Here is a 72,089-nt window from a genome sequence, read left to right as displayed (position 1 = left end):
TGAATAAACTAACATCATTCCAATTTCAATTTGTTTACATTTAAAATAAAAAGTCGGCAATTACCTTGTTTTCAAAATCACGGACTCGTTTAATTTATAGAAAAATTGAAATGAAATCGGTGTTAAAACAATCACAGTATAATAAATGCTGGTAAACTCACGTCTAATATAATCCTGTCAAATTTTTGTTAACTCTTATGAGCGTTTAATACTGATTGATTAACCACATTTTTTTTGAAAAATGAAAATACATGCAGAGTGTCCTTGACGATGGTCATTTGGCTGGTAAGACAACTGTATTTAATTATTTTTTATCTAATTGCGTGTAATTATGTGGTCTGTTTTGCACAGTTAGGTAATTATGTCATTTTTACCATCAAAGCGGAAGATTCTGCAAATGTATTAAACTTCCTAAAATAATATGTTTTATCATCACAGAAATTTACAGAAAACTGAAAGAAAAGGACGCTTTCGCTAGAAAGTTAGCATGGAAAAACTTCTATGGATTATCACTAACTAATTCTTTAAACAAGGTTTCGTTTTAGCAAGTCATGCATTTACGCTTTGCCGTAAAATAAGAAATGAATTAAAAAAATTTGGAAAAAATAAGAAAAAGAGAAAACAGCCTTGGAACGAATATTTAAATAAAAGTTTTAAAAATATCAACTTATGAAAAAAAAAGATAGAAAGGGAGAAATTAATTCTTACCATCCTGGCTGGATCTGTTAAACGTCCTTCTTAGCTGTCAGTGAATGGCAGACTAATTATACGCTTTCTCTTTTAAATTACTTTTGTGCAATTATTTTAGTTTCGTTACTATTGAAACCTAAGTTTCGTTATTGTATGAAGAAAGATTTATGAAATAGCTATTTGTGCTACCGCCGTTACTTTCGTATTTGCTTTTTCTGCAGTTAAGTGAACTGAAGTTCCCCTTCAGCTAAAAATTCCCTAATTAGCTTGTTGTGTCACTTTATCTAATGCATTTAGTAACATCCGTGCCTCTAACTATAGAGCCATAAAAATTTATTTTATACCTCCGTGATCGAACGAATGTTATGTTGTTTTCTATTCGTGTGTTTTATTGGTCCATTCCTTTTGTCACATGTCTGCTTATATTTATTTTCATTAATACATTAGAGAACATACACAGAGAATACTTTAGGCTAAACTTTTGCTTACCGTGCGCATTTGTTTTGACGACACAATGTTTGAATAGTCGTCGCAAATACGATGTGCAGTCATCGAAGGGAAAGGAGGTTCGGAGTTTACCCGTTTAGACAATTTTTAATTTGTCTTTCTTTTTAGTGTATTTGTATTAATAAAATAATTATAAGTCATTTTCCAGCCCAATCTACACTGACCCATACTAACCCAAACTAAGGTCACATTGACCCACACTGGCACACACTAAATTAAAATAAAACCACACCGACCAAACGCACAATGACACAAAATAAAGGCAAACTACACCGTGACCCTAACTAGAGTAGCACCAACCCACACCGGCCCAATAGTCAAACTGAAATAAAACCTCTCTTAAGAGTTATAACATAGATGTACATTCTTATTGATGTATTTTGGCTAGTAAAAAAGGCTTAAGTGCTGAAAACAAAGACTGGTAACTTTTGCTACATTTTTAAGCAGTAGTAGTAATGAAAGCATGAAATTTCGATGTCAACTTGTTGGATATGTTTTCTTTGTTATAATAACTTTTTTTGTCTTTATATCGGAATAAATTTAGGACAAAACTGCGTTAGGCAGATAGAGATTTTGGAGTCTTCAACGTGTTCAACATGTATTTGGTATTGGTCATGCCCAATATTCGCGTTAGTTGTATCGTACTGTTCATACAAGAGGCAAATTGATTAGAAATTCTCTGGTTGAATTTTTGTTTAACGTAACATCTCCTTTGGAAGTTAAGAGAGTTGGAAGAAGCCCGATCTCCTTTAAAATATAGAGAACATAATATAACGAACACTTAGTCACAATATACTGTCATTCAAGCCTTTCTTTGTGAAAAAACTCTGGTTATAAATATCATTGTATGGCTAATGGAAAAACGTGGGAGAAAAAAAATTTGTAAAAAAATATCATTTTAAAAACAACAACCGTTCTGAATTCTTAATTTTTGCCCCTGTAAGTCTTAAATTGTAAGACATCTCCCTATCAAAGTTCTTTTTAATTTTAATATTCAATGCGCACTGATGACACTATTAGGAAATCGTCTTTATTTAAGAGAAAAAAAAGCCTTTCTTTTGCAAAATACACATCACATGTTTCCATAAGGAAATTCTGAAATTTGTGACCGGGAAGAGAAATGTCTTTTTTTTTTTGCATGGTAGAGAAACTTGTATATTTAAAAGCACTGTTATTTTAATAGATTCTAAAAAAAAACAGGCTTTACACACCCTGTGAAGTAAAGGGAAAAAAATTTTCTTAAAAATGTTGAAGTTTTTAAATGATGTTGATACCAATTTACGTGGTCGAATTGCTGGAATCAATGGATGCTATTTCTCGAGGATGTTATAATTTTAACTTTAAGTATGAAATATTTTTAATGCACGACGTTTTTGCTATACGAAATTCCTTTTTTGTGTACCTATAAAACATAACAAATTGCTGGTAAAAAAAGCCATATAAAGTACAAAAATATCCTACAAAGCTTTTTTAATTTGAGTAAGTTTCACTAACAAAAGTCATAGCTAAAAATAGTTACATTATCTCCATTTATTAGAATAACTAAATGGAGTTCTTTAACTCCAGTGGAATCTATTTGTCAATTTTAAATTGAGTAATTATTCTCAGATTAAAAAATGTACGAAAATTACCAATGAGATATACTTTACTTCCTTCTCAATATCTCATAGACGAGTCATCTGTTGGACATTTACTTCGTCACTCAAAAATGCTTTTAAACAAAATTTTCGTCACCTATCAAAAATGTCGTTTTACTTGACATTATTAAAATCGCGCTTTCGTCATTTTTCATTAAAAAGATTTCTTTGAGGACAAAAAAGCTATTTTTAATATCCGTCATACTGTTTGTTATCTTTTATATAACGTAATATTTTCGTGTATCATTTTGATGCTACTTCGTCACCAACGATTGTTTTCTGTTTTGCTCTTTTCTCTGACCTTGTTTTGGATTTTCCACCATTTGAACGTTAAACTTCATCATAGCCAAGTGAAATCCACTAACTGGAAATCGTTGAATCCATTTCTATGTACAAGAAAAACACTCTTTTTGGATTAAACGGTTTTTTGGAGTCGCAATTCGTTGAATTAAAATATTAGTCCGCTGAAATAGTCATGGGACATTTATTTCGTCGGTTAACAGTATTCGTTAGGTAGAATATTTATTCGATCAAATATTACTTGATAAGGTAATTTCTCTCCTTTATGGGTGACATAAATAACACAGCATGAGAAATGACTTAAGTAATAGTTATGTTTTTCATAGCACAAACTGTCCTAAACCTCTCTGCCATTTGTTTTGTTGTTTCGTGATTTTATAGCGTGCGATGAAAAGAGAAAATAACCTGGCCTTTTTTTATATTACCACTTTCATATAAATTCGTTTTATTTTATAACATTTGAATTTTCCATAGAGAATCCCTTAAATTTAAAAAAGGGGAAACAGTAAACTACAAGGAAATATTTTGATAAAATTATCAATGACTCGTCCACGCTGTCTATACAACTTTCATCAATTTTTGTTATCAACTCCTTGTGTTTTCAGTCGTATTTTCGGTTTTAGAATTGCTCCGTTGGCTACATTCATTTCAGTTCGGTCGGCCCTTTCTTGTGCCTTTGGCCCTAAACAGACCCTACTCGCCGCGTAGCTCAACAACCCCATGTGCGTTTAACAAAACTGTTTACTCCAGCAAATACAGCCAGCTCTGTAGTGTATCCGCGTTTGGAGAGTCCGTATAAACGAGAGGGAGAGGTGTATGGGTACCTTTACCATTTCCTTTACCTCTTTATAGTTAAGACTCTATCCTTGTGCACATTTCATCGAATAATTGCACTGTACATACACGCTAGCTCGTCCGTTAGCCTAGTTTTCTGTTCATCAAGATTACCCCTAGGCGCGCGTCTCCAGCACGGCTCCCCTGCCTTGTTTTACATTCTCTACACACCAACTGTACATAACGTTACTTACCCGAGGCGCAGTGGTGCTCTTAACAAATTAAAATCTCACCATTACAGGTGCCTTTCGCCTACCAATTATATTTACCCATAAAATCACGTGACTTAGTCTTCTTTAGCAACAAGACAGCACATTTTTTCCCTTTCCTTTTTCACCTCGTGAATAATCGCACGTGGTTTGTTACTGATCACTTACCAAATCTGTTGGACATGGCTAAGAAACAAACCGAGAAAGAATTATATAGAGGTAACCCGTTCGTTATAAACAGACCAGAACAGACCAGTTCGTTATAAACAGACCCTTTATAATGACCAACTGCTTACGCCAGGTCGGGTGGTTTTAATTCTCTCATGAATCAATTTCACAACCCGAGCAGAAAGCGGTATAATAAACAAGGTCTGTGCGTTGTTCTTTGTTTCTTAGGTCATCCCTTTATCCACACAACATCCTTTTACTACATCCGATACTTCGAATCCTCCACTGGAGAGTAGGGACACTTAATCAAAAAACATGCCTATTTATGTTATATTTTACTTTTATATATCTTAAAAAATGTAAATATGAAAAGTACTACTACCACATTTTGCCATTTGGAAAACCTAAGTTTAACGAAAATAACTTGCCAACGTTAATAAAAAGCGTATGTTGTGCCGACCAGAAAACATCAATAGGTCGTTATTTTAATGTTTTATGTTTGTGAAACGCATTTTCTTCGTAACAATTCTCTTCAAAACTTGAAGTTTACTGAACTTGACTTGAAAAACTTAAGTCTTACTGACTGGAAAGCGTCATTATATTTTGGTATTTCGTGTTTATGAAACGTGTGTTGCTCTGTATAAACTTTCTGTGAAACATGAAGTTTTTCTGATAAACTGTGAATAGAAAACTTGATTGTTCGCTGCAAGTTTCATTTTCAGTGAACTGCAACAATGCTGAAAAGAAAACGACAGAGAATATCAAGTTTTTCTGTCACAGATTTCTCCAGAAATTGTGGAAGACATGAATTTCTTCTGGGAAAATCTGTAAGTTTTTGCAACAGTAAACATAATTTTTCTGCAGTGTAACGTGATTTCGAAAATGGGATAGCTGCAATGCGGTGGATCAAGATGGACGTTGATCTCCTTGTCTTTTCTTGGAACATGAAGGGTCAAACACAACAAATTTCCTATCATCCAATACAAGTCCTCATTATGCCTCAAATGAGTAAAAAAAATTCTGGCACACATCAAATTAAATCCCCATCATGCTGTGTTTACTCATGCACATACCTCAAATGAGTAAAAAAATTCCTGGCACACATCAAGGTAAGTCCTCGTCATGCTTATTCATGCATAACGAGGTAAATCTCATCATGTAGCAGATGCGCACGAGGTAAATCTCCCGCTGACAATCAACGCATGCGCAGGAACTCTTATCAACATCTGACAGTGCTATCATGCACAATAGGGGAAACCTCCAACCTCGAAGCAATCTTCGGATGTTGTTGAAATCTGTATATATTAATGAGTTGGTTCAAAAAGGCATCAGATGATATCAAAATACAGGAAAGGTGCAACAAGGCTGTTGAGGAGAATCCCCGCATGCTAATGTACATACCGGACCAGTTCAAAACGCAGGACATGTGCAGCAAGGTTGTCGAGGAAGATCCCTTGATGCTCAAGTTTATACCATACCGGTTAAAGACTTAGGATATGTGCAACAAAGCCGTTGAATGGCATGCCTGTCTGCTAAGGCTTGTACCAATCAAGATCAAAACACAGGACATGCGTAACAACATGTGCCCAATATGTAGGTGTAATTCTGGGACCTTGTTGAAGATCAATAAAATGGTACTCTGCTACTTGTGCTCTGTAGAACTGGGAGACAAAAAAGGCGTCAGGTGCCCCATGAGATACAACCCCCCACATACAACAGAATCTGGCTTTTTCATGTCAAAGAAAACATGGCTGCTCATATGGGCGACGACGGCGGCGAGCACGTCTACGAGGGCTACTTTTGTGGAAATGCGAACTACTTGGCTTACGTGGAGGAGCGAAAGGTGTATGACAGCCCGTAATGTTGTTGTGGTTGTTGAAAATGCACTACAAAGGAAGGGCCGCCCCAGACTGGAGACGCCTCGTCATATTTCGGGGCGACTTGACGCAAAAATAATTTCTGGCATCACTACAATAAAAGTGCAACACACAATCAAAATTGAAATTCTGGAAAATACAGTAGCCCTGATATTTATAGCCGGTTTTGGTACCTGTCTACCAGTGATGATAGTGCTGGCATTAATGCAAGAATCGTCAAAGGAAAGGGAGAATGAACAAGCAATTAAAGATTTAGAGAATCGTGTTCATGCTTTAGAATAGTATAGGGAGTCAAAACTAATAACAGGTTATCTCATAGTCCCCTCAGGGTTATAAGATAAATGCAATGGCTGCGAACGTGTGCTTGAAGAGTATGACAGATGTAACTGCGGACGAAGGTTCATGATAAGGGCCAAAACGTTTTGTTGGCAGTGCTATCAAGAATACATCACATATAATGAGGGTAGTTGCGTACGTTGTTGAATATGATATGAATATGAATCAATAAAGAATGCTGAAATTTGAAGAGGAAATTGTCAACCCCAGAAATTTCTAAGGTTTTGGTGCTACTTTTACCAACAACAATGATATCAATGTAGATTACCTGACAGTCTCAGATCCCGTTCCTGCCAATGGAGGTAAGGACAAACGTTACATTGTAGGGTACCATACACGAGACCTCGTAGATCTGGTCTCCGCATGGAGTTACCCGATACAATGCCAGTGTTGTACCAGCGATGAGTATTGATTTCGAAAAGTACCCCGATTGGATCGAAAAGTATCACCAAATGTGGACTAAGATTGAAGAGTTGATTTCTGAGAAATTGACGACGGAGCCTGTGAAAAAAGAGCGTTACGTCAACGCAAAATTCAAATACTACAAGGACACGATCACGACTAAATTCCGCGGTAGAGTACCCTACAATGAACCCTGCCAAGTCAGTGCTGTTCTGGCTATATCATCCGTGTATATGCAGGGCAAAAACTACTACCCTCACATGTATCTACATTCCACAACATGGTACATGTTGTGGAATGTAGATACAAGGACATTAAAGTCGAATGGATGCCGAGTGATGACTAAATGTTTCATAACCCCTGCAAGGGTGACAAAACATTAGGTTTTATAAACAGGTGGAGAATCTAGATACCGCTTGGATACTGTAAAGATTGCAGTCTTTTTAAGACGTCATTTCTACCTTCCTCCCTCCCCTTTCGCAAGTAGCTGAGCATGTTCTCTTTTATTGATGGATTCAACGACCGTTTAACACGTTGTCGTATTTGCTCCTTTAATACCTCATAACGCTGCTTTTCATGCATAATGTGGGGGAATTTGTAGTCACTAATAACCTCATTTTCTACCGCTTTTGAAGTAAGATCAACGATGAAATTCAATTTCATCTCAGCGAGTAGCCTGATACTTTAGGGTTTCTTGGATTTGAAACCAAGTCTTTTTGAGGTGTTCCGCATTTCATTTTAATACTCAGTAGTCCATGGTCACAATATTTTACCCAGGTGCCATGCATTTTAAACTTTTTGCAAGCCTGTCCCGCTCTTTAATCTCCTTTCTTAGGTACTGTTCAATCTCTTTTATCTTATCGAGTCTAGAATTGTCCTCAGGTGCACTTGGTAAATTCGGATATAAATAGGTTACATCATTCATTTTGTTCCATGAACAAACACATCGTAATTCCAGTGAAGGAAAACACTTTTGTCGTATTGATGTTCGTCCTTCAGCATATACTCGAGACGATCTGTCAAACCCTTCAGAGAAAGGTATATTGGAGTGTCCTAGGTCCAGGTCAGAATGTCCCCCAAGCATTCAATTCTTTGATGGGAAGCAAAGCCAAAATTTTAAACTTTTTACCATCCAGTAGGACTTGTTGCTTACAAGTATTTCAAAAACGTTTTTGACATGTATATAAAGACATGTCAATAGCATCACATATCGTTAACAAGAGGAGGCAAGAATATTTACCTGAGCTGCTGTAGCCTATCAGAAAAGCTAATCACTCACTGTCTGTCTAAGCAACTCTTATGGCTCCGGCATATTCGGAGTCCAAAAAAGATCGATTATCCCCATTTCACTATTACGAGACCGAACGAGATGCATCAGTTTGACATCTTGTAGAAGCCCCATGACAGGCTGTATGGAAATACGCGTACAAATACATCCTCAAAGGTATTGACGTGGCTTCGAGAAACAAGGTATCGAGGCCCCTACGTATCAAAAAAGCCAGCGAGGTCTCGGACATGATCAAGGACATTTATAAGGCGGGACCTTCACGGTATCCCAATATTTTTCAATGTAATAATGGTAGTGAATTCACGTCAAATGTGACGATACTGCTAGAAAGAAAAGATGTGGAGATTAAACGGGCCACCACCAAATATCACCATACGTTTACGGCATTTGAGCTACAACAAGGTACTCGCAGAAAGACTCTTTAAGCCTCAAGATGCGCAAGAGAAGACTAGTAGCATTTGGGTCAAGCACTTGCATGCTATCCTAAAAAGTCTCAACAATACCAAGACTGACATGATTACCATGAACCCTAGCAGGGCCATTAAACTGGATGAAGTACCACTTGCAAACGGGAAACAATATTCCGAAGAAAAGCCATTACCCGAGGATGGATTATACCTATACCTTTTACAACCTGGAGAAGAACATGGTGATTAAAAGAAACGTGCAACTGACGCCTTTTGGAGCAAGAAAACGTATAGACCGGATAGGATCGTGGCAGGTAGTCGTATGTTGTACTATTTAAAAGACGGGCTCGAAAGAAGCTTCGTGTCTGAGGAATTGATGCTTATTCCTGAAGATGTTCAGATACCTCCAGAGGATGTTAAGGCTTGGTAGTAAATTTTCAGGAGTGTCTCTATATCTAGATCCTTATAATCGTCATCTGCATTCCTTACTTAAAGTAAAGGAGGCATGGTATAGAACGGGTACCCATGGAATATATCTTTGATAACTTTAGGTTGACTTTGAAGGTCAAAGTCAGCTAATTGACAGACATTGCGGGCAATAACCTGTCACTGACGCTGACTCGATGCAACATCGTAGTACAGGTACTTGAAAATTGTAGATTTTTGTCAATTGTCTTTATTGTACGTATGTTTCCATATTTGATATTTCAATGGCTAAAGCATGGGGCCAAACGGGTCTAAAATGTCTTTCCAAAGTGTAGAGCTAGATTTTGGAAAAATTGTGTTTGGTTGAATACCGCCTAATCTGCTTATTCTGTAATGTATCGGTTGCCTTTTGCAATATTTTCAATTGCCCACATGGGCCGAGTGTTAGTATAGTGTAAACTCCTAGCAACTTCAGCAAGCTACGGAGCATTGCCATTTTCTTGATATTTAATCGGTACTTTGCGATCAATGTGCCCCTTACCGTAATTTTCCAGGTCATCCCATCGACAAACTGAGCTTCAATATGGGCACGCAGCGTAGCGATATCGCACCCAAGATACTCCTGAGAACTGAGCTACTTGTTTCCCTTCAGAGCTTCGTGGGTTCCACCTCGCACAACACCAGACAGATGGCCAATAGGGTTGCAAATGGGGAAATATGCCCCATGTTTTTTTATGTTCGCTGCAGATACCACCACCTCCGCATTCTATGCACCTTGATTTAATCTCTTAATGTGGGCACCTTGTACGTTCATGTGACGCCTTGATAGCATCGAGGCATTTGATGCACATTTTTGTTCGTTGACCCTTCCCCTTGATCCTGAAATCGTCCAAAGAAAGATAGTGTTTACAATTGGAGCATTTCTTAGCCTCCTCCATGTTTATTTTGAGAAAATGGTTCTTATATTCGCCTTCCAGCAGGTCTAGAACACGTTGCATTTTCTCGCAACTCGTCGAACCTGTAAAGATTGCTGTATGCGGTTCCTTAACAATGTCTAACATTTTTTTAGTCGCCCTGTTTTTTTTGTATTCTCGGGAATGTTGAAAGGCAATCGGAACAAACCCACGCGCCGCCGTGGTTGTTTACAAAAAGCCCTTTACAGGCGGGTCAGTACGTGGTCTTGTATAGAAGGGGAAGGGGGTCAAACACTATCTTACCCTCTAGACACCGCAATACCCTGCGATATCTCTCTACGAGGCGCGCCTATTCCTGAGAGATGGGGCAGGGCCTACGGTTAAAAAGGGTATCTTGATCAGTGCTTTTAAAAGTTCAACGTACCGGGGCACGGTGTCGTGGGAAAACAAGGTAGAGAGGCGTAGGTAATTTTCGTCCTGTTTGTACTCATTTATTGTTTCGGATGGCATTAGGGAACGTTTATACCAGCCTTGATTTATCGCGTAGTCGTCGAATAGTATTGCTCCCGTCATATAGCCAACAAGCTTTAAACCGTCCTCCAAACCCATCTTAGCCCTTGGCCTAGAAACTCCCAGCGTCTTTTTTGCACCCAGAGCTATAAGAATAGTATATGATGTTAGCCATACGGATATGCGGAGTTATGTTGCTTGTTGGCATGTATTTAATGCATTTTAAAAATATCAATTTGAGGCTTGCCCTGTTGAGTTTCAGGGGCGGGCTTGTCGGATTCATTTTGGCCTTCAAACATATAATGGAGGTTAACTCCTATCGCGAGCACGGCAAGCGATCCTACACCGTACATGCAGACTGACTGTACGGAACTGGTCCCAGAAGGTGTTGTAGGTTCTACGGTACCCTGTTGTTGTTTCATTTTTTCTTTCTTTTTCGTCATCGCCAACTTGTGACCTTGTGCAATTCCTTCCGGGTGCTTTAATGGTCTTATGAGGATTTCTCTTCTTGTCTTGGTTCTTCAGTTATTTATTTTAAGTCCTAAAAATTAAGAAAATTTTTACCCTGATCCCTGATCCTCAAGGATCTTTCTCGCTAGTCTTCGCTCCATCATCTTTTTGGTCATATGCCGCGCCGTGTGTCCCACAACCAAGAGGGGAGGTAAACACCTGCCAGTTGTTCAATAGACGAGGACCCCGGGGTCTGTCATGGCGTCTGGGATAGTAGGGTCTTCCTCTATATCTTGTCGGAGATCGTCAACGCTATCGATGTCCACGAAGATTCCAATCATGTTTGCGTACAGGTTAACAACGTGGGTACATAGTTTCTTATCCGTCTTTTCCCCTTTCTCCTGGAGCTCTCGTTGAACGAACTCGGCGTGTACCTTTTCAATCGCTACATCAGGGGCCTTTTCGACAAAGCCTTCTGTGCATTTGTTTGGTGAAAACTTCCCTTTGCGTTAGCGTAGAGCTTCCCTCAGGAACTGGCGTTTATCAGTGGGTTTTTCATGTTCAAAGGCTTCTGCGGAGGTGTCAAATACTTATGCAATCTCTGACATCTTTATTACTTTATTACTAGCCTTTTTTGTATAGCAGGAAACAAAAAACCATCAGGACATACGGCATAAGTATAGCGATGCTTAGACACACTGTAAAGTTGTGTTGTATGTCTCGATTTGTTTACAGACTGTTTGGTACTTTATTCAAAAATAATCCCGTAGGGAAATAAAAATTTAATTGTAGCTATGCCTATATACTATGGTTAACGATCTATTTTCAACGCATTCGAATTCAACGTTTGACACAAGTGAGAAGCCAGAGTGAGCTCTTAAAAATAACAACAATTTATTCAATTTTTAAATCAAAAAATCAAGTCGTTGACGTATTTTGTATCAGAAGATTTTTTTCAATTTTCAACCTTCAAGTTTTTTCAATCACACGTTAAAGTTTTTACACCCTGTTTACTTTGTTGTGGCAAGCTGGTATGCTTGTATAATTTATTACGTTTAAATCTCAATCTATAAATTTCATTCTAAATTGTAAATATTTATTTATTTAGTTTGAACAACATCATTCGTGTTACAACATCAGCAGCAAATGTGTGTTTAACTTCTGTGTAAGGTCCTAGGTATCCGTGAAACCTAACATTCAAACAGCACAAAGCTACTTGCGTTTGTATTAATTATCCGAAATTTTGTAATAAATGAGGCGAAGTGACCGTTTAAGCAAGTGTCAACAAGTATGAATGAATTAAATAAGTGTCAACAAGTATAAATGACTTATCTGAGTTATGCGTAGCATTAAACTTGACGATATGACAGAGTCTGAAATTTCCTTTTAAATATTATCATTACAACGCTATTCGTTAGACGATTTTACTAATGAAAATGCGCTTAACGAATTATCCTCTGCTAACGACATTGAACGATCTATTGAAAAAATCGATGAATTACGATCAAAATATCGCTTTCAAAATTTAGAATTGAAATCAATCTCTGAGGATTATGATGAAACCTTGGGGAAAGAATTTCAGATGCGTTTGTTAAAGGGGAAGTTCGGTCAAAAAAAATAAATTTATTTTATTTTATAATTCCATGTATTTATACTTATAAAAACAAAAAAACTTTACTTCATTAAACTTGGAGTTTCGGAAATGTCTCTAATGTTGACACAAACTTCTTGAAAATGCTCCGTTTTTGAAAAAGCGCGTCAGAAAAAAAAAGCTGGGTTCTAACTCAAGTATGACGTTTTATAGTTCAAAACATTGCATCGCGTGAAAAAGTCACAACACAGGCTACACAATTTGCTAGAAGAATCTACTTCTTTCCTGCTATATTTCTTTTCAAATCTGTAACAAATTACTTCTTTGAAAATACAGTGTTAGTTTTGTAAGCAATGGATCAAATTCGAAGCGATTCAAGTTCTAACGAAGATGAAAACGATGACATACCTGATTTATCCACTCTCAGACCCTTCAATTTTGAACCAGAATTTTCCTTGGAAGAACTGAATAAATTAGGAACGTGTAGTTCCGAGAGTGATGAGGAAGAAGATGAAGTTTCAAGGATCGGCAAAAATAACTGGTACCAATGCGGTGGTCACTGTAGAGCGATGGAGTCGTACAGTAAAAGCTTGTGTTGCAGGGATACAAATGAAATTCCTGACAATCATTTTGAAGGTAAAATAAACAAAAAATTTAGCCAAGCATAATTTTCTTTTTCGTGTTTAAAACCATAACAAAACTCTACATATTCCCTTTAAATATTGGTCTTCGCGTTGATAAAAAAAAATATGCCTACGAACACGACAACTGACGCAAAACTTCTTTCAAAATATTTTGCCTAACATGAGTTTTTTCTAAAAAACATTTAACTCTCCTTCGCATATATTTTATTCGTTATCATGCGCTACTGCCAAAACAATCTCACAAAAAAAACACAACGGTGGTTGTTTTATTTTATTCAGCTTTACAATCGAATGAGAACGTGCGCTCAAAAATCAAAACTTGAGACGGGGGTCATTTTTTAAGATTTTCTTTTTAGGAAAACAATGTATAACTGAGGCCGAAACTTTTGGGATGGTTTGTCTATGTAAACCAGTACTAACCACTGCACTGTCTGCTCTAAATAATTTAAGGGGCGATGCAATGCACACGGATAATTGGTACGTTTTTTTATTGCACTTATTTTAAGGGTTAAGGGCAAGAAAGGACTTGGGAACAAACTTGTGTTATATCACAATTTCTTTTTAGTTCACTACGTTTTGCCGGTTATAAACAGTACACGTGGTGGATACATAACAGATTGGGAAAAGGTGTGCGAAAAATTATACCGTCGTGTGCTTTATGGGCAATTCGTAATAAATATCCATCTGAAAATGGTATTTATATCCCATTCACGGAGAGCAAATCCGACGACAAACGACTGTATGAAAACACGGATTCCGATTCTGAATAAAAGAACCAACTTCAACCTTAGAGCTAAAGAGGGGATTGAATACTAATAAAAAAAAATTATTACAATGTAAACCTTGTTTTCATATTTTCAATGGCTTCTTTTTTATCTGGTTTCTCTCTTGGCGCTATATAATTTGGAACATCGGCGACTTTGGGAGCTGCGTACCCTTCTTTAGTTGTAACCAAATACTTAACTTCACTTACAATATCCTCTACGTACGACCTTTGCTTTTCCGTGTAAACTTTTTTAACAACCCAGGAGTCTGTAATCCTCGAGTATTGTTGCTTATAGCGATGCTCTCCAGACGATGTTTGTGCGTGGGAGGAGCCAGCTCCAGCTTTAAAGTCAAGAACGGCGAGTTGTGACCTAGCAATCATTCCTGCAAAGCTAAAGTGTAACCTCTTTGGGCAATATTTGTTGTAGAGTGAGTGGTAAACTTCCAAATTTCTTGTGTTTTTGAACTCGACGAAGTACTTCAAATCACGCAACAAAGACTTAGCCCGAACTACAGATTCAAGGGCTTTGTAAGCAGGCGTTCCTTCCATCAACCATTTTTTTGATCGCTGTTCTAATTTAGAGAGCTTAGAGTGTTCACATTTGTGATATATTTTGTTGCTTTCCCATTTGTGTTTGTTCTTTACATGACACAACATACTCAGCCATTTCTCTCGTAACTCTACCACGTTACCATTACCAGAGGCGCAACACCACCAGAAATGATTTATGACAGCTTTTACCCAAGGAAGTAAATCTTTAGCGGTTGTTTTCTTGGCACATTTGACCAACTTTTTTTTAATCTTTTTCCCCATATGCCATACGTCAAAATGGTGCTTAATATCCTTCCGTTCTTCTCGCATGTACTTCCGGATTTGAACGTGCCTGTCAGTTGCAATGCCTTCAATTGACAGTTGATTTTCTAACAAACGATTAAGAACAACAATCAATCCTTGTTTTTCCATACGCGACGAATTCCCAACTTGGCCGACATGAACTACATGAAAGTCAACTATTTTATTTGATTTTGAATTAAGTAACGTGTAAATTCCGTACTTTGCACTGTAACCTGGTGAATCACACCTCCCATCGCCTGCTAAGTCTAGTGCCTCATTGCTTTCTAGGTAAGACTGAAATCGCAATTCTCGATGAGTGGAATATATTTTGTGAATCGCTTGGAATATGTACTTTTTTTGTATTTCATAAAAGGTGGTTTTGGACAAAAAATGTATTTTTGCGATTTGCATCATTTCTTTAACGCGTTGGTATGTGTTACCGGAAATTAAAATGGCTGAGGAAAGCAATAAATTTCCCCACGGTCGCTTACTCACCAGTGGTTGCGATGACCATTGGTGAGCATGATGGTCACTGCACAACAAATGTACGATTAGTTGAGTCCCTTTAACTGCAATTTTATTCACTTCAGCTGGCTTAAAACAGGTGAAACAAAATCGTAGCAGAGGTAGAAGACAAGACCAAAAAACGATAAAACACGTGCCGTTTAGGTCGGGGATGTCCGCATCGGAGTCGTTATCATTCTCACTATCTGACAGATTTTCCAAATTGAACGATTCGTCTTGACTTTTCTCATTATTACTAATTGCTTCTTCCTCGTATTCTGAAAATTCTTCTATGACAGACATCGATACTTCTACATCGGGCGAGAAAGAAAAATCGGTATCCCATTTCTTGTTTATTTTCAGGTTGTGTAGTATCACTTGCTTCTGTTTCCAGCATAGAATCAATTAGCTAGAATATAACCAAACAAAATTTCATTTTAAAACAAACCCTCTGTATTGCAAAAACATATAGACACTTATTTTACCTGTCGTTTCTGACGGTCTTCGATTCTTTTTTCTGTTCTTTTACGTTTCTCAGGCTGTTTTGTAAAATTAAACAAGGTCGGAACAGCACCATCTTTTAATTTCTTCCGCGGTGGAGAACCCATTAGTTCAGCCTGGAAATTTAAAAATAATAGATTTCCATTACCCCCGTCTTACGAAAGCACATGTTCTTGAAGGATTTTTCGATGTTAAAAAAACATTCAGCACTGGGGGAAAGAAAATGCGAACATGCGAAGAAAATATAATGATTTTTTTTGACATGGTTTTGTTTTGGAAATGGCTGTAATAAATGAAACTGTGTTGAATTTTTCTAAATACGAGAAAGACAAATGTTAGGCTGTTTGGTGAAACATAGGTAACGAAAAGACTTCTTGTAAATCTCTTTCGAAGCACTCTGGTTCAAAATGATGAAAACAAATATAAAACCCAGAGTCTTTCGGCAAGGTACCACTTCTTTTTATATTGTGTAGCCATTTATTCCGAAGCTCTTTATCTTTTTTCGCACTAGGAATGTGATAAAATACTACCCGGATTTTTCTTTCGTTGTTATCTTCGTCTTTTGTCGTAAGCTTTTCGTTATCTACCTCCTTATTTTCCTCGCTTCCCTTACCCTTTTCTGTCTTTTTCTTATTGCTACTTCGATTTGTACAGCCGATGGCAGCACAGTTTGGCATATTGAAATAATAAAATGCATAAACAAAACGCTTCTTCGTGTGATTACACCTAATCCCCAACACCGAACTTCGCTTTTTGAACTATAAAACGTCATAATTCAAACTCGACCCAGCCTTCGTAAAAACGTAAAGGGGTCAGTCTACGGAGGTGTTTTTACGCGTGGTTAACACAGATTATTTAAAAAAAATAAGGGTTTCATTTAAAAAGAATTATCGTATTCTTTTTTGACTATTGATTATGAAAATATAATTTTTGACCGAACTTCCCCTTTAAATATAAAACGATTTAGCAAGCGGCAAATTTATTAAAATCTAATTTGCGAGTCAGAGAAACAAACAACAAATTGGCTATTTCTAAATTTAACGAAAGGAAGTTTTCATTCATGTTGACGGATGTTAATAGGATGATTAGTGACGTGTTCCAACAAATTGATGTTGAGCAATATAGCATATCAGACTCGGAGTTGCTTCAAAGAAAGAATGAACTTCCAGAGATTCGCAAGAGAATAGATAGAATCACAAGCCAGTTTCAAGAATTATTAACTCAGGATGGTGGAATTAAAAGCCACAGAAGCAATGTGAAAATTCCACATTCTATAAACTTATACACCGACATGTTAAAAAAGGAGCTGGAAGCTCGAGACTTAGAAAAACAGAAACTGTTTAATACAAGTCAACTTGACATTACATTAACATTAAGTTCGGTGGTTATAATTCTGCGATGGATATCTACACTTTGCAAAAAAAATTGAGAAACTGTATTTATGTGCCATACATAAAAACTATTCTTAAGAATAATCATCTGGTTGAACCAGCTCTTCATTAGTTAAGGACCTGGAATGTATCGATCAAATATGGCAAAGACTTAAAGCTGCATATGGAAACACAAAGTCATTATTGTATCGTAAGATTGATGAGGTCACAAATCTTGTCCTTTGCAAAGCGAAGGATCCTGAAAAGTTGATTGAAGGTTTAAGTAAGCTAGTGTCTTTAATGAAAGATTTAATCGCTTTAGCCGAAACTCATCATATAGAAAACAAATTATATCATGAAAATGGTATTGAAAAGGTGCACAAATTTTGGGTAACGAAAGAATCACCCGGTGGATTTCTAAAACATGTGAGGACGATCTGGACGGAGAAGATTGCTGGAAGCAATTGATTATATTTTTGGAAAAGGACATCAAAGTCCAGCAACAAAAACTGATGATTCAAGAAACATGGGATAAGAAAGAAACAAAAGCTGACATACAAAGCAAGAAAGACGCTGAAAGATACAACAAACGTGGAACTCGCTATGGTGAGAGAGTCGATCAAAGCAAATGTTTTATTTGTGGTGAGACTGACCATAAATCAACAAAAGGACCAAACGGTATGAGATTAATACAATAATTGTCTTGCAAGAAGTTCGCTGAAATGACCCCATACGAGCGTTTTTCAGAACTAAGGAGAAAGGGATTCTGCATACAGTGTTTATTTCCAGGGGCTTCTCAGTCAGAAGGTAAACATAAGAATGGTGCCTGTCAAATTGACTTTCATGCAAACATATTAACAATCAGAAATATCCTACGAAAAAGCACGTTTTAGTAAGTCACGAACATAGGGAAAGTAATGAAAATGAAAATTTACTAATCGAGTATCGAAACAAATGTATTCTTCGTCAGCCTGTTGACCTACATGTATATTCAAAGGTAATTAAACTAACATTTCACGGATCTTATAAATTAAATCAATTTTATAAGGTTAATCAAGTTCCAAATAATGTAATTACTGATTCAGAAGTTTACATGCTTCAAACTACCAAAGTTAATGGTGAACGATTTAACCTGTTTTATGATACCGGATGTGGAGATCTAGTTTCAAGATATGATGCGGTTCAAAGGATTGGGAATCGAGCTGTTCAAGAATTCGCTTGTCCTATACAATTAGGAGGTGTTGGAGACGTGAAAACACAATCGAATTACGGTATATATAGTGTAAAGATACCGCTACACAATAGTGCTGAAGCATTATTGTCTGGAGTATGCTTACCAAAAATAACAACAACATATCCAAAGTATCCTCTGCAAGGTAAAGTGGAAGATGATATACGTGCCTGTTATGTGGAAAGTGGTGGTGATGTAAGAAAGCTGCTAAAACTTCCCCAACTTCGCTGAAGTGACTTTGTTGACCTATTTATCACATCTTGCTTGCTGTCCTCTTTTATGGTCATTGGTGTGATATCGTCGTGGATTTTGCAGTTTTCGCAGTTTCGACACTCTATACACCTGTAGATAATCACGGTACCGGCACTTTCCACCGTATTGAATAATTTCAACCTTTTGACCGTTGACATGTTGTACAAATATCTGTCATCCTCGTTTTCTATTACATCAAGCATTGAATCATTAAAGAATTCTTTACTGCATTTATTTCCTAGCAGGCTGTTATCTAAGGTAACATGGTAACCAGATTTATAAAGTTGGTACTGTTCAGTTAGAAACGTACAAAGCTGATTTGAGTTGCCAAACGTTGACTATATTTTAGTAAACACTTCATGGGGACCTCCTATTACACCTCTTCCACCGTCTGCATTTCTGAAGAAGGAACGATATATAGACAGTCCTGATGGGAGTTGAAATATTAATAAAGGATGATACCTTAAGTATTTGGCTCCTATCATGAAGACATACTTGCCAAAGGATCAAACAATATGAATAGGTTGGTCGATATCGTTATTCGGTGGATGTCACACAAAATTGCATTTCATACTGACATCAGGAAAATGTACAACACAGTGCGTCTCCACGAATCTCATTGGTGTCTTCAATGCTACATCTGGCAACAGGATTTAGACATTACCAAGATACCTGAAGAATGCTCTCTTCTAAAAACGTGAATAGTATTGGAACACTTCTCGAATGTCATGAAAGATTTAAGCACCGCTACATCCTGTGTGCCTATCATAGATAAACATTCACCTCTAGCGTATAGTATTGTGAATGAAGTACATTGGTATAGTGACGTTGCAAAACATTCTAGAATTGAAACTGTGTACTGCTATGTTTTAAAATTTAGCTATATCCCAATCTTAAATGCAAACATCACAATTGCGCCTGCATTTTATGTTACACAAGTAGATTTAGCAGGACCATTTCCGTCTTACTCAACACATCGCAAGATAAAGACAGTAAAAATTTGGATGGCAGTATTTTGCTACGCTACAACATCAGCCGTTAAGATCAAGGTAATGGATGACTATAGTGCGGAGAGTTTTATACAAACCTTCGTAAGGTTTGCAAGTGAAATAAGACACACGAAATTTCTGCTACCGGACGAAGGTAGCCAAATTGTCAGCAGCTGTTCCATGAAACTTAACTTTACGGACATAAAGAAAGCGTCGCCCTTAAAGATGAATGTTCAATTCAAGACGTGTCCAGTAGGTGGTCATAACTTTCACAGGAAAGTTGAGAGGAAAATCAAAGAAATTAAAGCTTCCATCGAGGAAAATGCTCACAATGAAAGATTATCGATTTTACAGTGGGAAACCTTATCGTCAAAAATCTCAAACACGATCAATGATTTACCACTTTCGCTAGGAAATTTCGTTTCCGACTTCGAGTAGATGGATTTAATCACACCAAACCGACTGTTACTAGGCCGAAATAATAAGTGCAGTCCAACCGGAGGATTTGACTTGGTATCAAAGCCTAAGAAATTGTGAAGAGAAAATCAAAAGGTGCTCGAAGTATGGTTCGAAGGGTGGTTAATATTACACTTGCCCAAATTAATGCATTAACCAAAGCGGTTCAATAGCGATCATTGTATAAAAGTCGGCGACATAGTGCTATTCCTGAAGCAGGAAAATCCCCTATGTTGTACTTATCAATACGGAATGGTGACGTCTGTTACAGTCGATAAAGATGGAAAGGTCCGTAGATGCGACGTGAAATATCGAAATTTTAGCGAAAATGTAACCCGTACAACACAGAGATATGTTAGAGACTTAGGATTAATCCGTGCTATCGACGAATTAAGCGTAGTGAAGGAATTAGCAGAGTTATCCCATACGACCATGCGAGGTTCATATTCACAGTATTGTAAATATGAACCTCGCTGTGCCAAGGATGGACCATTTTAATTAGTATGACAATCTAGTGAACAAAATGCAGATATTATTATGGTCGCTTATTAAGCCTATTTTTAAAAATAAAAGATTTGTAAATATACATATGACCAAAATATACACAATACTCTATACAGGACTGAGCACTCTTTAGGTCAAAAATTAAGGGAGACAAAGAAGGAGGACTAAGTAAAACAGTCGGTGAGAAAAGTCAGTAAAAAGGTCGATTAAAAAAGTCGGTAAGATAGGTCGGTAAAAAAAGTCGGTGAAAAAAGTTTATGAAAAAGGTCTGTAAAAAATGTCGGTGAAAAAGTCGTAAAGAAAGTCGCTTTAGTCACTCATTATCGAATTTTTATTTTTCAGAAAGTAGCTGCTTTTTTGGAAAACTATTTGTAATAATTTTATTTTAAATGTTGGGCTTTGCCTTAATTGTCAATCTGATGCAGTAGGTTTTTAAACCTGTTGTACTGTCGAATTAAGAGAAGCAAGTTGCTGTATTTGAATTTTATGTTCTTCAACCCATAGTATATTAACCTGTAACAAAACCACCCAAGAAACTGCCTTGTATAATTTGGCAGGAGCAAGAACTAGTGAAAGCAATGGGATAATCTTTCCAATCAGGAAAATTGCTCCATCCAACTTCTTGTTCATCGTACTTCACTGTAGTAGTCATAACGTTCTCCATGCAAGTTCCTTCTCCATGAAGGCATGAATAATCATTAGAGTTACCGCAAGTAAAGTGGTAGTGATGACGAGGATAAAACCTGAAAACAGATTTTTGGGGAAATATAGTTTACCAGAATGAAAGAATAAACGTAAACTAGCTCTCAAAACAACAGTCTAAATGAATTTTGATTTACTGTAAAAGCATAAGAGCTAGCCCAGGTTCTTAAATCATTTTTCTTCGCAACAAGCATATGGGGAAAATAATTCAACCTTGCCTGGACATGCCCGGGCTCGAACAGGGATACTGAGTGACATTATTTCTTGAAAAACAAACATTGCGAAAAAGTGCGTGTAATTATTTGTTACCGGAAATTTCCTTCATGAAAGTAAAGACTTCATCAATCAACTAAAATGTTTGCTCCACAAGCAGAAATAATGAGATACAGGGACGTCAAAAATCTCCAAATGGTACAAAGAAAGTCACTTACGTTCCTATACCAATAGCTACTAGCGCTGCGAGCTAGCAATAATAAGCTACTCCCTAATTTATTTTTGAAACTTAGGTTAAGAACATTTTGTTATTGTTGTTGTTGTTGTTGTTGTTGTCGATGCAGGTATCTTTGGATGTAAAGCTAAATTAGCACGCGTTTTTTAAACTTACCTTAAGTTCTCTTTCACTGATTTATTATTGCAGTCAAAAAAAATTAAAATTAGGGTAAACAAATGAAGACACCCGCAAATTTTTGCGAGATAAACTTTCGCGAACAAGAACTTTTCAGTTAGAAAAAACTTCAAAATTCTTAGCATAATTGAAAATGTTATAAATTTTCTTTCCTGAAATAAGAATTATAAGTATTTTGTGCGTTTTGGTGAAAAATGATAAAATAGCTTACTGGATAAACTTTCGCGAGAATTTCGGAAACTTTCGCGAGATAAAGTTTCGCGAATGAAGAAGCTCGCATATTTTCGCGAGATAAACTTTCGCGAAAATGGCGAAAAATCGCGAATTCGCGAAAGTTTCCCTCGCGAAAGTTTCCCCAATTAATATTTGTTATAAAAGCAACAAATAAAAGGAGATAACAATTATAATTTTTCGCCAAAAAAATGATTTTCAATTTTAAACTTACGATTCCGGTAGCGTCACACGATATGCACATTCATTGCACATGTTTAATGTACCGCTTTCCACGTCTCCTTTAGCGGTGCAAAACAGTTCTGTGACTTGCACCCCAGATATGCTCGCGAATTCTGCTTGCACTTTAGCTAAGTCTCGTTTATTAGTTGCCATCAATTTCTTTGTTTTTTTGTTTGCTAAATATTTACAAATTAGTATTCTAAAAGCAAAAGAGTCTAATTATATGGAAAGTGCTGACTTGTGTGTTGCCAGTATCTGAGCCAACTTGTTTCAAAATATCACAATCCATCTCTATAATAATAACCGTATTCCGTCTGTCTGTCTCTGCGCGGACCCCCCTCCCCCCCGCTGAGTTAGAAAATGATGTTACGGAAACACGAATATCAAATGCGATATATTTTTATCTACTTTGTTGCGACGGGTAAGTATAAAGGACGGACGAACCCGTGGATTTTTCCACGAGCAACGACTAGTCTCTTTTCTAATAGCCGTATTCTATTCAAAATGGTTGCGCGTAGCTTTGTTTCGGTAAGTTTCAGAATGACGGAAAAACCTGAAAAAAAGCTCAGGAAGGCCATTTTGGTTGTAATGGTGTCAACTTTGTAAGTCTTCATTTGCACTTTTTATCTTTTGAATAATTTGTATCTATAGGAATATTTATTTTTTGTATGTTTTCATATGCTAAGATGAATGTAGGAGTGTTTTATTCTAGCAAACAGTATCTATTTTTACGTTGGGGTTGTGACTGCCTAGCTAGTTCTTTAGCTGGCTCTTGTGATAAAGTAAAAGTAGCCAAATGCAGTTATGCAGTTTGGCTACAACAAAATTATAGCTGGAATATAATACTGCCATGAAAACTTATTCCGCCAAATAAAATTGCTTAGTGATTTTTTAAACTGGATGACGGGCTGTTTTCTGCGTTTTAATATAAACAGAGGTTGCAATAAAGTTTTTTGTATTATGACTATACGGACGGTTTACCTGTACTAAACGCTTACCCTGGTGTCACAATTAATTTTGAAACTTTCACGAAAGGTTATTCCGTAGAATAAGATAATATTGATCGATTGTTTTTACTATGACAGGAGAAGTTTGTACATTGTGCTTTTATTTCAGGTGAAGTTTGTTTTTAAAAATATATTAACCTGAAATACCATAATGTTAAGTGCGCTTCACTTGTTTCACGACATATTGTACACTTGTACTAAAGCGCTCCACCTGGATGTGTGGCTTAATTTGTGGCTAAGTGCGTTATAAGGCACTCATCGTGCCGTTTAACACCGGGTCACATAGTTACTTGTAGCTAAACACGGAGTTTCGATACTGAGTCCCACAGCTAGTTTCGATAATAATAGTTGCTGTCTATCGGCTAAAACTGGGTGGTGCTAAACCATGCACGAAATTGTTTAAGTCGTTAAGACGGGTGAATTTTCGTGGATTCTCAACGGACTAGCAAATGTTCTCCTAATCATACCCGCAGTCCGTCTGTCTGTTTGTAAAGCCAAGTTGTGTAAACTGCGCACGAAATGGAGACCCATTAGTACAGGGACAATAAAAAAATTGACAAGATATTTATAAATTTTTACTGTTATTCTATAATAAAGGACGGAATAAGGGACCAATCATGTACTTAACGCTTCTCGAATTTTGTGGTAAAGTTGTTTAACGCTTCTTTAAAAACCTATTTTAAGAGAATGAAACTTGGAAAGAAGAACGAAGAATTTTAAAAAATAGCTTCATAATTTTTTTAGGAAGATATAAACTTGTTTTAGCGGCTGTAAAGGAGGTATTCGATAATTAAAAATATGCTGTGTCAGCACATTTTTAGGCAAACAACTATACTTCAAAACTTATTTGGTTGATTTTCTATTTTACAATAATAACAGTGGTTAGCTGCTAAAAACACAAAATGAACTGGTTATAATATTTCAAAGGACACGCATTCAAGTTTGTCCGGGATGGATGAAGGATAGTGTAACCCTATTCAGACCGGGCAGGTAAAATCAACCTGCCTGCTGTTTATAAAGCCATTGTATGTTGAAAAGTCCGTACAAACTGAGATTAGGTGATATTTTTTTAAAGGTATCCTGCAACAAAATTTTACAAAAAATATCATTCATAGGCATTTTTTTTATCACCTGAGTGGTTTTTGTGATCTGAAGACCGTTAATTCATGATGTTTTTATTTCGCATTTTCCTAGTATAATAAGATGGAAAAGTGTTTTACACGACCCAAACGTGACTCCCATTTTATTTATACTTTGACTTAGCTATTTAAATCATGAAAATTGCTCCTAATGGTTTTTGCACATGTATTTTTGTCAAAATTGATATACTGCTAAAAATGTTTGCATATGATATTGCTACGTCCTCTTGTTGTTTTTTTAATTTTTAGGAGATATCTAGATAACAGTTTGACAGTAGAATGATATAATTTTGACTGAATTCTTAGTAGTTTACACAAAAAAGGCAAAAATTATGGATGCTGGCCTTTAAGCCTATAAGATGTTATATTTCAATAATTATAGACATAGTAGGTAGAAAAAATCTTTGTTATCTCTTCTTGTTTATACCCTTCTTGCATTTACCAGCACAGCAGCATATAGATACTACTCAAACGGTCAAATTTTGATGACCGTAGCTAACCTTAATGATTAGAATTGAGACCGTGTTAGTGCTTGAGAGGAAAATGGGAATTGATTAGACCTTCCAACGTTGCAAGCGTGCAATCTTTTACTAGAAAGCATATAAGTAACCAAACTCACCGTTGTACACTTGTTTATTTTTCAGGAAAGTGCGAACGTCCTTGTCCATCGCCTTTTTAAACTGCACCACCTTTGAATGTTTTTTTCGCTCTCTGGTCAGAATATTTTTGATGTTGTTTTGGTTTTCTGTAAGATCAGAATGTTGACTTGTTACTCGCCGTCGAGTATGTGTTACTCGCCTTCGCATATGAGTTTTTCGCCTCCTGATATGGTAATGTCTCGCCAAGACGTTAGCAACAAGAAAGGTTTGTATGAGCATCAGAAGTCTCTAAAAGAAAAAATATAAAATTAAATCCCTAAACGCAAATCAGACATAGAGGCAAACACTTTTCTGTCTTCTTTTGGATAATCATATAGATAGAAGGAGACAGTTAAAAAATAAAAACATGAGATACAGTGTGGACAACATGTTTTTCTTCTTTGGATTGCGCAAATGGATTGTTCTATCCATATATGGTTTGCTGCTTGCAATTAATCGCGCGATATAAAAAAGTAAGTTAACATTTCCCCACATTTATAAAGCCTAGTTCACACTACGTTTTTAATGAGTGAATTGTTTACACTCATTCGTTTACAGAGCAGTGTATTTGCTTATTTGTTTTCTGCATTTTTGAAAGTGGAACAAAATTTTTACTCGTCTACCGATGTATTCAAAAATCCAAAATAGCTGTCTTAAAGCGTAAGCAAAGTAGACTAAGAATAACTCGAGAAAAGAAAAAAGAAGTATTTAGAAACTGTTAAAATATAATGTGGTATAAAAAATCATTTGATTGTATGCAAGTTTACCCTCAAAATCCTAAAGGTATCATTACTTTCGTCTGTGACTGTGATTTATCAAAATAAATGATAAAATTAATTGAAAAAACAACAACAAATGATAGCCTAAATTCTTTCTGGGAACATACGTTCTGTCTACGCTTGAACATTGGCGAAAACTAAAATAGTGACTGACTTTTGCTATTAATATTTGACCAAGTACCCTCTTAAGCCCTATAGAAGTCGTATTTGTTTTCCTCTGTTCTCTTGCATTGATTTTAGATTAAATTAAAGTGAATCCCAGTTTTCTGTCCTGGGGCAACCCTATTTTAGGGACCTTCTCTAGCGGTTTCCCGTTTGGCTATGGTATACGGTTAAATTAATCTGGAAAGTTAAATTTTAGGAAAAAGCAAGAATTGCAGCCCCGTAGCCAAATCTTTTCGGAAAGGAAAGGAAAGGGGGGTATCAAATTCAAGAGTGTAGGTGTAAAAACAATGCAAATTTTGTATTATAAAATATCCTTGAAGTTGTGATCGTTACTGCGGATAACAAAAAAATCGGCAAAATTTATTGCGAGGCAATTGCTACCTCTTAATTGTGAGGAAATCCAGGCAAGGCTTTTTCTCTTTCTCAAAGTTATACACACTATGCCTGCCAATGCGAATCATTACAACAATTCAATAAATTAGATTTTCGTATTAACACTTTTGGACATTAAGAGGAGGGGGCATTGTTCGTTGTGAAATCGCCTGACTTTTACTTTTCTATATTTAGAACCCGCTTTTGAAAAACAAAAAGATTTGAATAAAAAATTTCCCTAATTTTACCAGTTAGTAGTGACCGGCCGAAAATTACAATTTTTTGCAGATTTTTTTGCTTTCAGGTAATTGTTTAGTGCGACTCTTACGTACAAAATTTGCACAAAAATGTTAAGCAATGCCCTGTCAATGTTACAGTGACTCTTTCTAATATATTTCTAACTGTTTATATATATTAATTTACAATTTTAGTAATAAATTATAAAAATAAAAAGGCAAAAAATATCTGCTCAAGCTGCGGTAAACGACATCCTGCAAATTGTGTACAAGGATGAAGACGCAGGTGTATCATTATTTAATCAATTTGTCAATATTTATGCTTATTAGTTGGTAATTTATAAATAGAAATAAGTAATCGTGCATGGTCAATACTCGCAGGCCACATTTTCTATATTTCTTACGGTATAACTTTGTATATATATTTTTTTCTCTGCAACATTTCCAATTACACTTTTTAGACTTACAAATTCCAGATGAAGATCATGGTGAGTCCGATAAGGAGCAAAATATGGTAGCAGAAAACAAGATAGCGCAAACAGGGGAAACGGCAGCGGTGACGGTGAAAACGACAGCGATAACGATAAAGAACCCAACCCCAACCCACGTACACAAAAAGAATGCTCAATTATCAAATTATCACAGAAGAGTCCATTCCATAGAATCTGCCCTTGATGAATCCAGCTACCAGCCAATGAATATTCCTGAAAAGGTAAAGAAAAGGTATCATTAAAAATAAACAGGATAAAAAGGAAACACTTTTATATAACTTTTTAAACCAGAAACCAGACAATATTGGTTGACAGAGAAGGGCCGATGTTATAAAAGGCAAACTAGGTCCAGTGCCCAGGGCTAGAAATACTTGTGAACTTGTTGATGCGTTTCACATGTTTTTTACCAAAAAAATGTTTGAACTAATAGTAGAAAATACTAACAGAAAAATTAGTAACTTACGTGACTCGGCATGAAGGTCACGGCAATCAACGAGGATTCAAGCTTTTGTTAGATTGATTTGTATAGGGGACTTTTCTGCCTCCATAATTTTTCACTCCTAAAGCTCTTTTTGGTTTGGACCGCCAATATTTGCTGCAACCATGTCACGTAACCGATTCTTTGTTCTTACGGTGTTTTTGTTTTGATGACGAATCTACACGTGCTGCACGCTGGAAACAAGATTGCTTTGCGGCTGCATGAAAAGTTTTGGAAATATTCAACAAGAAATGCATGACATGTTTGATGGAAACTACGCCCGCTATATGCAGGCAAACCACAAGCTGGAGATGGTGAATTTTATCGTACAGGTACAGAAAATGTAACCATGTAACTGATCATCAATCTCATTAGATCGCGTTTATCCTTGCAACATGGTTTCTCACTGAAAAATATGTAACTTGCATTAGTACCCGGATTGCAAACAGAAGTGATTTACCGAAGGATATCAAAAACGTTGATAAGCGGGAGGTCCTTTTGACTGATTTTTATTCAGACGACAAGAACCATCTGATCTTGGGTTCGTATGTTGTTAGTACCCCGACAAAAGAGAAAAAGAATAAAGCCAAGCATCAAACAAAAAATTCTGTTAACACTTGTATCGATGGGTATCCCGAATGCCGTGACCCCAACAATACTAGATTTCCCGCTGTAGGTGAAAGGAGAAGAAGATGCAAAATTTGTATTGAAGGATTGGAACATGGTGTAACTCAAGACAAATTACTAAGTCAAAAATCATCATGTCAATCGTGCGGTAATAGTACATGTCAAAAACAACTTGTCCGTATTTGCCATAGTTGAACGGACTAAATTTTGAATGTGCAATTGACTTTTTTCATCTAGTTTTCTTGTTTTGTTTTATTTTACTACTTTAGGAACTAGTTTTACTGAATCTTCTCTGCCTTTAATATATTTTACTGATATATAGTACGTAAATTTACTTCGTTTACCCTGATTTTTCTAGTTTTTACGGATAACATTTTGGAATTTGTTAATTTATTTAACAGGCTCAGAACGAAGATTTAAATAATATTTTTCAATTAGTTACATAATATCAACTTATGAAAAACAAAGTTAATGTGTGAAAAAAAGAGAAAATTAAATCTTACCATGCTTGCTGGATCTGTTAAACGTCCTTCTCATCTGTCAGTGAAAGTCAGACTAATTATGTGCGTTCTCTTTTGAACTAATTTGTGCAATTATTTTAGTTTCGTTACTATTGAAACCTAAATTTCGTTATTAAATCAAAAAAGATTATTGAAATACTTGCGCTACCACTGTTACTTTCGTATTGGCTTTTTTTGCAGTTGTGTTATCTGAAATTCTCCTTTAGCTTATTTGTCATTTTATCTAATGCATCTGTTTTTATAAAAAATGGCAATGAATTAACCAACGCAATTTCAATTGATTCAACATAAAGCAGGTTCGTTCTCGAAGTGGTCGAAAAACTACTTTAAATGTAACAGATTTGAACTCACACACAAAATTTCTTTTTGCATCTTTACTGCCTTTACACACACATAAAGTTAAGGGAAAAAAATGTTAAAGAATATTGAAGTTTTAAAGGATATCGATAGGTACCAATTCACGACGTTGAAATGCTGAAATCAATGGATCCCATTTCTTTGGGATGTACACATTTTAACTATGAAATATTATACCTACACCATTCTTATTAGCACGATGTTTTAGAAGTTCCTTTTTTGTACCTTGAAAATATAAACAAATTGCTTCCAAACAAAAGCTACATAAAGTATAAAAATATCCCACGAAGCTTTTTTAATTGTAGTAAGCTTTACTAACACAAGTCACAGCTGTAAGTAATGATCTTATCTGTATTTAATAAAATAACTGATTAAAGTCTTTTCACTCCAGTATAATTTAATATTTTTAAATTAAAACGGACAATATACCAATTAAATAAACTTCACTTCCTTCATTGCCTTGTAGATTAGTAATTTCGTCACTTTAAGAATGTCTACTGTCGGACAAGATTTTCGTCACCTATCGAAAAATCTCAGCATTTTTATTTATTTGACGGATTATTTTGCCTGCACTTTCGTCACTTTTTTAAAAAAACTTTTCCAGAAGAAAAACTACTTTTAAAGATAATTAACTCCTATATATACGGAGGTATGGCACTCAAGGGCTAAAATATGCTGATATCAGCAGCAAAAATCTGAAAATCATAAGGCAGAACCACATTTTTTCAAAATTACCCAGGGTTCCTCCACGTTATCCATCATATTGGCTAGCGCTGAAACTTGTGAACGAGACGCAGTTGGAAGCTGAGGAATCGTGGCTTCGAACTGAAGACATGCTAAGAAATTCCATGAGTGGTGCAAGGGAAAGAAGAGGAAGTCTTAAGTAATTTTTTTTCATTGGATTTACAAGAATTTGAGGAACCCCACAATAAGAAGTAAAGAGCAGAAACGCCTTTTTGATGTCTGATGACGAGGGATGGTCACATCTGGATAATATTTATTTTGTGATTCTAAGCTACCTAGCTAGTACCATGCCAGTACTCCAGGGACACATTTGTTATTAAATAATTAAGTGATAAAGTACAAGAGCTAAATATATTATTTTATTGTAGCTAGCTACACAAAAGATTTTTCAAGGCATTCTGTCATTTTAAATAAAGATAGCTGCCTGCTAGCAATTTGGACCTCCCATAACAGTGAACAGTCAAGACTTGAGTATATAGCTAGTTACCTAACTAGCTATATACAAGGCATTGCATGTTGGTTAAATATGATGTCACGACAAACAGAAACTTATATTTATAAATAAATTTCTGCAAATGTTCAGGTTTCTTTTATCGAACAGAAACCTATTTTTCATAAAAATGTTTTGTGGATTTTCAGGTTTCTTTTATGAAATAACAAAATTTTGGAAAGTATAGCCAGAAGTATTATTCGCTTGGAGCCGGAAGACCTAAAGTCTCTGTCCAGTAAAGGGTAAACTGTGTCACACAGAGGACACTTAGTGTAATGTGTTACAAATCCAGTGGAGCGCTTATAACATTACAGGTGTAATTCCTTTTTTATAAACCAACATTCACAGGACTTATGATGAAGCCTATTGTTACTTCTGCAAAGCACATACAGTTGTTTAGCAATTTTCATTTTGCATAATAAGCTCCTGTAGATATTTAAAAATTAATTGTGAGTGGCACCAGGCTGAGCTATTAGTGCAAGTAGACGTGTTACAGATCCAGGTGGACAAAAAAATAACTTCTAACCACTTTTTATTTATACGGCATAAAATTTAGATTATGTATTTGGCACTGTGCTTAAGAAGCTCATTTCCACTTTCTCTGAGCTGGATAAGGTATTTGATCCTAAACCCGGGACACTTTACCTGTTTAAATTATTATAAATCCTGAGAATCACTTTGAATGTTTTCTGTACACATGGCTTGTCAAAATTGATATGCTGTCAAAAACAGTTTATCGGCGTCTCCAAAAATGGCTATATTCAGGAGCTCAAAAACTATGATAGTAGTAAAAAATTTTTTTGGGTTCATTTCATCAAACTGGTCTAAAAACATGTAATACTAAGTTTCAAGTCATTATTTCAATTTTTACTGAAGTAATAGGACTTTTACTTAGTATAGTTTTAGCATAGTTTTTCATACCGCTCACACCAAAATGGCTGCAGGGACTAATCGGTTTGAAATTAATTTATAATATTTTTATAACAACCCTTTTCTCTTTATGTGTTTTCATTTTCCTGCAAAAGTTGTTGCATAGCTTATGTATATGACATTATAATAAGCACGAAAAGTTACTGTGCGACATGGGTTTTAAACCTTAAAAATTTCCAGCGAGAAATTTGAAAACTAATAGCTAACTTGAGAAGGTTTCTGAGGTTTTTTATGAAAAATCTTCCATATTACCCATATGGGGTAACTTGATAAACAATAAATTTTCCTGTAGGTGTTCTATAGTATGTGTAATATAATTGTAAAAACTGTGATGTAATTTTCCTCTTAAGTTTTGACTTTTAACCCAGCTAAAAATCTCAGCCTTGTCCTTTCATACTTAGTCTAGCTAGCTATAGCGAAAAAGTTTAATATTCAAACTTGACCTATTTTACTGAGTATTAAGTAGTAAATGCTTGTTTAATCCTTAATCTAGCTATATACGGTATCTAAGCTAAACATCAAACAACATCGAGGCTGTTCTCTTTTGTAAACAAACCCAGTGGTATTCTTGTAATAAGTACCAAATTTTATGTGTGCATTTCTTGCGCTTATGAGTGTAACCAAAGTGCCCTGTACGTAAATCCTAAAAATTTATGTCATTAGCTCACTCTTTACGAATGACACCACATAACAAAAAACCGTGCTTTGCTATTTCCCTTAACCTCTACCGAGATTTGGTTGTGATATATATCAGAATTAATTGTCTTTAATATCCGTCATACTGGTATCTTATTAACCACCACAATATTATCGTGTAGAGCTTAATATATTATCAAGAGAAATTTAATATAATCATGTATATTGAGAACCGTTTACCGAGAAGTGTAAAATTTATTTTTTGGCATTTATTAATTTTTGATCAGAGCATGCGCGGAACATCTATGGTAAATTTTGTGGAATAACAAACGTTTTGTTTGCTAATTTAGAACGCGCGAAAATAAGTACGAGTAAGGTTTGATTCCTGATGCAGTGAGTTGTTATTATAAAAAACTTGCATAGATCTATAAATTCGTAAATTAGATTTTTTTTCCTTTCTGAATTTTTTTTTCAAAAACAAAGTGCTGCTCATCTAATAAACCTAGCTGATAAGCAATGAAATAATAAAACAAGCTTCCCTTAGATGTGTAACTAAAATATGAAATAATAACCATATTTTTCCAGAGCCTAAATTTCATCTATATTATAATACCCGTATACGTCTGTCTGTCTGTCTGTCTGTCTGTCTGTCTGTCTGTCTGTCTGTCTGTCTGTCTGTCTGTCTGTCTGTCTGTCTGTCTGTCTGTCTGTCTGTCTGTCTGTCTGTCTGTCTGTCTGTCTGTCTGTCTGTCTGTCTGTCTGTCTGTCTGTCTGTCTGTCTGTCTGTCTGTCTGTCTGTCTGTCTGTCTGTCTGTCTGTCTGTCTGTCTGTCTGTCTGTCTGTCTGTCTGTCTGTCTGTCTGTATGTCTGTCTGTCTGTCTGTCTGTCTGTCTGTCTGTCTGTCTGTCTGTCTGTCTGTCTGTCTGTCTGTCTGTCTGTCTGTCTGTCTGTCTGTCTGTCTGTCTGTCTGTCTGTCTGTCTGTCTGTCTGTCTGTCTGTCTGTCTGTCTGTCTGTCTGTCTGTCTGTCTGTCTGTCTGTCTGTCTGTCTGTCTGTCTGTCTGTCTGTCTGTCTGTCTGTCTGTCTGTCTGTCTGTCTGTCTGTCTGTCTGTCTGTCTGTCTGTCTGTCTGTCTGTCTGTCTGTCTGTCTGTTTGTCTGTCTGTCTGTCTGTCTGTCTGTCTGTCTGTCTGTCTGTCTGTCGCGCAAAATGGTGGCTTAGCTGTGCAATAGCGAGAAGCACGCAATGCGTTATAAAAAGAACTGGCGAACCGGTGGATTTTCCACGGGCTAACATCTATTAGTCTTTAAATAGCCTAATGCTACGTTTTTTATTGACCTGTTTTTCCAAACATTAGTGAACGTTATAGCGGATGTATGAAACTTACTATCATGACTTTTACCCCACAACTGACACGTTCAAAGCAACATATAAAGTTACCAAATTAACCTAAAATTGGCAACAACACGAAAAGTTTATTAATCCAAAAAACTTCATTTATCTTTTTAGATAAAAGACATTCTTTTTTTGTTTCGCTGGCAAATAATGTAGCTTAGGCGTGAAGCTATAAAATTTTATACTGTGCCCAGCATAATTCCAGACTGCATGTTGCTCTAAAAATCTCCGAAATTCCTACGAATATTTACCTTTTCATAGCAGACACCTGTTTTATAGCGCATGATGTTTTGCCCCGCAGGTGTCTGCTACAGACATGTTAGACTGTAATTGATATGACACATGAACAGGACAAGAAGTAAACGTATTTTTTTATAAGCAATTCTACTTAGTAATTTAGTTGCTAAAAATACCTTTAAATCGATAAAAAAAAGTTTCCTGACGGTTGCTTAGAAGAAAGATGGAATATTAAAGATGGCGGAAAAAGCTTTGCCAAAAGTATTACTTGCTTCGATGTCAAATTTCTACCTAATATCCAGAATAAATAAATAAATGTTCTTGATTAATTTAAAATAATCAAGAAATGCGATTCCTCAAAGTACAACCGGTTATCTTGGACACGAAAGGAACTTGTCAAAGTCAATGTTCGTTATTGAAAGAAATAATTATCACCACAAATCCAATGTAAGTTGCACTACTAAAGGTGTTTAGCAATCTCACAAAGTTACATTAGAGTTGCTTAAATAATTAAGTATAGCTGGTTTAAATTAAACTTATCTACTATGCAGTTATATCTTGCTGTTTTGAATGTGACATATTCTTTCCTTCAAAAGGTTCTCTTATATTAATACAAAAACTGTGCATATTCGTCTGTGACCGCAGAGTAGAATATATTTTTTCCAATCTTCTTTAAAAGCGCCTATGAAGTATCTCCTAAAAACTAGGTTTAGACTTTCTAGTATCTTTTTAAAAAACACCTTCAAGACATCCCCTAAAAACCATGTTCTGTACTTTATAATACTTTCTGTATCACATGATCGATCACAAATCATGTGATAAAATGAAATAACTTTATTAGCTAAGAAAATTGCTATTGTAATCTAATTTGCCGCGACGAGTTTCAAAACCACATAGAAAGTAATTGCTTTGTTATAAATCAACGATACGGGCAAGGTCACGGGCTATTAAACATTGTTATTCTTGTTGTCGATTTCTTTTAAAATGTTTTATTTGCATTTCATTTAATGAAAGCCTACGTTTTGTAATTAATAAGCACAATAAATGTAAAAATGTTTTTGTAACTAGATACTTAGACGAGACGGGACGTGAACTAGTCTATTATATTGATACGAAAACTGTGTCCGTCTGTCTGTAACCGGGAAAGTTTATTATATTTTTTGCAATTTTCTTTAAAAGCTTTTATAATACATCCTCAAATAAAAGTTCTGTATTTTGTAAAATATTTATTTGCATTTTTAATTGGCGAGAACAAATCATCTTATATAAAAAATTTTAAACCCTTATTCTCAGTTTGTCAAAAGCACGTGATCATATACATTTTCTTGATCAGCGCTTTAAGCTCTAAACAATAGAGGCGACATGAAAACAAGGTCCTAAATTATTTTATTGTGGATGGGTTGTTAAAATCATCAAAATTTACATGACGCTTCTTTTATTTCTTATCCTGCTTCACTGGATTCTACAACGGGCTTCATTGATTAGTCTCTTATAATGCTACGGAGCTTCCGTGTGTCTGTGTGTGACTTTGCAAAGTATGGATTATATAAAATACTTTTAACGTCAAAAGGAAAGTTATTAACATGAATGAAGCCATATTTCACTGCGTGGGTAACTAGGGACCACCTGAGACGAATTTGGGTAAGTTTCCCAAACCTGGGTTCCCGAATCCGTTTTGGAATAGACGACTTGACGACGTCATCAAAATACCTTTAAATCCAAATATCTGTGCAACTCTTTGTCAAAAATACATAATCTTATACATCTTCTTGATCAGATTTTTATGATCTATACGATGAAGGCAACAGGTATACAAATATTTAAAAAAAAAATTTGTGTTTTAGCGGATCTTTGTTGACATCAGCAAAATCATTATACTTTTGTATCTCCTTAACCGTTCGTCAAAGGTTCATGTTCCTATACATCTTTTTGTTCAGCGTTTCAACCTCATTACAGTCAAAGAATAAACTAAATTTCGCAATTTTTGTTTTGGATATTCACTGCTGACGTCAGCAAAACACCTAAAAAACCATTGTCCATCTGCCTAATTGGATTTCTCCACTGGCCTTATAGACTGATTTTATTATCTGGGAATTTATTTTATGCTATCTTAAAATTACCTTGACGGGTGTTTTGTTATAAATTATTATGTTATAAAAGCCATGACAATTAACTATGTTGTTATTCTTGTCTATTTTGTTCAAACGTTTTAATTGGTTGTTCCTTGGAGGTCCTCCAAGGTTGTTCCAGTCTTGATAACTGAAATGACAACGAATCATTTTGTGATTAGAAGCACAATAATCTTTAATTTTTTTATAAGTGGATTCTTTCACGGGTTAAATAACTGTACATATACATTCTAGCACTTTTTGTAGGCTTCGCTACCTTAAACGGGGGCTTTAAAGTCCGACTTAAAGCCCCGTCGCGATGGAAAATTAAAGATTGTATCCCAATCCTGAAGTAACGTATTATATAGATAACATTATGGCTTTTTTGACAAACAAGTAATTACATCTACTACAGACGCTTTAACAACTACTCGCAATTTGTAATAAATTTGATACTATTTATAATAACGTTACCGTATCATTTGTTCGTTGCAATTTGTAATAAAACAGCCATCTTTGATTTTATGATAAGAAAAGACCAATAATTCTTCAGGATGACTGTTTATACCTTATTTGATACATATGCACTGTTTTATAACTTTTATGGAGAGATGTCTTAAACGGGGGTTTAATGTTATGTTTGTTATGTTAAAAGTAATAAAATACAACGCTTGCAGGATGAAAATAACTAGAGTACTAAATATCTCACAAAGAATACATATCGATGTAGTACAAACGCTTCTGGATATTCTCAAGAATAACAAAACAAAAGTAGCGTTTCAATATATCTCATATATCAATTTTTCGATAAAATATAATCAATTAATATAACACTATTGTAAATATGATCCTCCGTATGTGATAGACATACTGTTTTAATTAGTATGTACACGCTAGTGAACAAAATGCAGATATTATGGTCGCTCATTATCCCAATGTTTAATAAAAAAAGATCTGTAAATATATATATGGCCACAACATTCACAATACTCCATACAGGGCTGATCATTTCTTAAGTCAAATCTATCGCCTGAAAATTTTTATACAAAAATGTTGTAGTTTGGCAAGGGAATCTGACGAGAAGATAATTCTTTAGAAGTGATAAAAATTATGACTTGCCTTAGGCTTTGCTGAGAAGATGATTTGAACCTAAAAGATTCGATATGGAAGCTAAATTCCATTTTTGAAATTGAAATTGAACGCAAGAGTTAGTTGTCGGCATCATTGCAAATTGCGACAGAGGTTGATATAAATCACGAAAGAATTTGTTACAGATTGCGACGAAAAAACATTACAAAATGAGACAGTGTCGAATTTGTTATAGATTGCGATAGTTATTACAAATTGTTACGATATAAAATATCGGGACAGCGAAAGCTCAACACTATCCTGCATTATATAAAAAATTAAATTTATTTAAAAAAAAATTCAAAAAAAATAATTACATAGCATATTGGTAACAAAAAACGGTTCATGGAGGGTTGAAAAAGAAGAACTCTATAGTAAGTAAAACAGTCAATAAAAAAAAGTCGGTAAAAAAGTCGATGAAAAAAGTCGGTAAAAAAAGTCGGTAAAAAGTCGGTAAAGAAAGTCGGAGAAAAAAGTCGGGAAAAAGGCTTAGTCGCTTTTGTCACTCATTATCGACTTTTTATTTTTCAGAAAATCGTTTGTAATCATTTCATTTCTAAATATTGGGCTTTGCCTTAATTGTCCGTTTCATGCATTAACATAGAAGTCTTTAAACTTTCTCTACCTTAACTTTTCTAATTTAGTGAGGCCAAAAAAAATTATTTTCGACATGCCGTAATAATAAGAAGAGATAAATCGCCGTCATGTCATCAACTTATCAGTACCGCACAGAAACTTCTTTTCTTTCTTCTTTTGTCCATTTTTATAATAGATGCATTTATAAGTGCTTCCAAGCTTTTTGAAAATGATGCTGATGTTAATAAAGACGACCTTTTTACATTGTAAAATTTATGTTGTAGTAAATCCGCAACATAGTTAAAAGAAATTTTGACTTTAGTCTCACTAAATATTGAAAATTCCCGATACTTTACTGGCACTATTATTTGAGGACAAAGAATTATTCAAAGATCGCAAAATTGACTATCCGCAATAAAAGAAGCCGCACTAAATTAAAAAATTACGGTATTGTCGAATTAAGAGAAGCAAGACCCCATATTCAGACACAGCATAGTGTATTAATCTGTAACGAAACTACTGAACAAACTGCCTTCTATAATTTGACAGGAGCAAGAACTTGTGAAATCAATGGGATAATCTTTCCAGTCAGAAAAATAACTCCATCCAACTTCTTGTTCATCGTGCTTGACTGTGCTAGTGACAACGTTCTCCATGCATGTTCCTTCTCCATAAAAGCACGAATAATTATCAGAGTTATCGCAAGTAAAGTGGTAATGAAAACGAGGATAAAACCTAAAAAACAGATCGAGTGACTTAGCATACTATATGTAAGGTTCAGAGCGCATATGATTTTGGGAAGAATTAATTTTAACAGAAAAAAAATAACTGTAATAATAAGCCGCTCCCTAATTTACTTTTGAGACTTTGGTTTATAATATTTTGTTATTGTTGTTGTTGGTGTTGTTGTTATTTTTGTTGCGGGTATCTTTAGATAAAGCGATATTAGCACGCATATTTTCAGTTCTGTTTCGGTCACTTATTATTACAGTTAAATACATTTAAGGATTCTAACAATGGTTTTGTAGAAATAAAGTTTAAAAATACGAAGCATAGTAAAAGAAATCTATGTTACAAAACAAACGAATAAAAAGATGTAACAACTATAATTTTATGCAAAAGAAAATCAATTTTCAATTTTAAACTTACGATTCTGGTAGCGTCACTCGATACGCACATTCATTGCACATGCTTAATGTACCGCTTTCCACGTCTCCTTTAGCGATGCAATACAGTTCTGTGACTTGCACCCCAGATATGCTCGCGAATTGTGTTTGCACTGACGCTAAGTCTCGTTTATAAGTTGCTATCATTTTCTTTGTTTTTCTGTTTGCTAAATTATACAAGTTAATATTCTAAAAGCAATGATAAAGCGTCTTGCTAGAGTCTAATTATATGGGGGGGGTGTTGACTTGTTTGTTGCCCGTATATGGGCCAACTGGTTAAAAAAAAATCACATTCGATCTTTTTAATAATAGTCGTGTTCTGTTCAAAATGGTTGCGCGTAGCTTTGTTTCAGAAAGTTGCTTAATTTTAGCGTCACGGCAGAACCCGAAAAAAAGCTTACGAAGGCCATTTTGGTTGTGGTGGTGTCAGGTTTGTATGTCTCCTTTTTTAAGGGTATTCTGCAACAGAATTTTACAAAAAATATCTAAGCAGAATTTTTATCGCCTAAGAGGTTTTTGTTAGATAAGACTGATAATTCATGATATCTTGATTTCGCACTTTCCAAGTACTAGCAATGGGAAAAGGCGCTACACAACCGAAAGGTGGCTGACATTTTATTTAGACCTTGACTTATTATAAAATTGTGCTATGTTTTTTGCACATGTATCTTTTTCAAAATTGATATACTGTCACAACTTTTAAAGGACGTCCGAAAAAACAGTTAAAATCAGGAACTCAAAAGCTATGACAAAAGTGAAATTTTTTTGGTAAATCTATATTTTATCGAACGGGTTTAACAACATGCCATACCAAGTTTTAAGTCAACATTTAGTTTTCACTTATAATAGTACTAACTTTGCTAAGCACTTTTAGCTTAACTCCTTTGAATAAATGCAGTCATTTACCAGAAGAAAAAATGCATTTAAAACAAGAGAATAATTATCCTTTAATCTATCTTAGCTATTGTGAAAGATTTGCTTAGGTCAAGTGGTTGTCAAAATATTGAAAGCAGGTTGATTTAAAACACCCTGAATGGAGACTTCTAAACAACACGACATGAAGAGGTCAAAAAATCTAGTGATAACGATGAGGTTGAAGAACAGATTAAAATTGGTTGTGCTATTGAGCTAACTTTTAATTTTATTGGAATCTGATCAGTAAATATGCATAATGGTGCAAAATATGATATTTTAAAAACAATGCCCACATTAGATTCATACTAGCAGGGACAACGAAACTTTATTGGATACTTTTTACAATTCTGCAATACAAGTTTTTAGTATTTCATTATTATTGAGTTTTGAAGGCGATAAAAAGTGCTACGTCGTGTTTCTTTTCAAAAACTTTTAAGAAATTTTTAAATAACAGTTTGACAGTAAATGATATAATTGTCACTGCATTGTTAATAGTATACACAAAAAGGGAAAAATTATGGAAGCTGGCCTTTAAGCCTATATGATTATATATTTCATAAATTATAGACATAGTAGGTAGAAAAAATCTTTGTTATCCCTCCGGAACCATTTTGACCTCCCAGCTCACAGACTATATATATCATGTGACTTTGTTTTAAGGAATAAAGTTTGTATAACGGAAAGCATATTTGGCTTTTTAATCCATATTTTAGAAAAAAAGCACATTAATGACAAAAAGGGAAATTAAAGCAAAATATGTACTAATGTAAAAAAAGGTGAAAAAAGGTAAAAATTATCATGCTACCGTTATTTTTGGAAAGACTTTAATTTTGCCTTACAATTAAACTTACAATTAAAAATGTGGAAACAAATAGTATGGATAGAATTACCTACAGGGAACTGCTCAAACGGTCAAATTTTGCTGACGCTAGCAAATCTTAATGAATAGAAGTGAGAAGTGAGAATGTTCTAGTGCTTTAGAGGGAAAAGGGATTGACTTTCCAACGTTGCAAGCAGGTACTAAGAAGACACATAAGTAGCCAATCTTACCGTTACACACTTGTTTATTTTTCACGTAAGTACCCACGTCCTTGTCCATGGCCTTCTTTAACTGCGCCACCTTTGAATATTCTTGGTTAGAATATTCCCTTTTGCAAACCTTGTATTTGGTGGTTTTTGAGAAATGAACTTTTGGCTCTCTGGTTAGAATACTTTTGATGTTCTTTTGGTTTTCTGTAAGATCAGAACGTTGACTTGTTACTCGGCGACGAGTATGCGTTAGTCGCCTTCGCATATGTGTTATTCGCCTCGTGATATGATAATGTCTCGCCAAGACGTTAGCAACAAGAAAGGTTTGTAGGAGCAACAGTAGCCGCTAAAAGACAAAATTCAAAATTGAATGCCTAAACACAAATCAGACTTAGAAGCACACATTTTTTTGTCTGCTTGGAGCTGTTCCTGTGTGCTTTCACACACAAACAAAAAAAATCATAAATAGAGAGGTGGGGGGGTGGGACAGTGAAAAGGTGAAAACATGGGATACAGTGTGGACAACATGTTTTTCTTCTTTTACGGAAAAGGATTGTTTCATCCATATATGTTTTGCTGCTTGCAATCAGGCGAACAATAAAAAAAGCTAAGTAAACATTTTCCCACTTTTATAAAGCTTGGTTCACACTACGTTTTTAATGAGTGGGTTGTAGTGTATTTGTGTATTTATTTTCTGCATTTTTGAAAGTGGAACAAAAATGTTTATGTCTACGGTGTATCCAAGAATCCAAAATAGCGATCTTAAAGCGTTAGTAAAGTAGACTTGTAGAAGTAAGCCGAGAAAGGAAAGAAAAATAATTGGAAACTTGTTAAAATATTGTGATAAGAAAAATTTGAGTGAATGCAAGCTTAACCTCAACTAGCTAAAGGTATCATTATTCTCGACTGTGACCGTGATTCATCAAAATAAATGATAAAATTAATTTAAAAAACAACAAAAGATGGCCTAAGATCTCTGGAACATTCGTAAGTGTTGACAAAAGGGTTGGATGGCAAATTCAAGAGTTTAGATGAAAAATAATGCAAATTTTGTATAATTAAATATTATTATCAGTTGTGCTCGTTACTACAGATAAAAAAAATTGGCAAGGTTATTGCGTGGCAATTAGCCCCTCTGAATTGTGAGGAAATTTTAGCAAGTGTTTTTTTTCTATTTCTTAAAGTTATACATATAATGCCTACAAATGCGAAGAATTACAACGATTCAATAGATTAGATTTTCATATTAACACTGTTGTACATTAATAATATCGTCCTTTAATGCGGCAAATAAATAGAACAAAACAAAAAAATGATATTTAATCTACATCAATCTTCTACAATCAAATTGTGTTTTTATTACATTTTTTTCCTTTCTTTTATATACAATAAAGATATTAAGTCTCCCTCTGAGAATGACTGCGCACATAGATGTCTCGACTTTTAAAAGCGGAAGATTATTTTAAAGAGAAGATTTTTATAAGAATATGTTAGCCAGAGTATCAACAAAAGATACCACTCCGTTCGATAAAGATAGAAACTTTCCGATCGGTATTGACTATGATCACGCACAAACGTTGTGCAAACAGAATTTAAATCATCCTCCTAAATCTTTTCATTCCCTTCCTATCCAGTATAAAACTCGTCAGTCAAGGGGAATCAGAATCAGGCAAAACGAGGGACCAGAAATTGCTTATTTGGATCAAGAGAATTTGAATCATTGTTAATTCTTCGTCGCTAAATATTCTCATTCCCTTGCTATCCAGTATAAAAAGCTTCAGTCACGGGAAATCAAGAAAACGAAAGCAGAAATTGTTCCTTGGGATGTAGAGAATTCAAATCGTTTTTATCCCTTCATCGCTAAATATTTTCGTTGCCTTGCCATCCAGTATAAAACGCTTCAGTCAAGGAGAATCATAAAAGATTTCTAGACAAGACGAGGGATCAGAAATTATTCCTTAAGATTAAAAGAATTCGAATTATCAATTGACAGCAAAGAAGACGTGAAAAGTAAAGAAAATATAAAAACAAACTACATCATCAGTGCTTACCATTTTGCGCTCTTGCAATTCTGTAATACAATTTTTTTTGACTTCTAATCCATACGACAATTCCCCAAATGAGGGCTAATTAAGTATATTTGTAATTATGTAAGGATGCAATTAACTATTGAATGTTGATAGAAATTCGATAAAGCAGCGTTGTAATAAGATATCAAACGTGGCCATGAACAAAAAGCCAAACATGCTATCCTTTTAGCATTATATCTATCTATGAATGGAATTAGGACCTCGATTATTAGAAGTATTGTAGCGGATGCCGAATTTTTTAAGACTCGCACGTTTTTTGTTGTTTTTTTTGAAAAACGATAGAACAGTATGTTGCTTGAAGGATTTTTTTTATAGAGCAGTGCTTATATATTCTTCAAAGAAGTATTTATCTTTTAACCTTCAAAGTATGTTATGTCAACAAATTCAGGTATTTTGGCCTACAATCGTGAACATGAATTAGTGAATAAGTATTCCATTCTGCCCCAAAGTGGGGTTTTTCTTGGAGGGTGTTAATCACGGCTTCATCTAACAATAAAAAACGTAAAATATTAGAGGCATTTTTATAAAAAAAAATTTACACCTACGATCAATGATCAATCTCTTTAATAATACGCAGAGTGTGTCTGTCTGTGACAGGCAAAGTTGATGTGTTCATTTTCCTTTGATGTTGCCGAAAAAGTTATGTCTAATATGTTAAATTTTCTGACGTTGCGGAGCGACGTCAGTAACACTAGTTTAACGTCAATATCCTATATTTTAAATTAATAAAGGCATCACGGTGCACCTATAACTGTGAGCCCAAATAACTGGGCGGGTTAATGACGGCGGGGGAATGGGCGGGTTAATGAGGTCATAAAAAAGCCTTTAAACCCCAAAATCTCTGCAACCATTTGTCAAAAGTACACGATTCTATACATTTTCTTGATCAGCGTTTCAAGATCTATACGATGAAGGCAACAGGTATACAATTTTTTTAAAAAAAAAATTGGAACTTTTGAGGGGCCATTGCTGACGTCATCAAAATGTTTAAGCCCTTATATATCATTAACCGTTAATCAAAACCACATGATCATATACATTTTCTTGATCAGCAGTTTAAGTTCTACATAATAGAAGCAACGTGAAAACAATGTTCAAATATTTTTTGTGGAAGGATTGCTGATGTCATCAAAAAATCTAACGCAACCTATTTTCCATTGTTTTTCTGTCTTAGTGTATTTTTCCACGGGCCCTATCGACTAGTTTCTATGTACTAATACGCCAGTTACGTGTGTCTGTAACAGGCAAAGTGGATGTGATGTTTTTTCTAAAGCAGCAGCCGCGGTAACATGTCATTTTGGCAAATTTTTATATTTATTCTGTCTTTTGTGTGGTTTTTCAAATTAGTTGAAAAGTTTTGTTTCAAAAAAGTCACGGTTAATTTATTTTATTGTTCTCATAAAAACCTTTGTGTAATGATGTAAACTTTATTACAAAAAAGTCAGGAGTAATTAATTTTTTTTCCCAAGCACGTGTCTATTGTCTACTGATATATAAAAAAACATTGGTTTTATTTATTCCGGCTTGAATGGAATTAACTACAAAACTTTTTGACGAAAAGAACATTGAATTTTATAGTTCATTTTGCTCGCTATTTCGCTGCTTTTTTATTTGGTATCTATTGTGGATTTTTCCACGGGACTAAATACTAGTTAGTTTATACGCTTAAAATCGTGAGATGGTGTAAAATGGGGTACCTTGAGCTTTTCTTAAAACAGTATAGTAAGCACTTAGTCCAGTGTTAACAAAAAAGTGTATCCTGTGTTGTTATGTGACCGAAGTTGCGATAGTTCTTGTCGAAAAAAAGTATAAAACCTATATGGACGTGCCACATTGTTTACCTGTACGAGCACTCAGGCCGGAGTAACATTCATTTTTAATTCATTCACCGGAAACATTCTTAAAAAAAAAAGGTTGACTGACTGGTTTTGCTATGACGGAGTAGGAACGAGTTGTAAACTATTTCAATTAAAGATGCGGAAAGTTATTTTTTGAAAACTATATTACCCCGGAAATACCATATAATTGTGTGCGCTTTACTTGATTTACGACAAACTATACACCTGTACTAAAGCGCTCCACCTGACTGTGTGGCACAGTTATGGTTCTTATTAATCGCTTTGCTTGTGGCTTGTAACCTGTGTTTTTGTTTCAGTCAAAGTTGTTGCAAGGTTACTTTTTGAGAAAAATAAAATTATACCCAAAACACTACAATACTATGTGTGCCTCACTCGATTTATAACATACTGTATATACATCTATCAAAACGCTCCACCCGGGTGTATAGTACAGTTTACGGCTATTATAAACCCTCAATTTGGCATTCAACACTGAATCCTGTGTTTATTTGTCGCTTAACTCTCCGTTGAGACACTGGGTCCTCAGGCTAGTTTTGAATATTATTATTATTTATGCCAGCAAAATAAAAATAAGATTTTTCATACCCTTTCGTTTTTGCCGAATTATTTTGCGTTCCGTGAGAATTCGAAGTCGGTAAATCATCAAATTTGCTATTTCATGCATAAATAATTCGTACGACATGTAGCACGACTTTGCCTTCCTTTACAGACGGTCAAAACACACGCATTATCAAAATGAAGATGTGTAGGATGACAGAAGTGCAGCGGCAAAAGGTTTTCATGTGCAAATGAAACTATAGATTTGTAATGAAAGGTATTTTTGACCCAAATTATACAGTATAGATATATAGTATATGGCATCTATGGATAAATAAATTTATAAAAGACCTATAAACAGGTATGTTAAGATACAGTCAATGTACACTTCGCTTTGTCACGTGACCAAAAAAATAAGAGGGCGGAATAAGCAGGAAATTACCGTGTCTGATTTACTACACTTTTATCGCATATACGAAGGTTATAAAGAGTTAATAAATCAACCTATTTTGGATTGAATGCAATGGGTTAGAAAATAAATATGAATATAAAGATGTTATTTTTACCATCGCCAAAATAAATTTTCCCAAAACATGGCATTTGTTTTAAAAAAGAATTTTTTCTTGTGACCATGCCCTTGCAACCCCCCCCCCCCCCCCCCTCTAAAGAAAACTAAAGACTACATCTTAGAACTGTGTGTACCAATCATATTTGATAGAGTTTTTTAAAAATCAATCTTGTCCCGCATTTCCTAATATTTTTTGTTAGAAATTTAAGGCGTTAGATTTGAATTGATAGGCTGAATAACGTATCAGTTCCACCACATGGATAATTTCAGCCTGGGCTGAAATTTCAACTGGAGTTAGAAAATGTTTTGCTATTAAAGATGTTTTTCCATCCTTTTTTTCCAGACTGAATTTCTTTAAGTCAGCCGCGTTGAAATATATTTATTTACGTATTGAATATAATTAAAGTTTTAACCAATCAAAAAAGTACAACAAAAAAGATCGTAGCTCAGTAAACCACGGGGGATTTTGTAAACAAGCAAGGCTTTTGTACACAAAATAAAAGTTGTCTATCACCATATGCTACTTCCAAAATGCTAACTAAATTTTTGGATACATTGAGATTCAAGCCCACTCAATTCAAACTTTCCAAACTTTGGTCCTAGGCGTCAGCCTTAGAAAAGCTGTCACTTGAAACCGGGAAGTTTGAAGTGCGTGGTCTCAAATCCCACTTTGTCCGAAAATCTAGTTCACATTTTGGAAGTAGCAGACGTCGATAGACAACAGCAGTTCAACTCCGACTTTCAACACTTTATCAAAATGAAAGTGTAGATAAAAGATAACTATAACCATTACTAAACAATAAAATTATAAATCTTGGTTACAACTTTCTGTCCCAATAACTCACCAATTGTAATTGTAAATCCAGGAGCTGTGTGCAAATAACTGCATATACTTTATACTCTGAAATATAAAAACTGAAAAAGATGCCTCAATATGTACAACAAAATCAAAATCATGAACGTATCACTTAACGCGCACATCGTACACAATTTTTTAACCTGGCTATAAAGGTCAAGTTATACAAAACCTATTGAAATTAACGACAATTCATTATAAACTTTTGTTTCGTTTAAAAAATGTCTGACTTGTTCAGATAAACTGGATTCCAAATTTAAAAAGTTAGGATTTTATTTGCAGAATAGTAAATCCCCGGTTGTAATATGTTCCAAAGACGTTGGAGCAAATATGACTGGGGAGATGTAGCAGTATATAAATAAAAAATTCGAAAGTAGGCTCAATTAACAATGTAGGCAAAAAAAGTTTAATGGTTTAACTACCGCTATCACTACCGCGAGCTACACATCGTGCAATTTGAGAAAGTCGTATAGATAACACGCAATCCGAACTTGTCATAGTTCACTTGTCAAATCTTAACAAGTACTAATTTTTCCTGCCGTCAGCACGGCCTCATTCCCTAGTTTTTCAGATCCTTTATGGTTGCGGAAACTAAAGCAAACATTTTGAAATGTGCCGCTACCTTATTTGTGACGTTTTCACTTTGTCTACAAGAACTTGGCAGCCTACGTGTTGTACTGGCCAAGTAATTCTGTTTAAAAGAGTTAACACGAAAATTATTCTTTTATATGTCATAAAACAAAAGTCATCAACATAAAAAGTGTTTAGTTTCATTTTATAGTCCTCACAAAATTTTTTTTTAAAAAACAGGTAAACAGCATTTTTAAAATCTCTTAGTTGCACTATCTAGCTTGCCTGTACTACAAAATAATCAACGTCCACGCCCATAAAGGCCCAGAAATTTAAGACAAAAAATAATTATGCTGGCGTTAGTAATTTTATAAAGATTTGGAGTGTTTTAATGTAACTAAATAGCCCAAGATTCTAGTCCGACACTTTTCACAAGTTTGAATGAGTGAATCTAGTGCAGAAGCAGCCTATATAATTACTTACCAAAAAGAACTTTGAATTTATGGCTTTGTCTGCACATAGATCAAGATTATATGTGGATTCCTTGGGAAATCATAGGTATTTTCTTTGGCTGACATTTTCACTCAGCCAAAACTCCCAGTTTTTTTAGCCAAAAAAGAAGGATCAATTTTAATTATTTTAAACAAAGAAACCTTTAGGTGATAATAATAGGAAACGGCTTTTTAAATACGTGATCAAGATTTCTCAATTCATCTTTTGACATCATCTTTGCCATCGTTGTCATTGCAGTAGTCATGGCATCAAACGTAAAAGTACAAAAAAAGTTACATTAACTGTGTGTCAAGAGTTGAATGTTTTGTTTTTAACGTTTCCAGCAGCAAAACTAATAAATTAGGCTCATGCGCAACCGCGTGGAACGTTTTACTTGTGTGTCCGATTACCCGATTGTATTGTAGGACAGCTTCCGAAAATAAACAACGTTTCAGTCTCTACGAATGTCGCAATGAATGTTTCAAAACAAGCGAGAAAGGTTGAATTCTGAAGAAATTACACTTATTTTATAAAGGAAATTACCAGCAGAAACTACACGACCCAGAATGCGCCAAAAGGCGCTTTTTAAAACAAACGTCTAAAAAACTGACGTCTGTAATATTTCCAATTTAACTAAATTTTGCACAAATAAGAAAATGTGTAATCTTGTTAGTTTAATTCTGACGTTAGAAAATTTGCAAAATTTTAACGGAATTTCAGTTTCGAATCCGTAAACATTGAGCTTCCACGTTACTTTTTTATTATACTTTTCAAAAACAAAATGTCTAATTGGCGTAAAAATTGTTTCTCTTATGACCCAACATCTTAATTGTTGTTAAAATTCTTTTCTTTACGCTTCCTCTGTGCTGAGTTTGCTGCATCGTGTATGTGTTAAGCCCAGGAGATATCTCTGCCACGCACATGTAAGTCTTTTGTTCTGTCTCATGTTAATTTCATCTAAGGTTTATGAGTACTAATTGGCTTGTCTCGTTGTATGCTATCTAACTTTTGATCTATTTGACTTTTAATAAATAAGTAATCGCCTTCACTGAAGCAGTGCGAATTTTTAATATTTCTAACAGCATTAATAAGTTTTCTACAGTAAAGAGCGACAAACAACATCTTGTGTGTCGGTTGCGGAGTCACAAAATACCCATAACGTCAATAAAAACTTGGCAAAAATGGTTTCAACAGAATACACAGGTACGGAAAACATATTTTAAACAGCTAGCTAGAAAGCAGTTTGGTTTTTTATTGAATATGCATTAATAATCTGTCAGCCATAATATTTGCAGCGACAACGTGAAACGAATGAAGATTCATATTTAGAATTATGTCTTTGATAGGAAATGAAAAATTTTTTTAGCCTGGTACCCCAACTTATTGAGGGGCCAATAAGACACAAAACCTAAAAAGAATTGACACGTTTTTTTATTGGGTGCACAGTTGATTTAAATAGCTCAGTTGATTTAAATAACTCTGTTACTTTGGGATCAAAAATAATAATTTTAGTCACAAACTATTTAAACCAATCTTCAATGAATTGGGACACCAATATATCAGGAAATTAAAAGTACATTAAAATTAGTATCTTTAAACATCAGAATGATAAACGCATATCAAATTCTCCCAAGAGAAAAACTATTTTATTCCAGTAAAGATAAGGAATTAGCTAACAGAGTTTTCAGAAACATTCGGTTAACCGTTCTGAATTTGTTAGGTGAAGTAAGCCCCTTCTCTGGTTTTAAAATTTTTGCATAAAATAAGAAAAGTTGTAAGACTTTCCAGTTCATATTTTTTTTGAAAAGAGAAACTGTGTCCGAATAATAGATTTAAACCTTTTACCTTAAAGCGTTCTTAGTTCGCGGGCAGAAACTTTCGCGGGCAGAAACTTTTGCGTTTTTGGCCCTTTTTCATAAAAGTTGCCTTTGGATATTTCAAAACATCAAAACGCAAAAGTTTTTTTACGCGAAATCAAAACCAATCAAAAAAATAACCTTTTTCTTCGATTCAAGAAAGTTTTTCCTGCCAAATTTGTGCTGAAAACTGCAAAACGGGAAAGTTTGTTTTATAAAATTTGCGGGTTTTTTTTATAGTCTCTGCCCGCGAAAGTGTCTGTCCTTAAAGTAATATAACTTAATAACACATTGTTTAGAGATATCATGGAGAGAATATGTGGTTGTTGAGGAAGCTTCTACGAAAAGTAAAGATGTTGGTAAGTAGTTAATCATGTAAAACTATAAAATTTTTGTGGCGCGTGGCCTTATGGTTGGTTATGAAGTTCGCTTCGTAATCACAAGGTCTGTGGTTCGGTCCACAGCTCGGGCATGCCTAACAATTGTCTTTACCACAGCTGCGTTTCAACTCATGCCATGTGAGGGAAATTGGCTAGGTAATGCCGGTGTATACTTAAGTATACATTCCAAACACAGTAATACATACTAATAACAGTGTCTCGAACAATGAAGTGGCTATATCCTGTATAAATATTCGGAATAATAAATTTGTTTTGTTTTGTTTTCAAAAGGGTTACTGCGTCTCGCGACGGAAACACGAAATGTGATATATAAAGGACGGGCAACCCCGTGGATTTTTTCACGGGCTAACGACTAGTTGTCATAACTAAAAATAACAAAGTAGTTCCAAATGTGATTTTAGTTTCTCAATAAATATATTAGCTTTTGGATCTTTTAGCATGTAGGGTTTCGAAACTTACTCTCTTGAACGAATGTTGAAAAAATAAGGAACTGCAACACAATTTCAGCTTTAAACTGGTGATATTTGAAGTGGGTGACAATTTAAAAGAGGCACTTGTTATGAAAAAGAGAAATCAATGTGACATTTAATGCACAATGTTCTTCATTATTTTCATCATCTCATGTATATATACAATTATTTTCTTACTCATAGCAAATACGAAGCAAGCCAGTGCAGAAATAACTTTGTACTTAGATGGTGTTAAGTGTGCTTGAGTTGCTAGGAAAAATGCTATACTTATTATCTTGACGCTATTATCCTTTATTTAGAAGAGTTTAATATCTCAGTTACCAGTTAACAAATCGTGATTGTCACGATTGATTGCTAAGAGCGCCGAAAAGCGTGATAATTATATCTTAATTTTGTAGTTGGTTTAAGATTAAAGGTGTTATTAATACGAATTAACGATAATCTTCCAACATAACTCGTGTTATCTAAAGTTGGCGTAATTTTTCTTTCACACGTGTTAAGATAAGAAATAAATTACATTACTAAGTCTCACCTTCAATCCCAGTGGTTTACATTCCAAGTGTGAAACGTTACCTTATGCGTCGCGATTTTGCGTGTAAAAATTTTAATAAATATTATACAATAAAAGAGAACATAATTTTCACAGATACAAGGCATTTCAAGAACAATTTTCCAAAATTTTGTAATGTAGAAGTTTTTAAAATAGCCAATGCCTCGTGGTTTGGTCGCCTGTGTCTGCCATTTTGCTTTTTATTGAGGGAAATTGCTGATACCGTGGATAACGCGCATTGTTTACTAAACAATTTTGTAAACATTTCCCGCGAAAAACAGCTAGATTATTTTTTCTTTATCCTTCTATAATCAAATATTATCTTTAAGCAACTTCAGTTCTGTAAAATATAAACTCAAGCAATACAAACTTGTGTTGTTGCGATTATAAAAAGAAGCACCCTTTTAAAACAAAAGAAATAAAAATCCAAGAAAAGAAAGTTGCAATAACATCTTTGTTTATTTTCAAGACCTTTTTCCCCAAAATATGACTTCTTTTTCCCCCATCCTTACATGAAATACAAGAAGAAGTTAAATACAGTTTAACCACTATTAAGCAACTTATATCTACAATCTTGGTCATAATATTTTGACACAAGACAGCTAATTTCGAAGTTCGGCACCACAAGTTCACATATTTTTTACCTTGTCAAATTTCATTTTTCAATGTTCAGAGTGGACTTACATCTTGGGTAATTTGGTAACGTCCAAATTCTTAAAACGTGCTAATTGTTGCTGACATAAGCATGGCCATTTTTTATCGGGGCCTTCGTGGGCCCCGACGTGGATTATTTTGGTGTGGGGGCGTGCTGGAAAATGTGACTAGCGACTTTTTAACGTTGTCTGCCTGGCCTACGTGTGTGCAAAAGCAGTGAATTATTGACTGTTTGACACTTATCCATATTTGAAAAATGAGACAAACTGCCTTTGTCTCAATATTTTTGTCCAAAAATTGTAAATATTATGTATGATCAGATCAACTTAAGATCTGATCATAAATACGAAGTTGCTTATAAAAAATGGTTAGCAGATTGCAACTTGTTTTACCTTCCAAAAGAATACTAAAAAACCTTTTTAAGAGGTCTATTCTTTAAACACTTTCATTTGAAATGTGCGAGGATGGAGAGTAAGATCAATGGCGAAGATCTTCATTAAACCATTTTGTAGACCATTCCTACTAGTCGTCTGACTGGAACTAATCTCTCGCTGGGTATAATTTAAATGCGTAGCGGCGCCTGGTTGAAAGTACCCTTAGTGAGAGATAGACGCTTGTTACCTAAATGCCTTTTCGACGTCAATTTTATTTTAGAGAGTCCAGTCACTATTTTTGGATAATTTCTCAGGCGGTTAATCGCGTTTATGCTGAGATTAAAGGGGCTACGAAACGGCTGTTGGCTTTCAACTTTAGTGACTTACACGAAAGTCAGCTAATGGCGGTGAAAAAAGTTTATGATCACTAAAGACAAAAACAACATCTTAAATCATCTTAAATATAATATTTCAGGGTCGGATCGAGGTTTTTTATGTAACTAAGCAAAAAAATTTTTTGGGAGATCCGCCCAGAATGGGCGTTAAAATACGCCAAATGGGCAGACCTAATAGTAACAAAATTTATCACCTTGTTCAGGCTTTTTCCAGCGTTAAAAAGTACAATAAGTAACAATATACATAAAAAATATATAGCTAAAATATATAAAACATGTAAACTATGTATAAATCAATCAGCAAGTATATATATTTCAAAAAGCCTTTATCTCTTATTCTGTTCAGCAAACTCATCTATCACTTCATTAGAGATCACAGTGATTGACCTGTTAAACATGATAACTGCTAGGCTGCTCAACCTTTCCTCCAACATTGTGTTTCGCAGAGATACTTTTCTCACAAGTGCATAAGGTTCCAGAAATTGTAGCCAAAATTCTCAAAACCTCACAGATTGATGGAAATGTGTACCTATTTGTGGTTTTAAGAAGAGGTGATATCTGTTGGTAGAGCACCTTGATAGTTTTTCCAAAATATCCCCCACATATCCAACTGGTCATATGTTACTATGGGCCGAAATATCACTCGCAAACAATTGCAGGAATTCTTTAAACTTAACCTTCTAGTTAAATCAAAATACCTTCACAGAAACACCAGCAACACCTCTCCTTGGCTCAACAATTGTGTTGAATAAATTGTCCATTTGTTTATATCATAAGCTTTGATAGGTGGTTTTAATAGGATGCTACAAAATTAAAAAAATATATAGAGTGACACAAATTTTAAAGGTGCTGCCTGCATCACATATAGTTTACTCCTGTCAGGAATCGAACCTGAACCTTTTACGAAATTGTATCAAAAACATCATACCATTTGATCACAGGAGTTTAGGCATTTAGTAAAATTATTATACCTCAACTACATTAAAAATTGATAAAACACACATTAAATGATGACCAAATGAAGGACTTTGAAACACATTTTGCTTACTCAATTATGGCCAGTTCTCTTGACTTTGTATACACATCACAACCATCCGATAAACATTGCACAAAAATATAGTCAAGCGGTTGATCAAAATTCTCAAAGCCAGGGTTTCATCGCAAATCAGCAACACAGAAATAGATTTGTAAAGAGAGTTACCATCTCCACTGACACTGCATAACAAAAAAATACATCAGATAGAAAGGTAGTTATGAAATAAAAAATATTAGTAAGATTAGTAAGATTTTTTCTGTCCATGTTGTTATAGCTATATAACATATGTCAAGTAGTCTTGGTCCGCCACTACGGTGACCTGGCTTGAAAATTGATGGATACGTTTTCCATCCTTAATACAGCTCTGTTTCTACTCATCATACTGAGATAGATAGATAGATGTGCATATTTTACATGGCTAGCCTCACAAATATCGAGGGATATACCCTGTCTATTATTTCCAGGAGGGGCCATGGCGTAGATGGAGAGTCCTAGAGTATTTAATGCTCATTTTTGAGCTACGCAGACCCAATTAGAGCCCGCGCTCTACTAGACAACTCCCGGCAACATCCAACGGCCACACAGTGTGCCATCTTCCCAATTTCCCTCACATGGCTTGGGTTAACCCGGGGCTATGGTAACATTCACTCGCCCATGTTGAATCACCGTCAAGAGGAATCGAACCCCGGTCTCCCGCACAGAGTACGAGAGCTATAACCACTAATATACGGCGCCACAATAACCACTAATCTACGGCGCCACTGACTCAATATTCTCTCAAAATACAACCACTAGTGTATCTTGCTAGGTATAAAATAACAAATAAAGCACCACATGAACACTTCAGAATTATTTTGAGTGTATTTTTCTTTTGAATTGTTTATTTTGTGGGAAGGTTTGAGTATAAAAAATAACACAAGACAAAGCAGTAGCTACAAACTCATTTTGTTGAAAAAATATAGCACCAGAAGTTTCATACAGAACAGGATCAGTGAAAGAACTTAGTGTACACACATTCTCAGCTACTATAGTGAATAATAAAATAAGTATCTCATTCACTAAATATAGATATATTTGCAGAGAAACCTAGCTAGCTAGCTACTTTAAAATAATTTTCTCAAGCCAAAAAAAAATCTGATAATTTAGCTTAGGGAATAAACTATACATACTACTACACACTGGGTACTTGAAATTCATAAGAAATAGTAAAAAAGACATCCAGAAACCTAAAAGTTCACACTACCTCTACCGTCCATCTTTGGTTGATTGGTTATAAACACGAACAACGTGGACTGTTTGCATTCATCTTGTTACGGTTAAGAAATTCTGTCTACCTTGCCTTTTTTTGCTTATTTGCTTATACGCGATGGCAAAGTAGTTTTTCATCTCCGCATTCTCTCCATGCAAAAAAGCAAATATATCAACTTTGACACGCTTTCTTGCTTATTCTTTAATAAGCGAGAAAGCAAAGTTGCTTTTCGTTTCGCTTGCTCAGAGGAGTATCTATCTACTTTGTTTGGGAAAGTGAATAAGCGCAATAAGCAAAAACACAACTTCCTTACCAGACTTCCTAAAAATTACAAGGAAAACTATACACACGAGACGCGTGCGGGCTTTTTCTCTACGTTTTTAAAAGTAAGCGCGCGCTTATCTTGCTTATACCTCCATCCGACCCTGTATTTGGTATCCAAATAATTGAAAACGACAGAAAAGTTCCCTACATATATTACATACCATTATTTATTTAAGTTTTCTAATAAACTAAACTTTAAAACTAGTTAGTTAGCTATATCCTTTGAAATTTTACAAGATTATTGCACTATATCCTTGGAAATTTTACAAGATTATTGCACATAAAGCAAGTCGAAAAATAATAATGATTTTAAAATCTTTTAAGAGGTATTAATTACCTCTTAAAGATAGTAACATAGCATTTTTTACAAATACAGCTCCCTGTATTGCCTCTGTTCCCTCGTCAAAACAAACTGTCAATTTACTGATATTTAATACATTTTACAGACCGTAGCTTATTAAAGAATACCGAAGATAAAAATAAGAAAGTAGCATATCATAAAAATTAATTATTCATAAACAGACGTCTAGACGTCTATCTGTTTCTAAAGTCTGTTTATTATACGTCATTCATCAGGATATGCGAGGATTGAGCTTAATGAAACGTGTCGTAGCCTTTTTAAGGTAAACTAATATTCTGCTGCATGTTTTCTTTCTACGTGTGCATTATATACTGCACTATATGAAGACAAAAGGAAGTTTTGACGCTAAAACGCTTCTAGTGTGAACGTCGGCAGGTACTTTTTAGACCAGCGTCCAATTAAGACTTTTAACATCAGATCGTAATTACGTGATTAACGCCAGCTGGGCGCTAGTGAAAACTGACCTCAATAATAGCAGTTGTCTGTCTCTCAACAGGGCCCGAAATATGTACTAAAGGCGACCGAGTGGATTTTTTACGGGGAAACAATATATTGTAATATTCGCTGTGTCTCTGTGTGTCTCTGAGCATTTTCCTTTGGAGCTTCTTCACAAGTTAATTATAACTGATTCTTTTTCATTGACTTACAACGAAATTTTATATGATCCAGGTTTAGAGTAAAAAGGTGTAAAAAGTTTTTCAAAACATGCTTCATGGTTAAGTTGATTATTTTGTATCGTTTGTTGCAATTTTCACCTGGTGTACTTTTTCGTAATACAAATAATGTTTTATCCGGGAATAAAAAACTCTGTTATCAACAACGAACGATAAACATTTTTTTATATTTTTTAATGCTTGCAATGTCTTGCTTATACAAAAAAGTGAAAGAAAGAAGTTGGTAAAAATGGCTTCTCCAAAATATATAGGTGGGAAATTTTTATCTTAAAAGCTGCTTTTTGTTAGACACTTAAAAATTATGAAGAATTGTAATAGCGCTTAACAAAGAGGATTTTTGACAAACAACCTTCACAAGCGACTTTTTTTTAAAAAATCTACGACAACTTAAGCTTTGCTTTTTGTTGTAGTGCTAATTCTTAACGGACAGATTTCATTATACTGTCTGAATTCTAGTCAAAGTCTTATATAAAAACTTTCTAACTAACAAGCGGACATGGAATTAGCACTCTAATTAATGGACACATTTTTTAGACGAAATATGTGTATTTCAACTTCTTTTCTTTCTAATTAGCGGACACCTGCAAAAAATAATGCTCTCTATATGTGGAAATAACAAACAAACAAATAAACAAACAAAAAATCTTAATTGCAGTCTGAGCATTTAGAAATGGCACAATTTACTAATTTCTTTGTCTGTTTTTTCTACCCCTTTGAACTAAAATGTTAAGGTCTCATTGGGTTAAAGATAACTATATTGAAACTGGATCTCCATATCCTCCACGGTTGATCCTATAATTGTTAGTTCTTTTTGACTGGAACAAATCCACAGCTCCAAACAGTTTTAAAAAAGACAAATATACACGATTCATAGGCAGATCTGTATCTGCCCATGAATCGTATTAAGCAAGATTTTCTTCTATTTTTTCGCATAGTTGGACGTTAAAAATACGCAAGTAGTTAAAAGGCATTTTTCAATAGGCACAGATATGGTATTTCTAAAATGAATAAAAAGCCAAGATAAGAAAAACCAATCTGGACTATTCATTAGTCATTTTTGTACCGAGATGTAGTGGTTAAGTTTAGTGATCAGTGAACACACCCCGTTTATAAGGTCAGAATGTTCGTTACAATAATAAATCGGATTCATTCACAAAGCAAGCGGGAAATATTAACTTTCTAAAAGACAGACACCTAGAGAGACTACTGTAAGTCATTCGGTGTCAGTAACAGCTAACCATATCTTAGATTACGATCCTCTATAGCCTCTCGTTGTAATCTTAGAAATAATAGAGAGTATCAAACACAACTGTGAAGTAGTATTCGTAAAAGCTTTATGAAGTTTAATTGTTTTAAATTTTACATATTTCAGATGATAAAATGCCACAAGTAGCCTGTATTTGATTTTCTTAATTTATTGGCAAAATCCGAAAAAAACGGGAAATTGGGATAATCACGTGTTAAAACTATTAAAATGATTCCCTATGATCAAATAAAGTTATGTTTAAGTTTCAAGCTTTAAGCTTACACTGTTTCGATTATATAGTATTTCACAGAAGTTAAACGGGTTAGTGTTGAGTAATAGTCAATTTCTTTAGGTACTTATGGAATCTAAAACTTTGTAACACATTTGCCTAATAAAATTCTACAAGTAGGATTGCCCTATGGCTCCCTTCTCTTTTTAATAAAAACGCTTCTCTGCTTAATCAAAACACTTATTTTCTTTTTTCCGAAATCTTCTCTTTCGTTTGAAAGACTTCTCTTCCAAATTGAGAAACACTTCTCTTCCATGAACTCAATAGTATCAGTGGTATTCTGTTTAAAGCTTTATATTTTTCAATGCAAATTTTTTAAAAAAAAATATTAAAAATTCTAACCAGGCTGATTTATTTTTGTATTGTTCTAAACAAAAGAGCTATTGTTTCTAACCTAAACCCAGCCTGATGTCCTTTTAAAGCACATTCATTATAAAGGAAAAGCATATAATTTGCTCGGTGGACACTACCATGATTTTGAGGACATTTGCCATTTTTTTGGTATTTATTGTGTCTATTGATAAATAAAATTAATTACTCCGCTACTGATCTGAATTTACTCAAGCATCTGGTACTGCTGCTACAAAAGCTGTTGGCAAATTAACACGTGTTACTCAAGTATACCTCTCGCGAAAAATAAAAGAAATAGGCAAATTTGCATTGCGGACCAAATTTTTAAATTTAGTTGTGGCGAGAAAGTTTCGGGCCACATAAAGGGAAGTGTTAAGTGTCAAAATACAGAAGATAAGCCTTTTGGAAAAGAAGTGAGCCATAGAGGCCATAGTATGGTAGCTTTCTACTGGTGGGCAAATGTCACGTGGTACTTTTAAACCAATAGCAGGTCCGTATTTTTTAGAGTAGCCATCATTGTTTAAAAAGAAACACGCCATTCACTCGGTCTGTTCTTTATAAATAGGGCTGAATTTTTCATAAAATCTTCGTTTTCTAAATTCAAGCCTGATTGCCAATTCACTTTAATTTAAATACTTGTAGTTCTTTTTTAATCAAAGCTTCACAGTGAGAGTTTGACTGTGAAAAGTCTGTTTTTTCTTAACTAAATGTAGTACCACGTGACATTGAAAGAGAGTACAAGAATTTTAATTTAACTTTTAGGTTTGAATGACAATGAAGCAATATCCAAACAGAAAATCGAAGTCATATTTCTCGAGATTGATAAATCTGCAAACGGATGGGTAGAGAAAGATGAATTCCAAAAGTTTATTTTAAAACTTGGTGTAAAGATGTCTGATCATGAGTTTGATCTCCTTATCGAAGAAATTGATAAAGATAAAAGTGGAAAAATTGATTTTGAGGAGTTTTTTAACTATTATTACTCCCTGTTGCTGAGAAATAATAACAACAACAACAACAACAACGAAAACACCAGTAACATTCAAGGGAACCTATCCAAAGCAGGCCCACTAAAAGAAATCGCTTTCGAGGTCCAGGAAAAAAAACGGAAATCTTTGCTCAAAAAAGTTGTTAAAGAATTGCATTACAAAGCAAACGCCAATACAAGCACTGGATTACAAGGCTTGATAAATCAAAACAAGAATTTTCGAGAAAGTGAGGCCATTGATGTTTTTGATGACAAGCTATTGGAGTTGTACGACGATACAGAAGCAGCAGACCTGTCAGATTTCATCGAAGAAAGATGGGACGCCTTTACTGATTTTAATCGAAAGGGAAAATCTGGAAAATGTGTCATGAGCACTGACGATGATGATGTCACAGATGCTCTTCCAGGAGACTATGATCTCGTTCAGTTAGTGATGACACAATACCACGAAGTCCCTGATATGAAAATACCTCGTCATGTAGTGTTGAAAAAAGCAGAATGGATAAAAGCTGGACCAGGTGAAAAAGATGGGAAATTTATTTGCTCCTCTGACTGGGATGGTATAATACCTGTTGACATTGGTACCAATCAGCTGTTAGCGTATTATGGAGCTTGTCTTGCGGGAGAGAAACAGGAAAAAGTTGCTTTGTTGCAAAGACATTGTACAGTTGATTTTGACTACGCCAAATGTAAGCCGATAAGCTTTTTTATCTTAAAACTATCTTAGTTAATTTGTAGTACGTGTACGAACCACGTTATTTGAGATCAGCTTAATAGGTAGCCTTGTTACCTAAGCTTTCTTTGAGGATATTTAATTTGGTTTCTCTCAAACAAAAGCTTAGACGTAAGCAGCACAGCAAATCCCTGAAATTCAATTCCACCTCACAGCAAATCCCAAATTACAATTAACCAATGAGCACAAAGCCGGCGTAGTCACATGTTACCCTCTTAAATAATAAAATATTTGATTATACTTGTTCACGTAAGTGAAGCCATTCTCGCTTAGAACAAAAGATATCCCGATATTGACCACGTGAGCGAAGAACAATAGAATTAACCAATCAAACCAATGACCGCCAAAAAAGACGTTTGAGACCCAACATTATTTTTCCTCCTTAACTATTCCGATTTTTGGTAAAAACAATATGCTAGGTCTCCTGGCTACTTATTATGATGAGTCATTCTCTTCATTTTTTTTATTACAGCCTACCATGACGATTACGTCATAGCAACATGTGGTGGAAATGGAATCGAACAGCACGGCTTCCATCATATGGATTGTCCACTAGATGACGATTCAGGATTTTTTCTGCTTGGAAAATGGGTTGGAAATGAAGAATTGCATTTAACAGGTGATTTTTGTAATATACTTTAATCCTACTCGAACGGGAGGTGGGAGCGGCGGATTCTGTTTGTTGCCGGGTTTCTCTTTTTTGCTGCGTTGCGTGGTACTAAGTTTTTATATTTACCTGTTACGTATACACCAAATCATTAAGTCGAATACCTCCCATAGCGTAAGACATTGTTTATTACTAGAAACTACCCTACAAAATTTCTGTGAAATCCTTATAATCGGTAAAATTTAATAACATTTTTTTAATTACGCTGATAGATTGAAGCTTGTGACCTAACTTTATTTCAGCGAGAGAAATTATTCCAGAAAGTTAAATGCGTAATTAATCCGATTTCCCGGTTTTTTTTTATTCTCGCCGAGAAATGAGTGGGACATAATATGTTCACAAACCCTCATACCGAAGAAGGTTAACAAAAAAAATTATTTTTGGTAATTTGAGCATTACTGAGATAAAGCTAGTGTTAAAAAAGCTTGTATGATCAGTTCACGAGAAATTTTGTCCTTATAGGAATATACCTTAATAGTAATTCATTTTATTTGCATCTTTACAGCCTTCAAGATTCTGAAAAACCACGTTTTGTACGTTCCGCCAAACACAATACATTCAAATGATCATCTCATTGGTACATGGAGAACAATGCTTTCAGATGCCAAAGATGCTCCTATCAATCACGTGATTATGTATACACAAGACGACAATGCATCAGAATCTCTGAAACTTGCTGATGTTACATTTGAAACAAGCATCACACATTTCGGAAATTCCCTCAAGAATACAACTTGTCATAAATGCGAAAAGTAAGCGAAAAAGAAAGGTATGGAGCCAACAAATAAATAGATGATTAAACCGTATTACTATTAATCAAACTATTAACTGTTTGTTTCGATCGATGTAATTTAATTTGATTAGTTAATTTAAAATGCTTTTTCTGAGACAGAATGTTTGCTAATTTGTTAAACTCAACAGTCAGAAAAGTCGACATCTTGACTCTAATTGAAAAGCGCAAAAAAGGTTAAACCTTATTGTAATTCTTTTATCAATTTTGATTTGAATAGACTCAGATTTAAAATGACTTCAAAGACTTATACCTTGATTATACCTTTAAACCTTAGCAAAATATACTTAGACAAGGTAGTAGCATAATGTATACAACAAACAAATATGTACAGAGGTCCGATGTGGGCAGTAGATCAATGTAGTCAGCGGAGCAATGTATTCGTCGAAAACATGTGTACATGTGTGCGAATGAAGTGATGTTAAATGACTCTTTCTATTTTTTTGATTTGTTTCATAAAGTACACACTAATTGGCCTGGTTTTAATTATCAATATTGTCGTATCTGGCTTGTTTACTACAAAAAATAGCATCCGCAATTATTTGGTGACTTTACTTGGTGACTTAAAATAGAGTAAAACAATTGATCCAATATTTGTGAAAAAAATTGCACTTCGTGGAAGCTACTCTTTCGAACAGTGCAATAAATTCTCATGCATACACATATTAGAAAGTATAAAAAATAATAGATAATATTTACATAATTAATCACGATATAAGAGATACCCTGTTTAATCTTAATCTGATCAAAATGGTAGCTTCATTTTGGGTCCAATCCGTCTAATTTTATCATTTCGTGGCCAGGTGAACACGGATGCACTAAATACCGACTAAGGAAATAAGTACGACAGGCTTATAACTGCTCTATATTAATAACCCCGTATTCTGTGTGTCTGCGAAAAAATGACGTCGTGCTACGACCACATGAAATAACCTGGAGTTTTCCACGTGTTGACAACTAGTTCATAATACCCTTATTCTGTGTGTTCAAAATGCCTTCGTATTGCTTCATTCCGTGGTTTTTCCACGGGTTCACAACTATCTATTTAATAATAGCCATATTCCGTCTGTCTTTTTGTGTGCGAGAAAAAAGTCGTGTTATGGTAACGCGAAATGCGTTATATTAAGGACAGGCGAACCCGTGGTTTTATCTACGGGATGCTGACTAGTCTTCATAATAATAGCCGTATGCTGTCTCTTTAAAAGGGTTGCACTATATAGCTTTCTTTAGCAAAATTCTGAACATTGTTTTGGAAGTTGTTAACGACGGACTGTTTCCTGTGTTTTTGTTTAAACCGAAGTCGCAATAAAGGTTTTTTTGGAAAAGGGCATTAGGCTATACGGATGTGCAAAAAGGGTTACCTGTGTTAAGCGCTTAGCCTGACGCCACGATTAATTTTTTAACTTTCACAGAAACGTATGTTGTAAATTGTTTGTTTTTTTGATCCACAGGCTACCGATTAGTCTCTATAATAATAGCTGTATTTTTTCTGTAACCATCACCGATTTCGAATTAAAGAAAGCACGAAATAATACTGCACAATGTAAAAAAATGCGATCCCACTAACGAAAATGCCTGCAGAGAAATTTATTTCTTCTTAACATTTCACAGGTTAGCAACTAGCTTGTAATTTTCGTTCCATTTCTTAATCTACATTGATCGAGGTCGTCCGTGTGTGGTTTTTAACTTGTATTCAACACCATTTATTGTGTTAACGGTCACACAGCTTATAGCTGCCCAACTGTCTTACTCGAATCCTTCTTCTTCTCCAACATGTTTGACAACATACTGTTTCAACGCAACTACTGAAATGCCCGGTTTTTTTGTCAAAAGTAACTTTAATCGACCAAGGGATTCAAATGCTTCTTGAGTATACATAATCGTAACTTGAATGGGTTGTAGATACAACACATGGTTATTGAGAATCATAAAAAGTATGAATATAGACTTAGAGTGTTATGATTTTTAATGCTTATTCAACGAAATCTATAACAGCGAAAAGTTTTTATTTGGTTACTTATGAGAAGTTTTACAATCTCTTGCGGTTGATGTAATGAGACATATAGCAAGTTGTATATTATAAGATTTTCGGATCCATATTACCAAGACTATGACCATCCGTCAAACGTGTGTGTCTTTATCAATATAATATTTGTGTTTGATTTTATCAATATTTAAAAGCACTTTATAAATTGAAGAAATAGATTGAAATTGCCAATGATAAAAGTAGAATTGCGGAAATGCAGAAGGTAATTACAATAGAAAAGCTGTTAACATCTTCTTCGAAAAATTAACCATGGTCAGAATATATTTTTCATCAGATACTAAATACCACGTTCCCTTATACAAGCGATAACGCAATGCAATATAGCAGTTGTAATAAAAGCAAAATAAGCATGGATAGCACAACAGGCATAAAAATAGAAAACAATGATTTATTTCTTCATAATCCACTTTTTGCAACATTCTAATACATATGTACCCTCAGAAGATATTGGTATTGATTTTGCCTTGAAAAGTCCAATAAATATACCGAGAAACAAAAAAAAATCCAGGGTTAAAGGAGTCCATTTGGTGGCTAGTTGTATTTCATTGTCCACAACAACGCAAAGAAAAAGAAAGACTTGTCAAAACATGTCGTTTTATGTAATTCTAAAAAACCTTGAGTTACGCAATGTATCAACCTCTATCCAAGGGCCTATAACGTTTTTTGATATGGGGATGAACATCCTCTTATTATAAAGCCCTTGGATCGAGGTTGGCAAGATATGGCCCAGCAAGATTATTCGATAAATTTTTTACCAACGGATTGACACAGGATATGAACACATTAATGGTGGAACACATTAATGGTGGAAAAAAAATTACATAAATAATTTTCAAATTAAAAGTATATAAACCTAGGACTTGTAGTAACAGTCTTGACATTACAGAAAAGCTACTCGAACCACGAGAAAATAAAACATGTTAAAACGTAGTACTGAAGAACTACTGATGCAAGAGATACATTTGGAGTCGACAAGGTTGAAAAAAGAAATAGAACTGCAAAGTCAAATAAATTAATTATAAGATACTAAACAAAACTAGAGGCCCTTAGGCCTTGAGGTCAGCGCGACTAAGAACTTTAAATGTGTGAGTGAGAATTGTTTATCCACGAAAGTAAAAAAGAAAATTTTCTTCCGCTTCAAGATAGTAAAATTTACCCACTTTCCTCTGAATAACGATATTAGTTCAAATATCGTCTCACTTCTTATGCTTGGTTTCCACTGCGAGATAGCGTGAGATAATTGGCATATTACTGGGCACGGAGAAAGGATGTACTATTTCTCGAAAGTTCAAATAAATAGGAATCTGACTTTTCAATTTGAATATTCCCGTTTTCAGTTGCAATTGAAGTGGGCAGTTCGTCTAAAGCAAGATATTGACTGGTGTAACCTAGGCCAATCAAAATACGATCAAGATCCCATTCAGTCCAGTAACGCACAGACGCAATAGAAGGGTAACAGATGGCCCACAAAGCATTGCACACGCATTGTCTACCCGCTGATTCTCCAAATCTAGAATGACCTTGATGAAATGAGCCCATTACTATTTTATCTGGGTTGACAGGCCCGGGGTTGGACTAAACGTCACAAGCCATTAGAAAAGCCAAAGTAATATTTACACAAAAATTGAACAGAATGGAGCTGGCCTTAAGAGCGAGAAAATTTCTTCAGAAACAGTAGTTCTGAACTGAGCTCAGTGGTTGAACCGAAAGTACCAATAGCAATGCGATATGCCTAGATCGTAAAAATACAACAAAGTAGAACAGTAAAATTATATAGCTAGCTATATATTTTTTTTATATATATTATTTTTTATTGTAAAAAAAATCTATTCTATAAGTTATATATATGTAAAAGTATATTGTAAGATCAAGGTAGTGTCCAAGTCTGAGAAGAGATTAAATAGTAACAAAGTAAACGTGTGTAAACAAGTAACCAAGTAAACCGTTGTTCTTTCGCTTGACCTACTATAAGAAAAGAAGAAAAAAAAATTACACAATATTTTGTAAACAAAGGGAAAAAACTTTTGCAAGAAGGAAAATTTGCGAAAATTAGGGACCATCAAAAGCTCCATTTTCGATTTCACAATCCAAATTAATGCCCCATAAAGTAAATTATGACGATAATGCTACTAAATATATCAAGACCGTATTAAAGAAAAAAATAGTTATGTTGAAGAAGAACTACTTTGTTCATCACTAACATACTGCCAAGGGGCTCCCAGTTCTGGGGAACGCGGATCGAATCCTGCTCACTGCTTGGCAGTGTGTTAGTGATGAACAAAGTAGTTCTTCTTCAATATGACTTACACGTATTATACATTGCATTAGGAGCGAAGCAGATTTTCACCAAGAACTTCACCGAAAACTGTGTTTTTGAAATTTCCACAATCTTTGAAAGTCTTTTTGGAAATTGGGATAAAAACTCGAAGCTTTGAAAGCAGTTTCACAAATACAATAAAAATCACAAATGCAAAACATGCTACACAAATATCAGGGTGCGAAATTGGCCAGACAACTTAGATTTTAACTGTAAAATACGATTGTTTTATCAAATGTTTCTCTCCTGTCTCTGGGCCCAAAGCGATACTTTTTTCTGCCATGGATATTAACGTCGAAAAGATCAACCCCCACCCTCCTATCGCTTTGGGCACAGATACAAGAGAGATATATTTGATAAAACGATCGTATTTTACAGTGCCCGGATCTTGTCTGTTTACGAGCGGAAGAGAGGGGGACCTTCCATGTAGCATCAAACAAACTACATTTGGTCAGAATGTACTTCCGTCATCATGATGTCAGAGCGTACTGCGATTGAAACACCATGACTAAACCTACCTCTTTTGCAACTGCCATGGCCTGATACTACTGACAGGGGGTGGGGGTGGGGGTTTTTAAGGTAACGTCGAATCAACGCTTAGTTTGGCAATGTGAGCATATGGATGCCTACCCTAAACGAAGATGGCAAATTTTTTTGCCCGCCCACCACATTTTCATATGCAAAAATGACACGAACCGAACATTTTATTGATGTCGGCTTTAGCAGTTAGGACAGTAGGTCATTAACTAGCTATATTTCAGTTAATATATAGCTAGCTAGCTAGCTTATTATATGGAGTGCGACTGCATATAATTAGAAACCTGTTGAGGTTTGGGAATACTTAAATGCATTAACGGTAGCTACCTAATAGCTAGCTAGCTATAAACAATAAATAGATAAGTAGAATAACTTGCCTTGAAAGTGGTCAACGAACAACAAAACCAGTGAGATCTTCAGTATACGGAGACGTAACTACCAGTCAGATAGCCCAAACCGGAAATATATTTGGTTTTATTTATATTTTAGCTGTATTCCAGATCTGATCAGATCAGTTTCTTTCTCGTTTGGTTCTGGAAACTCATGATTCCTGCATCCTGATTGGCTGATGGGTGGAAAACGGCCTTTGGATTAAGTAGGCGGTAATAAGGTGGTCGGGAAGCTGACTAGGGACGGACAGAATAACACACGAACACAAAAAGGCAAACTGAAATGAAAGATCAGCTACCTGACGGCGCTGACCAACAAAGTTTACATTGTTTCAAGCACGATAAAGCACTTTCTAAATTTTACACAGGATTTAATTTATATAATTTGAATATTGCTGATTCTAGCTCTCTGAATTATTGGGATTCTAGCTCTATTATAAATAAGAAGGGTTCTAATCAAATCAAAAAAGGACGTTTAAAAACACTAACACCCAAAAAAGAGTTTTTTTATGATAGTACATTTGCGATATGCTATTCCTGTGAAAGACTTTGGAGTGAGGGTTAATTTGTCATCAGGTGATGTTAACCGTATTTTTTTTAACGTGGACTGACTTTTGTATACGAAATTAAGAGCTCTTCCAATATGGACCTCTAAATAAATGACAGATCGAGGCTTCAATATTAACGATGACCGCCCAGAAAATGCATTACTCAACATTTATGAAGGAAAAATCACAGTTGTTTTTGTCCTCCCACCACAGTTTTTTGTCCCACCCCTGCCCCATTCTTATTTGCAAGGAGTATAACAAACAAAGCGTTCGCAATTTTTCGATGCCTTGGATCACTTGTTAAAAAAAAGTGGATAAAAAAATCCACCCAACGGTTGCTTAAGGCATGGCTATGCGCAAAGATAACAAGAACAGTTTAACTCACCAGGTTGGTGCCAAGAACACAGTTTGAGTGAGGAATATATAAATATATGAAAATAGGAACTAATATTTTTAGTGATGCAATAATACTCTTTTTCATACATATATATACTTATATACATATTTATATAGGAAAGCAAATATAACTTAATAAAGGTAAAATGTTATTGCAGGGAACTATCTCATCCTTTTTTAATTGTGCTACATTTTTATGCGGCCATTGATCACATATATCAATTTCTTCTTTCTTATTATTCAATCAGTTTCTCTTCAATTCGCATTCGATACTTTTACCACGTCCTTCATATCACTTGAACAGATTGATATTTATCCAGCCATCTTGTTTCCATCAACCTCCTCGATTTCTTCTACTTTTAAAGTCGTCTCGACAAGTTTTACTATTAACGCGACAACTGAAATGTGCGATACTTGTGTCAAAAGTAACATCGACCGGTTTGAGACATTCTGACGCTTCCCTAGTGTACATAATCGCGTGATTAACAGGAGCATCATCCGCATCCGAGAGCATTGTTCTCCATGTACCAATAAGATGATCATTTGAATGTATTGTGTTGGCTGGAACGTACAATACGTGGTTTTTTAGAATCTTGAAGGCTGTAAATATAAAATAGCAGGTTAGGAGCGTAGCAAATAGTTATTCAATAAAATTCCAATGTGTAAAAAGGTTTTTGTCTGCCTGTTCCTGGAGAGTTATAGGAATCTGTTGGGGTTGATTTCAATGACACGTAAAGTATTTCAAGATAAAGTTACTCTTTCATACAATAATGAGCACAACAAAAATTACCTGTCAAATGCAATTCAACATCTCCAACCCATTTACCAAGTAAGAAAAATCCAGAATCGTCATCAAGTGGACATTCCATATGATGGAACGCGTGTTGTTCGATTCCATTTCCACCACATGTAGCTATGACGTAATCATCGTGGTAAGCTGCAATAAAAATGAAAACAGGTAAGGACAACAATTGTTAATACTTTATATTAACATTCCTTGTAATAATCAGCAAGACTGTAACGCCCAAAGTTCTTTAAGTTTAACAACAACTTAAAAAGTATAAAAATTAGTGGGGAATATCGTTAATACCATTATTGACTTACATTTTGAGTAGGTAAAATTAACAGTACAATGTCTTTGAGACAAAGTAATTTTTTCTTCTTTTTCTCCTACAAGACAAGCACCATAATATGATAATAGCTGGTTGGTTCCAATATCAACAGGTATGACACCGTCCCAGTCAGTAGAGCAAACAAATTTGCCTTCCTTTTCACCCTGTTTTGCTTTTATCCATTTTGCTTGTTTCATAACAGCATGGCGAGGTATATGCACTCCTGCAACTTCTTGATATTGCGTCTTTACCAACTGGTTTAGATTGTAATTCCCTGGAATAAGATCTGTAAGGTCATCATCCCTAGTACTCATGACAATCTTTCCAGAGTGTCCCTTTCGTTTGAAATTAGTAAAAGCGGCCCATCGCTCTTTAATTAATTTTGTAAGTTCTTTCGCGTTCATATTGTTGTTTTAAATCTGACTACTTCTTATTGATCGTTTAAATTTAATAAATTTTCTCTGTAGCATACTGACTTTTATAAGAAATGGTGTATACGGAACTCAGTACTGGACCTCCCAAAAGAAGGAAGTTTTTTAACCGGTTTGCGCAACCTGTGACAATATGCATGTTGTAACCGACATGCAGTCAACAGCATGTTGCTATTGGCACATCATGCTGGGAAAGATATGTTGTGTTAGCTTGATGTCGGGATTATATGTGGACACATTTTTACGATTTAAGCGATTGTCCAACGTCGTCACACAGTAATTAAAAAATATAATCCTATTAATAGAAAGTATAAAAAAATATTTGAGGCAATGTGCTTATTACGTAAGAATTTTAAAAGGTTATAGCAAATCGTTAAACCACCTTAGCTCATATTTAACGTTATTGTACGCATGTTGTTGGGTGAAAATTTGTTTGTATTTAATAAGCAATTTTTCGAACCAAATTGCGCTAAACATTTTCAAAACATACGCTTCACCAGGTGGCTTTCATATCACAAGGTATCTCACACAAGTGTGCGAACTAGCATTTCTTTACTCTGTAGTTTCCTTACGACGTGACTGAGCAAATACTCTCCTGGGTTTAAGCGTTGACTACTGTTACCTGAAATCAAACTTTAAATCGTTATTTTGATGACTTTCATCGAGTTTGGTAATAATCAGACACATAGAGTTTTGAATGAAAGTCTCAGAATTTACTTCCTCCTGTCCTTTTCAGTCAGAAAAATGATAAGTGCAATGCTCTTGTCTATAGATTCAATTAGAACGCATTACAAAATATTATTTGAAATAACAGATGGCATCTTTAAAGGCAGACACCATTTTCGCACACATTTCTGCCTTGGAATATTTAATATGAAAGAATCCAAATATATGGAGTTGCTTAAAATTCTTAAACTCCAAAAGTTTTTTTCCCATCGAAAAATATTAATTTTTTTCTTTTTCTCCGATAGAAAACAATATTTCTTTGCAAATAAAACAGGCTTATAATACACACCTATTCAATTCATCAATTACAGTTGTTTTGATTGATTTGCTTGTTCTTTCCTTCAACTAACCTAGTAAACATCTTTGTATTACATCCGCGAAATCTCTTTTTCTTTGTTTTTGGGGGGTACTCGGTATAGTTATTACCAAATAAACATGCTTCTAATCACTGTTTTGTTGACATGTAAATCAAGCACTGCAATTTGGAACAAAAATATTGAGACGAATGCAGTTTGTTTGTCATTTCTTGGCGAAAAAACAATCAGTGCTCTGCAGCCGTTAGGCTGCGCAAAGTAGCTACATTTACATACACGTGCCAGGCAAAAAACGTGTAAAATTTGCTAGTCGCATGCTCTAGCATGCCCACACTACAAAATGATACACGAAGTTTCTTAATATGGCCATGCTAACTTCAGCAACATCAGCATGTTTTAAGAGTTTAAGTTAAACTAAATACCCTAAGCTCCTAAGTCCTCAGTCCACTCTGAACAAAGTCTAGTCTAAAGGAAATTCACTGTGGACAAACTTGAACATTGACAATTGAGCTTTTAAACGTTCAAGATGCAATTACTTGTGGTGCCAAACTTTGAAATTAACAGTATTGTCTCAGCATGTTCTGACCAAGATTGTAGTTTTAAGGTGCACACAGTTGCAATGAAGGGAGGGGGGGAGATATGCAGTAAAATAGTAATAATAATTTACGATAAAATGTTGTAAAGTCGTCATTCCGGAAAGTTTTTTTGAATAACTTTACCATCTCGTCACCCTACAGATTTTAGAACCTTCAATAATCCGTGGTGAACATAGTGAAATAAGTTGGACTTTTTTTGATTTTATTTTACATTTAAAAAAACTAAAAAGATGCCTTTATAAATAGAATCAGAATCAGTCTTGTGATAACAGGAAAAATATTGCTAGATTCAGTGGAGGAAAGAGGAACTGGCTCTTATAAATCAATGCATTTTTAGTAAAAATGCAAGAAGGCCGTCAGTAAAATTGTAAAGATAACGGCAATAAACAGACTATTTAAAAATTAAAATATTTCAATGAAAATCCTTTCGGACATATGCATAGACCTCTAAACATAAAATTTCACTTATTAAAGCAACATACATTAGCTGGACAGGGGTACAATCATGGCGTAAGTAATGTTATTTAAATAATTCAGAATTGCTTGGTTGAAGGTATCTAATATCATTTTTAATTAGCTACAGAAACGATATAAGGATATTGTTAATTAATAGACAGTCCAAAACGCAGACACCGCGGATTAACAAACAGATCAAATCCAGCAATTAGTAGAATCTCTAATTAACGGCAGTTTTTCGTTGCACGATATGAACTTTGCCATAAGAAGTTCTGTCTAATTAGCAAACAGAGATGAAGATGTTTTACTTTAAAAAAGGCTATCACTTTTGAAAATGAACATTTTATACCTTGCTTGATTTTATTTAAAAAAAGTGAGCATTTTGCTCATTCAGTAATTTACAAAAAATATATTTCCATAGCATTTTAATTCTTGTAATGGACAAAAAATTATACTATAGAACGGCATTCCAAAAAAAAGTTTGTAGGTTTTTTTTTATAAAAATCAAATAAACGACTAACTAGTAAAAGTTCCTCAAATTTTGAGGTCATACTATTCTGAAGTTTGTTAAACTGAGGTTAACCAGTTTCCTAAATTTTACAGGATTTATAAAAGCGATACTCAATCAAAAACATTATTTTGACACACCAAAAAATTAACATATGTCGAGAAAAGATGAAACAATGCCTGATCTAAAATGATATCTGTTTTGTTGAAATCGTAATTTTTTGTCGAACTTTTTTTCCCTCAATTTTTTTTCCGACCTAACTTTTTTTCCGATAACCTTTTTTGCCGTTTTTTCATCCTTGTTGCTGATTTTTCTCAGTTTTATGCAATTATTCTTTATTATTGACTAAATTCAAAAACTTAGAGGTCCTGCATTGATACCAGATATGTATATATTCTGACGTAGTCAACCTGTGTAAATATGAATAATAATTAGTCGGCAAAAAGTGACTAAATTCAAAAATTTGGTCGACAAAAAGTGACTTAATTTTGTCCAAGTGACTAATATTTTTGCCGACTTTTTATTTTTGACGAATAATTTTTTTTGCCAACTTTTTTCTGCCGATAAGGTTTGTTGAAATCGTCAATTTTTAAGTAGTATTTCGATTTGTCAGGATAATCTACGCGATATTCGTCTAATTTCTTGTTATACCAGGTAATAATTCCTAAATGACATTGAAATGCCATAGATGACATTGATAATAACTCTAAAATTTGTAAAGTTAAAATTTCTTAAATTTTTGGAGGGAAACTGGTTAATTTCTTGTAAAGTCGTGTATCCCTTTAAATAAAAC

At 34.8% G+C, this 72,089-nt stretch overlaps 5 protein-coding genes across 7 annotated transcripts in view; 1 reads left to right on the top strand and 4 right to left on the bottom strand.

Moving 5' to 3' along the window:
- Window positions 1-861, bottom strand: part of LOC130644729 (uncharacterized) — a 3,257-nt gene extending 2,396 nt beyond the window's left edge. Inside the window, exon 1 of the mRNA XM_057450450.1 lies at window positions 709-861. Coding sequence (XP_057306433.1) covers window positions 709-711 — 3 coding nt within the window. The 5' untranslated portion in view covers window positions 712-861. The remainder of the gene's footprint in view (window positions 1-708) is intronic.
- A 13,148-nt stretch (window positions 862-14,009) lies between these two features.
- Window positions 14,010-20,911, bottom strand: LOC130644726 (uncharacterized). The gene is made up of 2 exons (XM_057450445.1): window positions 15,780-20,911; window positions 14,010-15,703 (listed from the first exon to the last, which is right to left on the bottom strand). The coding sequence occupies exon 2, from the start codon at window positions 15,595-15,597 to the stop codon at window positions 14,020-14,022; it is 1,578 nt and encodes a 525-aa protein (XP_057306428.1). The 5' UTR covers window positions 15,598-15,703; window positions 15,780-20,911; the 3' UTR covers window positions 14,010-14,019.
- A 154-nt stretch (window positions 20,912-21,065) lies between these two features.
- On the bottom strand, window positions 21,066-29,045 carry LOC130644728 (uncharacterized). Of its 3 annotated transcripts, none has more exons than XM_057450446.1 (4): window positions 28,813-29,045; window positions 25,143-25,410; window positions 22,370-22,553; window positions 21,066-21,340 (listed from the first exon to the last, which is right to left on the bottom strand). In XM_057450446.1, the coding sequence occupies exons 1-4, from the start codon at window positions 28,813-28,815 to the stop codon at window positions 21,106-21,108; spliced, it is 690 nt and encodes a 229-aa protein (XP_057306429.1). In that variant the 5' UTR covers window positions 28,816-29,045; the 3' UTR covers window positions 21,066-21,105. The 3 variants fall into 3 exon arrangements, with proteins under 3 accessions (XP_057306429.1, XP_057306430.1, XP_057306431.1); XM_057450447.1 differs by lacking the exon at window positions 28,813-29,045 and adding an exon at window positions 27,181-28,342; XM_057450448.1 differs by lacking the exon at window positions 28,813-29,045 and adding an exon at window positions 27,325-28,342.
- Window positions 29,046-37,029: 7,984 nt separating this feature from the next.
- On the bottom strand, window positions 37,030-46,947 carry LOC130645957 (uncharacterized). The gene is made up of 11 exons (XM_057452085.1): window positions 46,872-46,947; window positions 46,439-46,494; window positions 45,847-45,945; window positions 45,468-45,529; window positions 45,074-45,189; window positions 43,032-43,115; window positions 42,707-42,810; window positions 42,591-42,665; window positions 40,561-40,885; window positions 38,579-38,762; window positions 37,030-38,164 (listed from the first exon to the last, which is right to left on the bottom strand). Exons 1-11 carry the CDS (start codon window positions 46,945-46,947, stop codon window positions 37,930-37,932), a joined length of 1,416 nt encoding a protein of 471 aa, XP_057308068.1. The 3' UTR covers window positions 37,030-37,929.
- A 1,611-nt stretch (window positions 46,948-48,558) lies between these two features.
- On the top strand, window positions 48,559-61,093 carry LOC130644725 (uncharacterized). Its single transcript, XM_057450444.1, has 5 exons — window positions 48,559-48,714; window positions 49,667-49,726; window positions 58,504-59,418; window positions 59,935-60,081; window positions 60,635-61,093. The coding sequence occupies exons 1-5, from the start codon at window positions 48,693-48,695 to the stop codon at window positions 60,883-60,885; spliced, it is 1,395 nt and encodes a 464-aa protein (XP_057306427.1). The 5' UTR covers window positions 48,559-48,692; the 3' UTR covers window positions 60,886-61,093.
- Window positions 61,094-72,089: the final 10,996 nt, after the last annotated feature.

Source organism: Hydractinia symbiolongicarpus, chromosome 5 (genome assembly GCF_029227915.1).
Source record: "Hydractinia symbiolongicarpus strain clone_291-10 chromosome 5, HSymV2.1, whole genome shotgun sequence".
NCBI classification, from domain to species: Eukaryota; Metazoa; Cnidaria; class Hydrozoa; order Anthoathecata; family Hydractiniidae; genus Hydractinia; species Hydractinia symbiolongicarpus.
Note: the sequence above shows the minus strand (reverse complement) of the source record. Positions and strands in the feature narration are given on the sequence as shown.

Bases quoted from the DNA above. Each gene is read 5' to 3' on its own strand.
- LOC130644728 (XM_057450446.1), bottom strand. The intron at 22,554-25,142 runs GTGAGTTTGGTT...GTAAATATTTAG, and splicing joins AAATAAACAAGTGTACAACG to CAAACAAAAAAACAAAGAAA. The intron at 21,341-22,369 runs GTAAGTTTAAAA...ATCTGTTTTCAG, and splicing joins CGTGTGACGCTACCGGAATC to GTTTTATCCTCGTCATCACT.
- LOC130644726 (XM_057450445.1), bottom strand. From the start codon at position 15,597: ATGTCTGTCATAGAAGAATTTTCAGAATACGAGGAAGAAGCAATTAGT.
- LOC130645957 (XM_057452085.1), bottom strand. From the start codon at position 46,947: ATGACAAGTTCGGATTGCGTGTTATCTATACGACTTTCTCAAATTGCA. The intron at 45,946-46,438 runs GTGAGTTATTGG...GCTGACTTAAAG, and splicing joins TGGATTTACAATTACAATTG to AAATTCAGTCTGGAAAAAAA. The intron at 43,116-45,073 runs GTATGAAAAATC...TTTTATTGTTAG, and splicing joins AATTCGGCAAAAACGAAAGG to ATGAAGCCGTGATTAACACC.
- LOC130644725 (XM_057450444.1), top strand. From the start codon at position 48,693: ATGGTTTCAACAGAATACACAG. The intron at 49,727-58,503 runs GTAAGTAGTTAA...TTTAACTTTTAG, and splicing joins TACGAAAAGTAAAGATGTTG to GTTTGAATGACAATGAAGCA. The intron at 60,082-60,634 runs GTGATTTTTGTA...GCATCTTTACAG, and splicing joins TGAAGAATTGCATTTAACAG to CCTTCAAGATTCTGAAAAAC.